Genomic DNA, 72,089 nt, shown 5'->3' with positions numbered 1-72,089 from the left:
AAGACTACCTTGAATCTGTCTTTCACACTTCAATTTTGTTTTGTTTCTTGAAGAGGCACTGAGGAAAACTGATTGCAGTTATTCTTGACATTTTAAATGGCCATCCTTTTCCTCTTGGATATGGTACCCAGATGTATAGTTAGAAAGTTAAAGTGGCTCAGCTAAAGATAAGGATGCTGTGAACTTCAGTTTTACAACTCCTGCCTTGGCCTCCCAGCCCAGCTGATTTAGTAGGAATGAGCTTGCCCAGCTCACAGAAATTCAGCCCAGGGGGAAAAGGAGGGGGGGGAAATAACAGTACTCCACAGACCTCTGCTCCAAATGCACGTAGAAAACTGCTTGACCGGAATGTCGAGAGCAGCCCTGTCTCTGCAGCCTCCCCTGAACCTGGGGCCTGGGGGAGCTGCCCACAGTAGGGAGGTTGAGCCTGAGCAGCGCTATGGGCAGAAGCTGGGGTTGCCTGGCTGGAGAAATACAGGAGATGGAAAGATAATAAAAAGAAAGCATGGGGAACAGATTGCTTGAGCAGAATATTTTAGCTTAAATAAATAAATAAATAAATCCACCGACAGCTCACCTCTCTAAGATTTCAGTCCTCTGTATGAGACTGATGAAATTTATACAAGAAAGAGAGACATAATGAAAGAAATTGTTTATTTGTTTGTTTGCTTTTATAAAACCCATTTGGGAGGAACATCAACAAATATACCATACATCAGTTATCTGCCTTATACCAGTTACTCTGATGCTGGAGACATCTTTTGTTAGAAATTAATGTATGTAATAAAGTTTTACATTTTTCATATGTTTTGAAGTATGTGGGTCATAATTCTTTTGACTGCATAATTACTTTTTCTACACAAGAAAAATGAGGTGCTTAGTCCTAAGTAAATAACTGCAAAACAAACCAAGAAAAACAGTTGCATCTTTTTTATCTTCTGGGTCTTGCACAATAAATATTTTGTTAGAAACTTAAAAAAAAAGTTATATATTTTCCATATAATTTCACTTAAAAAAAAAAAAGACCCTCTAGAATCACATTGAAAAATACACTGCAGTTAGAGAGGAAAATGTATTATTTTGTGACATCTTTAGGTGCAGGTGAAAATAATACCTACATGAATTTCACTAGATCCAAGAACATTTGCTCTTGCTGCTCTGCCTCCATTTCCTTTAACTGAGCTTGAAGCCAGGTCTAAAGAGCCAGGGTGATATGCAGACATGTGAGAACAGTCCAGCTGAACCAGCAGGCAATGGAAAAACTCCCTCTACAAACCAAAATTCCTTAATTTCGGAGGCTGATGGCACACATTGGAAAATGGTGTGATAACCTCCAAAAAATAAGAGTCTGGGTTATATATCACGCCATATAAAAGAAGGGGTTGTGCACTGGGTTTTTTGCCTAATTCGGTAGCCTTTTTTGTTTGTTGATGTGGTTTATCTGAGATTTCTAGATGATGTTGCATTGGGTTTGAGAACCTCTAGATTTTTTTCTTGAGCATCAGAAACTTTTTGGAAGATTGTTAAAGAAAAGAGAATTTGCAGAGATGGCAGCAGTAGTTTAGGTTCCCCAAGTAGTAAACAACTGTCTATATAGGGTGCAAGCAGTTGGTCTGGCCATGTACTACTGGCAGCAACTCAGTCCCTGAAGGAAAGGAGCCCTGGAAAAGGTCATAGCCAGTTTGCCACTTCTAATCCTTAAGCACTGAACTAATGTCAACTCAGGGTCACATAAATACGGATAAGAAAAGGGGAGGAAGAAATGCTTTAGGGAAAAAATCAAGACATGGGGTTTTTTAAACTAAACTGAAATAAGCAACTCTTCATCAAAAATCAAGGAGTAACACTGGTTTTGGCACTGGCTTAAATAAATCAATTAAAGTACTGATTTTAAGTTAAACCAATATGCTAGCAAGGCCTAAAGTTTTCATCTTCTGAAGACTTATGTGCATTCTTGGCTGAACAGTGGGAGTGCTTATCTGTATAATTCGTGATATAAATACGGGCCTATTATTTAAGGATTCAGCTTTATAATAAACTCTATATTTGCAGATTGTTGCCTCTGTATGGGGCTTTTGTGGATTTGGAGTCACTTTCTCTGGGTAAAATGTGTTTCCAAATCCTCCACCCACCCCTTTATAATGCTCTCTTGGTCATGACTGTTGTCTCTTCCTCATCTGCATGGATTGCACTGGTGGTGCTGGTGAGGGACATGCCACTTCTGCAGAGCCAGGACATTTTTTATAAATATGTAAATAAAATTTACCTTCTTTTGCTGACCCCTTGAAGGGCCATTTTTGGCCTGCAGCAAATATTTATGTGTGAGCTGTAAACCCCTGAAACTGAGGGGTTATAGTGGAAATGCTGACAGAGTATTAAGAGACCTTTAACCTTTGTTTTAGCTAGCCCTGCTATAATTAAAGGTCTGTCTGTTATTTTCAATAGCACTCGTCATGACCTTGCCTCTATTTTTTAATTATAGTAGAAGTTGTGAAGGGAATTATTACTAAGTTGGGGGTTCCCCCTCTCTCTGAATTCAGTCTTTATTAAACATGTAAAGCGCTGAAGAGGCAGGATTGGGCTAATAGCCTTTTCTCCCCCTTTCCCTCCCTCCTTTCTGGACTGTGGTTCAAGTTGTGCATAAGCCCTGAGTAAAAGCCCTGTGATTTGAGCCTCCCAAGTCCCCTGTGAGCACGAAAACTGGCTGTACAATAAGCATCAAAGGTTAATGAACAAGGGAAAAAAAAGTTGACATTTTATTTGGTAATGACTCTGGTGCTTGAAATCTGAATGGAAATTATGAGATCCAGGAGAAGTTCACTTTTTCTTTTCTCCTTCCCTCCCTTTTTTTTCCAAAACCTCCGTGTCTGGAGGAGGCAGGTCCTATCAAACCCCAGAAACGTCTGTTAAGGAGCATTTGTGATCACAAACAACGGGTTCATAGCTTGCAGTTTAAGGAGACCAGCTGGGATACATTTTTCAAGCAGCACTGTCAGTCCCTGCTCTGGCTCCCCCCAGCTTTGGGGAGGGAGGGAGCTCACTGGGGCGATGATATCCAGCCCCTTTCTCTGCTGACCCATGGCAGTTCAGTGGGCTGCTGGCACTCAGGGTGGAAAAATGCCCCGTTCTCATCGGCTGAGCAATGTCCCTCTGGGTTTTCACAGTTGGCCCCTGCAGAAGTTCCCTCAGCCTCAATTGCCCAAACTTAATGAGGCTGACATTGCCCACTGGGTCTGCAGTGTGAAGGGAATCCCCAGGGGATAGGAATATTTTACAGCTTGGTGTACCATTGCTAAAGGGATGCTAGAGGGATGTATGCTTCCCTGGCAGGTGAACAGTTCCCAGCAGCCCAGCTGTGGCCTGGAAATCTCCACAGGGGTAACAGCAGCACCCATCTCCAGTATGACCATGAGACTCTCCTGAGGCACGCATGTCAGCATGGTTAGAGTAGTGGAGGGGCCATATACGGCCTGGAGAAAGGGAGATCCCCCATCCTAAAGCTGCAGTCTTTTGGGATGAGCGTTGGCTTTTCTTATCATGGGACTGAGCTATACTCTGTATTTTGCATATGCAAACCCCCTGACACCGAAAGGAGGCAAGCAGGGAGAAAAGTCATGGCGTAGGAAGAGCACAACAGATCTTTGCATTGCAGCACAGACATGTTAAAAACAAGATGACAAGTGATGTACTTCAAGGCAGGAATTTTCCTGGGATCCTCTACCTTCCTGATCATATGAGCCCCAGGAAGGTTACAGGCTTTGTGTTGGCCCTCATCCCCCGGGGAAAGAGACCTTGGCTGTTCTTTCAGTATCTCCCCATCAGATCCACAAATTGAACCTGTGGAGCAGTTTAGGTATTTTCTTTTTTAATAGGCGTGATGGATTGGCCTTCAGTGGCTGAATGACCTTTCTGTTCCAGTCTAGGCAGCTGTGGAGGGTTTGAGAAACATGACTGGATCAGGCCCTTAGGAAATGCTTTCACTAAAGCACTTTACGTACATTTGGGGAGCTCACTGGGCTTTGCAGATAACTTTACCCTTTAAATATAAGCAATTATATCCATTTTAATATTTACCCAGGTAGGATACAAAGCGTGTGGCCATGAGGCGTAGCGCAGCAGTGAGTGATTGCTTGTCTGCATTGTTTATAGATGAGTAATTAGAGCTGCTGTGCTGAGGCTGTGGGATGGAGCCCAAACTGGCTGGATATTTATTTACATGATTCAGTGAGTTGGAAACATAACTTATAGGTGTTATTCTTTCTCTACCCACTACCAGCCCCCCTGCCCCAAAAAAAGCAGCTTTGGAGTATCCGTGGCTACTTAATGCTGTATCTTCTTGTTTTGAACACTCTGTTCCTTTATTGAGGTGAAAGGAAAATGAATTAGCAAAAGCTGGCACAGGTAATTAATATTGTGTGGGGGAGAGAGGAGAAAATTTTTTAAATGGCTTGCATTACATTCATAAATCTGTTCTATGGTGTTCACTGCTTGTAATTATGGCTAAGGATGCTCATCTGCTCCTCGTCTTCCACCACATACCACTGGCTGCCTTCTCCAATTTGATGATGTAGAGTAGTCTACCTTGAATAATTTAGACCTTAAACTAAGTATTTACACATAAGTAATGCTGATATGCCATTTTCGTATACATGTCCAAAACAGTTATGTTTACAAATTAATCACAATTTTGCCCATATTATAAGCCAGTGTTTATTTCCTTGATTCCTGAAATCTTCACAGTTAGATAGGTAGTCTCCATTGCTACATACTATGACTATTCCATGTATATCTTACCTTTTAAAAGGTATTTTGGCTTTATTATAAGTATCTTCACAAATCTGGAGAACTAAGCAGAGGAAAGCATGAGCTGGTCAGAAGAACTCTATGTGTCTCTCAGGTAGCTGCTCCATGGTGGGATGACCAGGGGATAACTTAGCCAAGTCACTTGCTCTCCATACCAATTGCTTTTTTTGATCTAAGTGCTACTTCTGACCTTTCCACTTTCCATAATATACCAGGACTAGTGTGGATATACATCTACATAGAAACAATACTGGACCATTTTCCTCCTTTGTAAGTCTATTAAACCCTAATCAAGACGAGTAATACTTGACAGTGGGTTCTTTCTTCTTTTCTTTTCTTTTCTTTTCTTTTCTTTCTTTCTTTTCTTTTCTTTTCTTTTCTTTTCTTTCTTTTCTTTTCTTTTCTTTTCTTTCTTTTCTTTTCTGTTTCTTTCTTTTCTTTTCTTTTCTTTTCTTTTCTTTTTCTTTTCTTTTTTCTTTTCTTGTCTTTTCTTTTCTTTCTTCTTTCTTTTTCTTTTCTTTTCTTTTCTTTTCTTTCTTTCCTGTGTTATCTGTTGCTATTAAATGTGGTACTTACTGTTGTTGAAGGCAGTTGGTTTTAGGTTTTTTTAATAAAATGTTCAACAACAGTTGTTTCCTTTCTGAAGACAGGTATATACCCTTCTGTAATAATTTGTAAAGTCCCTAAATGCTACATGGATATTCTTCTTGCTAAATCTGGCTAAAATAAAATATAAGGAAGGAAACCACTGGCTGTATGTTAGAGCAGGTCAGGAAAGGGGCGAGTTGATTTATGCTCCCAAATGATCCAATGCCATGAAGGATTTAAAGGCACACTGGCTTGCAAGGATGTGAGGAGTCCTCAGTTGCCACTGACAGGCACAGCAGAGCAGCAGCCCCCACACTGGCCTTGGGAGGAGGCTACAATCCGCTGCCCACACCATCCTGTAGGGAGAGATGCTGCTGGTCCCAGTGCAAAAGCCAAGACTCAGGAAAACTCAGGCTTTCAAGTCATTTATCCACTTCCTGAAATCCTATATGATCTATCCAATTGCCAAAGTAAATTAACAAATCACATTTTTAATGTTTTGCTCATTTTGTTTGATAGGTTGCCAAGAGAGAAATTTCAAGGGGTCTACAAGTCATTCAGGTGAAAGAGTGACTTTCTGCTGTGTTTTTCATGTGAGTAAAATGCAGATCTATAAAGGATTAGGAGTCTTTATTCAGAGTTTGAACTTTAACATTCCTCAAGCCTCAAAATTTTAATCTTCAAAAGAAAGTAATCATTTCATGGCGAGTCATGAAATGTGAATTATTTATTCCACTAGTAAATATGTAATTAGGCGTATTTTGAAAATCTGTAATTAATCCCTCACCCCTTAAACCCATAAGAAATGCTAATATGCCTCTGAGGTAAGGCAGGTTTCTATAAAGGGCATTATGTAAGCTGTTCTGATCTGTTTTATAATTATGTTTGCTGTCTGTAGTGGAAAAAAAAATCCTAGTGAGAATTTGTTGTGGAGGAAAGGGAAGAAAGTAAAGAAAAAGCTTCACTCCTCACTGAGCAGGAGGCAATTATTAAATGGCAATATATCCAAACCTTTTCATTTGGTTGGACCGGGTTTCAAAGGGTGCGGTGCATGAATTGGGCAAGAAAATTAAAGCTGCTTGTTTTATTCCTACAAGATGCAGCAACTTATCAGCCCTGCCTCAATAATCCCATAGCCAAGGAGCTCATATGGCCTTGCTACATGCACAGTTTAGCACAACTATTTGTTGATAAACCCTTTTATCCTCTTGTTCCAGTATCTTCCAAAGTGGATTTTCCCTAAAAAAACAGGGTCTGGAATCCAAGCAGTATGTTTTGAACCATGTTCACTTTTCATCTTGCATCGTGATAGCACAATATAAAGAAATATGACCAAAAGAAGTTTATTTATATTTCACATATATGAAATACAACTTTCTGGCTTGCTTTTGCAGCAAGAAAATCTATTGAGAAGAAAGTTTATCTGACTAATTTTATCATTGTGGAAAGCCTAAGAGCAGATTGCTGAGTTCAAACATGATTTTAGTTTGAAATGACTAGACATATTTTAAGAACCTTTCACTAACAGCAGGTGCCAGAGCTCTGTCACTTTGCTGTAAGAGTCTCTTGTTAACATTTTAACTTCATTGACAGGACAGGGACAACCTCCTTCTCGAGCTGATGAAAGCCATTTTGGTCAAAATTGGGCATTTTGGCACTTGGGGTGGTTAGACTTACAGGGCTCCACAGGGGCCCTGTACACATCAAAAAAGATTATAAAAATTTTCTCAAAAAACAAGCAGACAAGTTCATTCAGATATGTTCATTCGTGATTAGTGAAAACAACCACCTGACTACAGCCTTGGAAGCAGTAGGTTGCTGTTTTCCAAAACAAAATAACAGGGGCAAGATTTTCTGAATGATGTGGACTGTTTTCAATACTTAACTATTCTCAAAGTCATAATTACTGATATAATTAGTTCATTATTTCCTCACTCCCACCAGTGGTGATATGTGGGAATTTTATCTCCCTTTTCTCCATGCAGTTTTTTACTTTTTTCCCAAGGCAAGAACCTTAGGTCAAACCTGAGGCCTCAAAATTATCCGTCTTTCAAGGGCCTCTGAAAGAGACACCTTTAAATGTGTGCTGAACTTGTTCAGAATTTGCAGAATTTGGGCATAAATAAAGATGTATAGCCATTTCTCTTCTGAAATGTTGGCAGCTTCAAGTTATAAAGGTTGTAGCTCCTAAAACTGTGCCATAAGAAGAAAGTGCCTGTAGAAGCTAAAAAATACTCATCAGGCTGCTCCTCAGCAGGAACACATTTCTGAGTCAATGACACTCAATGGTAGAGGACCATTGAAGTGAACCCAGCTTTTTGCAGTCTGAATTTAAAGCACTAAGAAATGCAGTAGAACCTGTTGACTTCCTGCTGAATTTGTCATAGGTATTTTAATGTTTGTCATCTTTATTAAAGACCTTGGAGATGTGAGGTGATGTGAGGATCTCAGCTTTTGTCTGAATCAAGCAAATGCACCCACAGAGAAGATGCTGCTTCACTGGGGAGAAAGTCTGTGGAAATATACCCTGCTCCACTATGTTTTTTGTTCTGAAAGTCTTTAATGCTTAGGCACTCTCTTAGGAGAAAAAAGGGGCATTTCAGGCAGTCATTTATGCCACCTTAAGTAGATGTGTTGGCTCTTCCATACCCATTAGCCCACAGCAAATGACAAGACATCTAATTTTCTGGTGCATGAAGAGTTGACTGAAGTGAATAGAAGCCCCGGTCAATCTCTGAGAGAACCTAGCCCTGATGGCAATTACAAAGAGCTTCATATGTATCATTGAAATTTTGTTATTTTTAAGTCCCAGTGATAATTCCTGGGGTCATAAATGATGAGTATTCAGCACTGATGTTTGGCAAAGCTGTGTCTGCTTGTTTCTGTTTCAATTACATATAAGTCAAAAATAGTCTTGTTTGTATCTTAACGCACAGCAAAGAGGGAGTATAAATTCCCATAATGTGATGTTTCAATGAGGTTTCATTTCAGTTTTCAGTTCATTTTGTAAAGTGAATATACAATAGAAGTGCTGCCAGTGCACATTATAACCAAAAGTATGCTGGCTTCAGCGATGGAGTGATAAACCTCTCCTCAGATGGTGCTTTTGGTGCAGAGAAGTGTCCATGTCAACAAAACAGTCCTCAAAAATGTAAAGAACTGCTGAAGAGGAAGGGAATAATCAGTTCTCCAAGCCCCTTGAAGATAGGACAAGAAGTAATGAGCTTAAATTGCAGTAAGATTCAGGTTAAAACCCTCTTGCGATAAGAACAGCTATGCACTGCTAGACATTGCCTGGGGAGGTGGCAGCATTTCCAGCACTGAAGGCTTTAAAACCCCAAAGATAAGCATTCTGTCAGGAATGACACAGGTGCTGTGGACCAGGGATGGCACGATTTACCTCTGGAAATCCCCTCCAGCCCTTTGAGGTGATGACTTTTCAGGGTTATGCACTTTGGAATGGCCTGTGATGTGAAGCTCTGGCAGAGTTGTGCCTTTTGGAGATTTTCATCTGTGACAGATTCTCCATGTTGTTAGATCTGGGAAGGTCTAAAGAATGGTAAGTGTGTTTGGAGGAAATGAAAAGGAGCACTTTAGCATGCCTAGTTTTGGGAAAAAGCAATTTAGGCAAGTTGCATACCATGAAGTCCAAGTCTTTCAATGGACTCTCTCAATGTTTTTCTGATTCACTCTCAGGGTACATCACTGTCCAGCTTTCTTGTTGGGCACAGACATCCCTGAGTGAAAAAGTAGAAGAGTTGGAATGTTTCATTTGCCCAGTTCAGCAAAACAGGATATTGCCAAAACGTTGAGGGGAGGGAAAAAAGGATGGGCATGGGGGGAAAGGCAGTGGAAGGAGAAAGGAAATTGAAGTATCAGGAGCCTTTAGAGGGCAGTAAGAATCCTTGAAGGGGAAAAACAAGGGAAAAAGAAGACTGTAGTAGATAAGAGATGGAACAGGGTATTAAAGGGGGACCTGAAAGGAAATGTTCCAGGATTTTGGTCAGCAAACCTCCAGACCACACTGAACTTCCCAGGTATTTTTTATACCTGACTGGTTTCTAATAATGCCCATGAACAGAGCTTTTGCTGATAAGCTTAGGTGAATAGTAGTGGTAGGACAAATATGTTTCTACTTGGCCCCTGCCAAGATATTAGTGGAAATTTGGTGTTATTTGTCTTTTGAACTCAGGAAGGCATGATCTGCTTTTTTGGTATAAATATAAGGAGTCAGTAAAACAAATGAAAGCCAAAAATCTTGAAATGCTACCAAGAACTTTCCTGTGCCATTAAATAGTTCCTCCCTGAGGAAAGAAGCTGATTCCTGGACCCAGTATGTAAATTTGTGTATGTGTTCATCCATGTTTCTGTATTTTGCAGAATACACCCAGAGTGTATTTAATGGGAAGGAAGAGGTGGAATCAATGAGATGACTCCATGTGCCCATTGCTCCAGATGCTGCTGTCACCATCACAGTCCTACTCTCAGTGATAACTTTCTTGAGAAAACTTTGACTCCCAGGCAAGCTGGGAATTTGCTCCACATGGATAAATCATGTCTAAATTTTGCCTCTTCACACTGCGATGAAAACTCCCAATTTTATTTGTCAGGCATTTTTCAAGCCAGTACCCCCTACCCTATCTAAAGATCCTCTTACATCATCATTCATTAAACATTTGCTGCATGATAACTCCATTGTGCCATTGCATTCCAGCTATCTGTGTTTAGTTGCTCATAGTAAAATTGCTTTTACACTAATATGACTATATAACTGCACAGGGCAGATTAATATGCTGCTACACATAAACATTTGCCTTGCCAACTGGTCCCAGTTAGCTGGTTTGAGTGGAAAACCATGGGAGAGATTTGAAGCTAGAAGGCATACAAATCGAAAGCCAGGATCTAACATAACATTAGCTCCTTTTCTAGCTTATCCGTGGGTCCCCACTTCCCAAGTATGTTACATATAACTACTGCATTGCATTTTTAATTATGTTTGTTTTCTTCCTTGCAGTACCCATTTCTTACATTTCTTATTCAATGTATTTAGTACCCCAACAACATCCACATTTATAATTACAGAAGATAAAGTTATAATATTCCTGAGGCAAAACTGCATTTTAACAACTGTGCTAATGTGGAAAACAACTTGTGCAGAATAAATATGCCGTACAATTAGTGGTATGCCGACATTTTTCATGGTTACCTTACATATAAATAAAATCAAGCCACTGACATTTTTCCTAAGGGCTTTTATCTCTGCAGCCCCAAAACTGCAGACAGATTTGTTGTAAGTAACACTATAGCCATATTAAGTTTGAAAGCCCATTATTTTTTAAAAAATTCATCTGCTTTTGCATCTGCATAGCTCGGGGCTGGGCCGTTGGGTCTGATATTGTTTGTGTGATGAACCATGGGCGCGTCCTGGGCTCCCTGAAGCCTATCATTTGGCTGAGGCTAACAGGAGGTGACTGGGCAAAGTCGTTTCACCTGAGGGTGGGCCAGGTCACAGGTCACTTGTAATAGCATCTCCATGCATCTCCAGACCTGTAAATGAGACCAGAGCCTGACTCACTCCACTACACTTTCTTTGTCTTAGACGGATGCTCTAATCAAACAAATTACCTAGCCCGTGATCACAGCCACTGATCCAGAGATGGTTCTGCAGATGTTTGTCTCGAGCCCTCCAAGCCCCCTCGACCGTGCAGCTCTGCTTAAAAGAAAGGGCTAATATTTTCCACCAAAGGTAATAAAAAAGATTGCGGTCACTTAGATAAGCTTGCTTCAGAAAAAAATCCCCAGAGACACGGTGGGACACAGTTTGACACACACAGCACAGCAAAGGGCATGTATAGGAATAATGAAGGCTCTGGCTGCTCCCAGTGTGGGGGTACACATGCTGTGACTCCATGGACCCAGAGCATCTCCGTGAAGCCTAAATGCTACATCAGTAAAAGAGTAGGTGCACGTTGCCTCTGGGTGGGATTACTCTCTGCTTGGGGTCTTATTTTCTTTTTTTTTTAAGGGGAAAAAGACTGAGATGGGCAAAAATCTCATGGGAATAAGGTGAGCCCAACCAAAAATAACCAGGCTCATCCAGCACCAATAGAGAAAAGCATACAGGCGTGGTTTGTTTATTGTAAAATTGTAAAAGTCAGCCTTAGGCAAAGGATTTAAAACTGATCAGCCTGCTGCAAACATATTATATTAGTCTTGTATTTATTTATTGCACAGTTCCTTTAGTTTTATTTATTGACTGTCATTTCCTACTGTACTGCAGGCAGTGCTGTCACTGTATTTTCTTAAAACTTTCACAATAAATTTGTAAGCATTAAAAAAAATCCCAGCCATCCCTTATTTTTATCCTGTGTTTTCCAGATATTTTGGCTTTTGTAGAAGCAATGTCAGTTGTTTACTTGATTCTGACTCAAAGAAAAAAACCAAACCACCATCCTAGGTACTTTCTAGTTTCAGATGTTTTGTGTGATTGTAAAAGAGAAAGAAACCAGTTTTGACTGAGAGAATGAGCTACTGCAAACAATCTGTTGCTAATATAGTCTAATTGCTAGTGATATTTTGAGAAAACAATTAAATTGGAAGTGGGGTTACTTTGGTGTTTATTGTCTGTGACAGCTTCTTTTTAAACAGGCTCAAGGGCTGCTGAACTGAGGCTGTGATGATGTGTGAATAATACTTATCAACAATACAGAGCTAGCCAGCAAAGCAGGGAATTACAAAATGGTCAAACTCACCTGTTAGACATGTCAGGATGGGCAGGGAGCTGTTACATGGTCAACATGGTCACAGGTAGCTTCTTCCACTAACCTGCATTTGCACCCAGCAGAATCAATATCCTTTTATTACCCTAGGAACTGGGGGGGGAGATGCTTAGGTGCCTCCTGGGTTTGAGTTAAAAGTCAGTATAAATTTGGCTGTTGGAGGGAAAAGTACCATATACTGGAATGAACACATTTGAAACATCAGTCTAACAGCTGAAGGGAAAAGTCTGGGCAAAATTCCTATGGATTTTCCTGCATCCAGATTTTCACTGCTGGTTGTCACTGTGAGTAGTTCAAGGTGTAAACAGACATGCCCTCTGCAAGCACTTGTGCTAAAAGAAGATGTTGTCACCCACCGCCAGGCCTCCCATTTCTTCTTTAACACCTCTGCTGGAAAACACCCCCTCTCCCTCCCCACCAGCAAAGCTTCTCACCTGGGTCCATCCAGTCCCATTTTGAGCACCTCCAGGCAATGTTCCAAAAACTTCGGCTGAGATGAATTCATTCCTGTGCAAGCTCCACCTGAAGGGCTACAGCCATCACAAAGTTGAAAGGGCATAAAACAGTTGCCCTGAGGCTACCAAAAGGGTTTTGTACAAGTCAGTGATATGGTTGGATCAGCAGCATTTAATTGAGTTCTTGTCACACCATCACATACACACTACCACAGAAACGGCATTAAAAAGAGATAGTAATTCTCAGTTCAAAGAGGCCAGATCTTTGGAAATATGTGACATTGTAAAATGGTTGCAATGGTTCAGCTACTGAACTTGGTACCACTGAAAGAGGTCATGACCAGCCCCAGCCCATAACATCCTGGCCTTCAGTAAGTGCTGAGGGTGTGTTGCTGCTCCTCAGTGTCAAGAAGTCCAGGCATGGCAGAGAGGACTATTTAACCTCATCTATATATTGGTTGGTGAGCTGCAGAGTTTGCATTTACAAGCTTTTTATTGTGGCAGTAAGTCTAGGAACCACTTCTTTATATCTCCTATGAGAACACTAGTTCTCACAATATCTTCCAGCTCCAGAAGTCGGAGATTTAGGAAAAGCATCAGCTGCAATCTAAGTGGGAACAAAATCAGATGAAAGGTTTTGACAGTGAGAGACAGTGTCTCAGGAGCTCTCTCATTTTTGTCCTCTCTGTAGAAGTGCTTGCATCAAGACCTTAAAACCCCGCTGTAAAGCTGTTTGCCTGAGAGCAGATGGTATTTCATTGTCTTTTGCTACTGATCTTGAATTATCAGTCTTTACAATGAAAATGCCAATTCAGCCTTGACTATTCTGCTATAACTCTACCAGGACCACTATAATGCACACACCATATATACTGAATATTTATTATAGTACTGTGCATATTATTTATTGTATATGCAGCCTATTTTTAGGTGAAAAATGATACCTTATCTAAGTCAACGAGCATAACCCAGAAAAATATGAAAGAGTAATCATGTGATTCATAATTGACATCTGTTCTCCAAAGACTTGGATAGAATCTGAATTTTCAGCATGCACTGGAAATGCTCTTCTGTTTGCTGGTCTGAGCATAACCATGCCACTGCTCTCTCCAGCAGCTCCATCAGTCTTCAGTATTTCCATAATTCCCTGGGTGCATAGAAAAGCTGGGCCAGGCACATGCTGAAAATATTTCAAGAAGTTCCTAAAAAGTGCTGATTTTTTCAGTGTCCAGAAATATGACAAGGAAGCAGATTTTTTCTGCCCAAATAATAATGAAGACCAGCCTGTGCTCATCCTCAGGATTTTCATAGATTCACTGTGGGATTTTATGTGTACACATGCATTCATGTATATATAAGTGTACCTTCTGCTCCAATGTCTGTTGGATATCTGTCTCTTGGATATCACTACACAGCCTGGATGTGGCCAGACCAGTGAAAACTCTGCACCTCAGCCTCACCCCTCTCTAGCACCGACTATTTGGTTCAATCCTACTGTAAACTCCCATTTAATGAATGTGCTTTTTCTGGAATAGCATACAAGTTCCTTGCATGTAGTTGAGACAATGTTGTCAAATTGCTGAGAAAAGACGATTCTTGGTGTGGTGGTCAATGGTTTTTGTCACTTTTTTGTCACTGCTCCTTCCTTCTAGTCATGAGAAACTCATGGGGCAGAGGGTGACCTGGCTGCTTTCAGGTCCCTTAAATAGCTTGTCTCATCAGCCTAATTATAAACCAGATGTCCAGACTTAATGTATCGATGAATTACACAGGCATCAGTGAACTTCTCCCCAGAGGAGAAGAGGGCTTTAGAAAAATCCACAGAAATTGCATATTAGGTAAAGCCATATCTGATCTACAGAGACTTGACTGAGTTTATGGAGAATAAAAAGGCAGTGAAGCTGGAATCTGAGAAGTGGAGTTGCGTGAAGCCCCTCAGTTCAACAAACACCACAGCTTAGGAAATTTTCTTTTTGCCATTTTAATTTTTCCTGCTTTTGTGGATTCTTTAATGTGTGCCACTGCAGCTGGGAGAAATCTAGAGGTGTCCCACCCTTTTGCAGCCTGGCTGTGATATGGCATCCTTGCACATGTGGGAGGGAGAGCAAGGGGGGTGAGGAGAGGATGAGGAAGGGTTTAGCAGAATAAACAGCAAGGGAGACGTAACAAGAGTTTTTGAACAAGGCTCCAAATCACATTATCGATAGCATCTAAAGACCAGCCTATGTCTTCATTGGTGCTGCTCTCGCTGCAGGAACATGGCTAAGTTTGTCTCAACATTTGAGCAACTCTTCCTTGTCAATGACTTTTTTTCATTTGGATAGATTATGTTCTGTTCGCAACACACTTAAAAGCAATAGCTGAAGAGAACAGAGGCTTCACAACTTTGATATGCAAAAGACAACAAATTTTATGTATATATGAGGGGGAGTTAATCCTGCTCTCATTGAAGCCTTTTGGAAGATTCCCAGTGACTTTGCAGAGACTTTGAATTATGGCCAGGTTTTGCTTTTTTTTTTTCTTCCCTTCTTGCAAGATGTCAGGAATAAATATTTTAATTCAAAATGTCACTGTAGTGCCTTGCAGCGCTACAGGCCAGGACCCTGTCCCCAGCAGCCTCCGGCACTTTTCCCAGCAGCCAGGCGTGCAGCCAGAGTGCGGCCCTTCGGCGGGCACAGCCTCACTGGGGAGGTGCCAAAACATTGCAGAGTAAGGCCATCATCAGCCAGCAGACAGGCTGCTTTATGCATTTGAAACTCACAAAAAATACATATAGTTCAGTTGGCTCAGTGAACTGCTGAGAAACCTGCATGCTGTTTGCAATGTGCCTGCTACGGAATAAGACATAAGAAAGCATTTCAGAGATAATTTAAAAATATTTCAGGTTCTCTGGGTATGCCAGATCAATGGCAATAAGGCCAGCAATCAGTGCTTTATACCGAATAACCAAATCTGGTTTGGTTATGCTGCCCTTGCCCCAGGAGAAGTTGGCAGCCAGGCACAGAGGACAATGGCTTTACTGAAAGCAGGAGAAGAATAAGGCTTGCAAACTGTGGCTGCAAAAAAAAAAAAAAAAAAACCTTTTTAAAAATTTGTTGAATTTTAATGAAGGCAGCTCACAATGTGTAAGAGGGAGAATGCTGTTATGTTGAAGTGGACTTGCTTGCATGTCTAGCCTGGGAGCTGTTGTGAAGGCTCATGGTCTATATCATGGGACTCTGTGCCTTGGAACAGTCCTCAAGTAGTCAGTCATTTTATATACCCAGCATGTGCCCATACATATGGATAGGTAGAGACATGCACGTACATTTATATATGTCTGTGCAAATCTGTATATACATATATGCATATATGTATACATATATATTTTAAGACACTGCATATTATTGAATATATATGCTACACCTTTGTATACAAGCATACATATGTATATATGCCTAGGCTTCTATGCATTTTTATGAGAAAAACAAAATATAAAAAAGAAAACAACTAAATGTTGATAACTAACAAAACATAATAAATACACATATTTAAATACATCTTGAGCCTTTGCGTGTATATAAATGTATGGGTAAAACAGTTTCGTGGATATTTTATTTCTTCACATAATAAAGGATGAACCAGATTGCAGACTGCTCATAGTGGATAATTGCTACAAAGCGGATCAGAGAAACCAAGTTATCCTCCTCATATATGGGTCAATATGAGGAGAGTGTGTCACTCATTTTGTGACCAACCTCCCCAAGAGTAGTTCTACAAATGGTACTTGGAAATGTCCTTAGAGAGATGTGTCTTTGAAAAGAGTCTGGGCTGCCTTGGTGGGGTGGTGCAGCCAGCACCTGACACAGCCAGCACCTGACACCCCCAGCACCACTCACATTACAGCTCTCCAACAGCAAATGTGGTTTCACGTGAACATCAGCTGTTAGTATGTTTGGAAGTTCAAAAATGAATCATCGCTTCATAACAGTCCTGCCTCCTAAATGCATCATCACACCATTTAAGCATCCTAGAATGGTACTAGGAAACATCAGTCTCTGGCCAAAAGAATCTGAAGTGCATTTTCTGTAGCAGAAAATGCTACAAAAGGTAAAGCAGAAAGAGATTGCCTTCTCCTGCCAAAAGGGGTAGAGCAATATTTGTCCTGATTTTGGATAGCAATTTTGTTGGCATGCGGCTTGGAGGGGCTGGTACCCTGATTGTGCAAATTCTATTCAAGGAAACATGATTCTGGGTGGAAAAATAATAATATGAAAATTGATAGCGTTTCTGAAAGTCAAACAAGCATCTCTGACTTCACTGTCAGAGATGTCACCTGGCTAACGCTGAAAGCTAATGCTAAGCCTGGTTTTCACAGGGTTAAACCCAAACCACAAGACACGGCTCATGCAAGCAACAGTGATAGCGGGGCAGTAGGTTTTGCCAAAAGCCCAGCTTAGACAGATACTCCATACAGTCCCTGCCCTCAAAAAAAAAAAAAAAAGAAAAGCAGACATCACTTCAGTATCTTAGTGGCTCAAAAAAAATAATAAAATTAGGGAGCTGCTTGTTAGTAGGGACAACAGTTGGTTTGGGCTTCTCAGGAAGTAGCATGATTCTCCTTTGCTGTGGTACTCAGTTCCTCCAGCACGTACCCACAGGTGCTGTAGGCTGTGAGGTCGGCGTTGTGGGAATTCCTTCACCAGAAGAGCTCTCCTGGGCACAGGAAATTTTCCTTTTCTCCTCAGTTCCTGGTGTTTGAGGGCCTAATTTGTCAGCCTTGCTTTTTATCAGGAGAATAGCACAGTCCTTTGAGAGTGATGTGGGATGCCCATCCCTGTGGACAGGACTGGAGAGGGATCAGTAGGCCATTTTCCAAGGCTTTTCAGATGTCCTCGTTGAACAAGGAGGTGGGGGGAACATCCTGGAGATTTCAGAAATGCCAACAGTGAAGGAAAGAAAGAATGAAGGAAAAAGCACAGTCACATCTGCAGCTGATTTAACCATATAAATAAATAGTAGGTTTCTCTGGCACAGCCAGCACAAATAATTAAATGGTGCATTTATGTTCTAGGACACCAAAATACAGAGGGATATGAGAGAGAGTGACATGTATGTATTTCTCCCAAATCATATGTTTATCTTTTTTTCCCCTCTATGCAATTAAAAGTTCATTAATAACCATATGTCTAAAATAAGAGTTGGACAGCAGGGTTGGACTGGGCCATGCATCAGACTGGGTGCACAGGGAGATGGGGGCTGCTGTGCCTGGACTGAGACTGGGGCTCTGGTTTTATTTAGGGCCACGCCTCAGCAGTTTTAAGACAACACAATGCAATTACTCTGACCACAAAATGTTCTGCTAGAGCCTGATGGTCCCTGATGCCACCAGGAAGGGAGATACTGGGAGCAGGCCAGCCTTGCCAAAGCCTCTGCGATGGGGCTGTCAGCAGTCATCTCCCTTCTCAGACAGCCCCAAGATGTTAAGGTGAGCATAACTCCACATATACCTGCCAGACCCAGGGATTAATTTCCTGTAGTTGCCTGTTTTTTCCCTATGTAGGTGTACAGCTGAGGATGTGTAAGACAGTTGCAGGCATCCAGGGCTTGAAAAATGTTTTTTTCTCCTCTTAAAAAATCTTTGCCAGTGCTGGGAGTCTGCTGCCTCTGTTCAGGTGAAGCTCCCTTGACACTTTTTCTTAGAAGCAATGAAGACATCAAGCTTTATATGGATTCCATTATTATTTTGTTTTATTGTGTTGTCATTTTATGAGGGACTTGTAGCCCACAGGGAGCAGGAAGGCGCTACCAACTAAACCAGGGTGTGGAGCAGAGGAGGCACGTCGAGGCTGCCAGTATCGGGGAATGATTTCATCCAGAGCCTTATTGTGGCAGGGAAACAATTCCCGTTTACCAACAGGCCCACTATTGTGCTGCTGGTGCCAGAGGACATCTGTGGCTGAGCAGGGTTGCACAATTGCCAGTGCGGTCCCTGCCAGAGCCGTTGGCTCCATGGAGCTGGGACAGCAGGCAGGACTCAGCAGGGTGTGTGGGTACCGATAGACCTTGGTGAGACAGCCTGAACCTGGCCACACAGCCACAGGCTGTCAGAATTTTTCTGTGAGAGTCAGAGATCCATGCTGATGCACCCCCTCCTACTGCTACCCTGCCCTCTTACATCAATTTGGGGGTCCTTGGGCCAATTAAATGCGTGACCAAACAAGCGGTGTTGTAGCTACTGCGTGGGGTCCAAGCAAGAGTAGGGTAAGTCAGGTCGTACAATCCTTTTATTATTTTTAAAGCTGTAGTCCATGTAGGTAATGTTAATAGCAAACCAAAGTGGGATTTGTGAGTTAAGATGACAAGTGGTGTTGAGTCCTTATCTCTTTCCAGACTTCTTCATACAAAATTTAGATCATCTAAATGTAAACCCATGTGCCTCTGGCTACCTCTTCTTCTCCTTTCAGTTAATTTTCTTTTAAAATGGACATTGAATTTTAACCTGTCAAGTAGGGATGGAGCAGCTTTGAATGGAATGAAAGAGACACAGTGCTAATCTGATTTGCTCATCCAAATTCCACTGCTAGTGCCTCTGAACTGAACCTTCAAAACCCTCAAAGCCAGAAACACCATATGTGTGGACAAGGAATCCACACTAAGTCATTATCCATAAATGGGCACAAAGTCTCAGATAGTCAGAGAAGTTTGGAGCGTCAAAAGCTCCTTGATGGCTTTCTAGACAGCACACAGCACAGCTACACATTGGCTGTGGGGCCGTGGCAGCTCCTGAGAGGTCTAGACTGGGTTTTAAGGGATCTGTAGGCATAACTTTTAGTTTTACAGATGTGTTCATGCTCACATGGGCACAGCTCATGCAGCTACATGAGCTAATTTTCATGAAGTGTTTTGGGGACTGCCAGCAGTGTAGATTCTGCATAGAAAAAGCTATGTCAGAGATCTAGAATTTATCTGCATCTCAGGAGGGTTTCATTGCACTCCCTGAGTTCCAAAAGCTCTGCCTATCCAGGCTTGAAGCTACTGCAGGTCTGTGTCTGCCTGTATAGCAGCAATATTCTCCAATTCCAGTAGCACACAGATCTGGTTGTTTGTTATCCTCCACCTTCTTCAACTAGCCTGTGTCCTCATGGGGGCATCCCTTTGTCCCACCTCAAAAGTCAGTGCTGGAAGATAAGAAATGACCTGCTTTTTCACATCTCCTTTGAAAATTTGGAAACAGAGCTACACACAAGCTCAGCTGGGCTACAGCAATACTAACCAACTCCTTTGGAATGCTCTGCATGAAAAGAGACTGGGACAACCCTGAGAGAATGAAACAGTCAAAAATGGTTTTAATTTACTTCCCTGTATGCTGTATGTTCACCAAGCAGGGACTGGGAGCAGCCTCCAAGCCTAATTGTTGTTTCTCCACAAGGGCATTTATAGAAGCATCGGAGTGGAGGGACACATACTCCTGTCATGTCATGTCAGAATTTCTACAAAACCATGTAATTTGTGCATGTGTGCAACCTTGTATTTTGTTTTGGGGTTGGATTTTTTTTAATTTTCTGTCATAGGCTGCTGGCAGATAAAATGCTACTCCCTCAGCCTGTTATGAGTGTACACTGAGCCATTCCCAGCCAATTGGAGCTTTTCCACAAGATGGTACTTAGCCCAGTCTGTAATTGAAACAGGGCATGGATGCTCCTGGGGAAAGCAAACGTCAGCCAAAAAACCAGGCCGAGATAGTCAAAGATATTTAGTATACAAATAAGAAGATGTTTCATAAATATCTTATAAAAACTGTAATTTATTTCCCAATATTTCAGCAGATTATTTTAATACAAACAGCAGATGTATTTTGGAATGAGACAAATGTTTAGCAAAATTGAAGTTATTCATGTGCAGTCACACAGGGAATATTTGCATGATATTTTACTAATTGCTCTAAAATCTGAATTGTAGCAAATAAACAAACAGGGGGAAAAAAATAAACCAGCAGAAAGATTAGCCCCAGGCCTCTCTTTTTAAATTCTCTGAGTCTTACTTCAACAGCTCAACCTCTTTTCTCTGGTGTCCTGGGGTTCTTTCTGAGTCTCCTCATCATTCTTCTCAGGCCTGTTACCTTTTTGCAGACTCTCATTTTTCCCTGATGGCATTTCTTCTGAGAGGGGTTTGATTTTCTTCTTCCCTCAGAGTCCAAGACCCTCCCCTGGTCTGCAGTTCTGCCTGCTCCTGTTTCTTATTGCTTGACTGGAGTCAACAAGAATAATTTCCAATGGTCAAATTTTCATCATCATTTTGGGGACGTACTTTGCTATTGTACTGAGCTCTGGGATTGCCCCAAATAGGATTAGCCATGGAGAAAAACCAACACAAAAGGAGTAGATGCTTTTATAGTGGCCAGGAATTTGGACTTTGGTTGCTTTAACCTTCTGTTACAAGTTTCAAGTTACAGCAGCAAGGATCAAGTTGTAGTTTCTGATTGTTATGACATTATTTTTTGTCGTGTCTATTTATTTGTTCTCCCGGAAAAGAGAATGTATTTCGAGATGTCAAAATATTTTGTTTGCCTTCATTTGATTGTAAGAGGAGCTTTAGGTGAGGTAAGAAAAATGTATGTTTATCAAAATGTTGGTGCACAATTGATGGATACATGCTAGTATATGTTTCATCCACCTAAAGGAATGCTGAGGATACAAAAAAATCAAGCAGTAGGAATTTAGCAAAGGTCAGAATTAAAACTGCTATGTCTTACATAGAAATCACATTGACTGCAACAGGAGCAAGTAGGCTGCAGCGCTGGAAACAGAAATCCTTGGTTTCAAACTGCAGCTGTTTTTTACTCAAGGTGTTGCAGTTTCTTACAACAGTGAGTGTCTCTTATCACTCTTCTGTCCAGCCATATAGGTGGGTAGGAAATGCACCTCTAACATATGACTTCTATGGCAAAGGGAATTTTTTTTAGCATCTTTAAGATATAAAATCACTTTGTTAGTCATGTCCCTAACACTGAAAATTCTCCCTGTCCCATTCTGGATTCTGGATGAGAGTCTGGGAGCCTTGGAGGGAGTCCAGCCTGATGAGGGGTGGACACCTTCTCTTAACTCACATAACAAGCATTTTCAGGACCCGGCTCTTCACACTGGGCAGTATTTTCATTTTAACCTTCATTTTCCTTACGGTTATGAGGTGCAGGTGGATGGGGATGTTGAGCACTAGGTGCGTTTTAGGTGTTAAAAAATAATATAAGTTGTACATCTCAGTTAGTCCTCTGCAGTTTTGTTAAAGTACTTTTGTAGGCTCAGTTGGTAATTCTCCTGCAAACCAATATTTTATTTTTTTACTTGGAACAACAAAATTAATACAAAAGTTGATGGGTATATTATCTGACTAAATAGGAAAAACAAAGGGGAGAAGAGGGCATTACTGTCACTATTCTTTTTTCTGTAAGGGAGGAGGTTTCTATTAATGAAGTTTACACTTCAAACTCATTAAAGTCTTTCTTTAGCCTCTCCCATCTGCAGGTCATTGCAGGAATAAGTAAAAAGGAAATGTTTCATTACAACGGAGTCAAACAAAGTACATGAAACACACACTTGCCACTGCATAATATTCCTGAAGTTAAATCACAGAACCAAGCAGAACTTTTTTTTCCTGCCTCTGTTTTTTACTTCATTGAAAGGAGCTCAAAGTATAATATTCTTTCAGGAAGCCTAAACTGTATTACTGGAAGTAATAGCAATCTCCTAATCAAAATCCAATAGGACTCATGCCATTCTGCTTTCTGAAAAGCTGCATTCAACCACATGCAGCATTGCCTCTTTCCTGAACACTACTCTTGTGATTGTGTGCAGGGAACTTAGTGCTCAGGAAGCTTTGGATGATGCCAAAGCAGCTGGATATTTTTGCACTGGAGTCTTCCAGGTGTTTCAGGCTTTATGGCAGTCTGGGGTCTTGGGAGAAGCTGTGAGAATCCTCCCTGTCCATCCTAACTTTGGTCCTGCTTCTCACTGTTTAATATGCATGTGTAACTTCCATGAATGTTATGTACAAGCATAGAGAGGGAAATAGATGCATTTATCTTAGCTCAAGACAAGCAGCATCTCCCCAGGGATCTACTTAGGAAGCTATTGAGGAGACAACAGCAAAGTGGAATGGGTTGCACCTTTCTACATATGTGTTGTAGAAATTATTGGTGTGTTGCTGATGCTCATGGTGAACAAATAGTTTATTTCTGGGCTAAGAAACATTCCAATGTAAATACTCAACTGGCAGCTAGCTGGAAGTTTGCCACTTGAAGTTAAAAGGCCCGTGACCAATGGTGTCAAATTAACATTTCCAAGTTGGACAATGTACAAATGGTGTTCTTGGACCGAAATAGAAATAGATGAAAGTGGTCTATTGCAGTGCAAATAACAAACTGGCAACCAGCTGGTCTTTGGAAAGAGAATATACTATGGGAATATGCTTTCTGCAGAAATACTTTATTTTGGAGATAAGTATCAACAATAGGAAGATGAGGCTTGTTAACAAGAACCATATGGTCTTTTCCTGCTTTTATTTCACTGAATGGCAAAGCCCTGGTTGTCTTTTGTAGGTGCAGAATAGGGATTACTGCTAATAAACAAGAAGTAAAATAAGCTGTTGATCCATTTTGCCCTTCAAGAGTTATAAACAGGTTATTTTTAATGCATATGCTGATATTTCAGGAGCCTGAAAGGAAGTAGAGTTGAAGATGCTTGCTGAAAAACAAAATTTTCTTCTGAGAAAATAAGCCAAGACAAAGAGCCATTTAAGACAAAGTTATCAAACTGTGTGAAACCAATACAGCAATATTTCCAAACTGAAAAGTGGAGAAGTAGTAGGTGGGTTCATTCAAAAGAAAAAGCAGTTTGAATTTTTGAGGAGAGAAAATAATAGTCTGTAAAAGAGACTTGTAAGCAAATGAAAAATAAGGCAAAGACTTTGCTGAGGTTTAGGTTTAATCTGTTAGCAATGCAATTAAAGATAACAGAATTTAGCATTGCAGTTTTGGTATAGTCACCAAAGGGAAAGGGAAAGGAAAGGGAAAGGGAAGGGAAAGGGAAGGACAGTGGCCAGGGCCTTGCCACTTTCCCTGGCCCGTTCACCCATTTCCCTTCCCTTCACCTTTCCGCCCTTTCCTTTCCCTTTCCCCTTACATGTCCACTGGACCGGACGCAGTTCCTGCCGCTTCCTGTGCATTCCGGGACGGAAGGGAAAGGGCAGGGAAGTTCAGGGAAGTTCAGAGAAGTTCAGGGACGTTCAGGGAAGGGAAGTTCAGGGAAGTTCAGGGAAGTTCAGGGAAGGGAAAGGGAAGGGAAAGGGAAAGGAAAGGGAAAGGAATGGGAAAGGAAAGGAAAGGAAATGGAAAGGAAAGGAAAGGGAAAGGAAAGGAAAAAGGGGAAAACCCAAGGGAATTGCAGCCTCAGTGGATAGTCCTGTTTTGGGAACTTTTCAAGGATATAAAACATTGTCTAGAATTGTTTACTTTTATGGGTAAGAAGTTAAAAATAAGTCAAGTAAGAGTGAAAATGGCATTCTTACCATAGCTAGAAGGTCGCAGTACAATCAATAAAAGTCAGCACTGAAAACTCATTTTTTAAACTGGTTGTGTTTTGTTGCTAGTTTTTTTGGGGTTTTTTTGGGGGGGGTAGGGGGTTTTTTTTCAGTGGCTGAGGTTTTTTTTATTTTGGTCTCAAAAAGACGGCAAGTAGAAAATTACTAATTAACAAGAAAATATCAAGATTTGCACATGAAAAATATGGATCATGGGTGCAGAGATTCACACCTCTCTTTGGGCGTAAGTACTCAATCCCATTGATTTACATGTGTCTGAAAACAGCTATACTAGTCAGGGATATCAATATTTTGTTAGGCTACATGTTGAAATACATCATATTATTAACTCTGGGTTTTTCCCACAAATATCCTTTTTCTTCTCTTCTTACTTTAAAGTATAGGAAATAATGGAAGCATAAAGAAACAATACAGAACCTGAAGCATGTGAGGATTCAAATGTTTGGTTTGACTGCCTTAGTTAATCTCCTTTTTCAACTTTGAACACCCTTTCCCTAGAACTCCCTTGTCTTTACACTTCTGGCAAAACAGCCATAAACAATTTCTGTGGGGTTTTTGGGGCTCCTGATGCCTGCCTCAACCTCTCCATCTGAGAAACATCAAATGCCTAGCAGAAATTACTGTAATTAGAAAGTACTTTCAAGGCACCCCAACTATGAGGGTGATCCCACACTGTGATGGAAGTACATGACAAGGGTTGTTCTCTTCCAAAGCTCTTGAAAGGGCTGGGATGTTTCTCCTGCATGACTTGGCAAGTTGTTTACAGGTGCGCCCTGCTGGAACAGGACTGCAGATGCCAAGATTTTCAGGATTCAGTTTTTCCAAGTTACCAGCAGCTCTCTAATAAATGGTAATGAAACAGAATTTAGGTTCAGTGTCCATTTATGGGAGCAGTAATAACTTGGCAATGTTACCAATAAATAAATGCCTGTGCTTTCCTAAGGAGTGGGGCTGCACCACCGCATTGTCCAGCTCCCCAAAGCTGAGGAGGACCCTCAGATTTTACCTCTCCCTTGCTTTTCTTTTCCCCAAGCAGAGGGATAGCTGAAGAAGCCCGTCATCATTTTATTGCTGTTTCTAATAAACACATATGGTGATGCCTATAACAAGAACAACAAGGAGTTGCTATTGTTCAGCACACAGCCATATGTGGGCTGTCCAGCGGCTCAGCAGCTGCATCGTGAGTGCTCAGGAATGTCGATAGCCCAGAGAGAAAGGAATGATTTTTAAGGGCTCTGAGCCTCACGAATAGTGTGTCTGCTTTACATACCACTGCTGCTAAAACAACTTCTGACCATGGAGTGCCAAAAGCATAGATGCGGTGTTAGTCCTACAAAAGTTTATAAGGTGATTAAATTGTTAGTAATTGCAATGCAGACTGAGAGATTAGCTGGGAGCTAATTGAAGGGAGCTTTGCAAAACAAAAATGCCCAAATAAATATTTATATAAATATTTTTGATACACACACACACACACACACACACATATATATATATATTATAAATAAATAAATAAATATGCATCTGTATGTGTGTATTTATACACTTAGCACCATTTTTTTTTTACATCAGAAACTCAGGCACTTGCACATCTAGTTCTTCACATAATAAAAACTTTGACCCCAGCACTAATCCATATTTCTTTTATCCCACTGGTTGAAAGGCATGCAATTTGCCAATAGTTTTTTCTCCCTTAACTACACTTCCTCTGGCCTCATCTGGCTCTGCTTAGGATGGATAATCAACACTTCTGTGATGCAGAGGCATCCCAAGTACGATGATTGGGATGCCTCATATACAACTGTGTTTCTAACACTCTTATTTTCCTGATGCCATATCTAAACACCAACCTGATTGAAAATGAACAGCTCATCTGCACATCTTCATTTTTTTCATTAGTGTGTTTGAGGGGAGAGAGACTGTAACCAAGAGAAAAGAGAAATAAGGCTTGATATTAGGCAACATTTTTTTCAAATTTGGAAGGACACAATCAGGCAACCAGTGCTTAATTGAAGCCCCTGAATAATTTAAATGACTTTATGTGCATGAGTGTGTGTCTTTGAGAGAGACAGAGAAAGAAATGCTGAGTACCTATTGTAAATAAGAAGAGAGAGAGAAAATTGTAAAGGATTCAATAATAACTGCTTGCATATGTCCCCAACCAGGGATTTAAAAAGTCTGATTTAAATATCACAGTGCAAATTATTTTGGCCAGTATTTCTAACACATGGCAGGAAGCCTCAGTCTTGTACTTTTGCATATGTACACACCATCTTTGTGGCACACAAATTACCTGTATAATGGGACATGATTTGAGTAACCCATAATGACCCAGGAAGAACCACATCCAGGCATTCACAGAAACCATAGACCAACACAGACTGCCAAACTCCACAACTGTTTTTGCCCGGTAAATGAAACCACAAACATTTGCATGCTTAGATACCTGACAAAAAGTAAATATTTTGCATGATGTATTTTCAATATCATACACAGTGTCATGATAAAAACCAGAGGGAAAAAAATTAACTTCTGTTTACTGGGTCTTAAGGAATTTTTTCCAATGAGTGAAGCTGAAATGCCCACACTGATTTCCCTTGGAATAACAAAGGGCCATATTTTCCCCTGACGGGTGTATGTGGCTCTTGGCTCCTCCCAGGTGTAGTGGCAGAACTTTAAAAAAAAACCCTGCACCAAGGCCATATTTTCAGAGGCCTGCATCCCCAGTTCCTGTTGATTTGTAAGCAACATGCAGCTTGAGGTTTTGCTCATTCCTCAGCTGAAACTTTCAAAACTCGTGATTACTCATGAGTCAGTGTTTTATGTAACCCCAGCTTGCACTTCTCCAAACCCCTCCCGAGTTCAGAGTGCTCCCACAGCCAACCTCAAATTCTTCATCTATGCAGCTGACAACTTCAACCCTCTGATGGTGGCACAACAGACCCCTCTGTGCTGCTCCTGGAGGGTTTTGGGGCCTCAGTGGGGCTCTCCTGGTGGGGACAGAGGCTGGGTTTGTTTAGATGACTTTTTCTTTTCAAGTGCCTGAAACAGCATCAATTTTATCTATGGTCGTGCCAGAAGAAAAGCCAAAAGAAAAAATTTCTCATGTAAAAGTGGTAGGAAGAGAAGGCACTGATTTGGTGTATCCCACTTGCTGTTTGCTTTCTGCAGGCACCTTGGACGGTGACTTCCATTCACTCCCTCGTACACTGCTTCACCCCGAAAGCAGCATGGTGAAGTCAGCTGCCTAAACACACTGGAGAGATGGCTTTTCACTCCATAAGTATTTTTTAATCATTATCTGCAGATACACTGAAATATATAAAACCAAATGAAAACAGCGGGAGAAGGTAAGAAGCTAAATTACATTTTTGATTCCTATTTTAAGTTGATTTTCCCTTGAGAAGTGGAAAATATCAACATTTGATTCTTCTCCTGGGAGATTCCCATGTCCATTTTTGGGGGGAACTCATTGCTGGTGGGATAAACCCTTCCCAACCTCAGTGTCAGCACAGTTCTCTCATCTCTCAGGGCAGACAGGAACCCTCCTGCTACTCACAGGAAGAGGGATGCCTATTTTGGTTGGCCCACCCCCACCAGAGCCAGACAAGAGTCCGTGAAAAGCCTTTATGTTCCTGATTCACAAATTCTTCCTCCTCAGTCTTGGAGGGGGAAAGTGCCAAATTCTATTTGGCCGACATCTACCTCCTCTCTCCCTAAATGAAGCAGAAAGCACAAAATGGTGGTTTTTTCCTACAAAAAAAAAGCCCCAGTTTACTGGAGTGGGGGCTGTGGACACTGAGCTGGAGCCACTGCTTTACTGGAAATGTTTGAGGATGTGACAGAGTAAAGTGTGAGGAAACCAGGCCACTCAATGCAGTACAGTGGGAAGCAAGTGGAAGGGCTGGACAAGCCGTGGAGAGAGCTTGGACTCCCCCCAGTATTTAAAGTGGAGCCATTCATACCACAGCGTGTCTCTGCTTGCTGTTTGAAATGTACCCAGTGCATTCAAATCAATGAAACAAGGAACAGCGAAGCACATTTTGGTGTACCTGCCCAGGTACTGCTGGCTTCTTTTTTGTGCAAATGATTGATTTGCATACCATATGAGAGGAGTACCTCAAATTTAGGCCCTAGGAAAAAAAATATAAGAAATAAAAAAGATTTTTTAAAAATCAAAGCAGAACAAAATAAACAGCAACAAAAAAAATCCTTAACAATTTCCTAAAACAAATGTTATTCTTTTACCTTTCCATGTTTAATCCCATGACTGTGTGTACAAATATTCATAGGCAAAAATACTGCCTGGTGATAAAATAGTCCTACATAAGCAATTCTTACAGTATTGAGAGAAACCATGGAGAAATGCAAAGATCAGGAGAGGCAGAACACGTGCCAGCTCGCTCCACTAACCTACTTAGATGCAGCTTGGTAACAGCAGAATAGCCAGCCCTGATGTTTTGGATGCTGTGACTGTGTGCTGGCACAGAGCAGACATCAGGTATTGAAATCCTCTCTAGAGAAAGGCTGGGATATTTCTTACCCTTGTTACTGCAGAAATTTTACATACATGTCTGTAGGGTCGTGCCCAAGTTTTGCAGTTGCAGTGATTGTAGAGCATGAGGAACATGCACCAGAATATTGGGATTTGTCTCTTATTCCTTGTCAACCCCTCAAACCAGCACCTTTACGAAGGTGATAGCATGGACACCTACATTCCTCCAGGAAAGGGCTTTATGCAAACAATTTTATGCAACTATGTTAGTTTGCATTATAAAGGTTGTATTACCTCCAGACATGTGTGTCTGGTCATACCAATAGGTTAACATTCCCGTGCTGGGGCCTACCTTGTGCTCAGGAAGGAGCTAACAGGATGGCCATAGGTTTTCATTGAAAACTTTGATAAATCCTTTTGCAGCTTTCTATGCCTATAGCTTGCCTTTTTTTTTTTTTCATTGCAGACCTCAAAAACAATCCCCATGTACGGGGTTATATATATTTCACTGTAAGTGAAAGAGAACAAAACAAATAAAAACACAATGAGGCTCTTTCTCCATGCTGGAACTTTCTTCAAACTTTCTGCTGAGGATTTCCAACAGCATTTGTCGTCACATGGTAAGGGCTCTGAATGAAATTATTTATGGTAGCTGGGGGAAAAATGAGGGGAAAAAAATTAATGAAATCCCTTGAGACAAAAGGTATGTCATGAACTTTCCCAAGTTATTTGTAAATATTTCTGCCAATATCAATAAATCCCTCAAATTTCAAGATAGGCTACATTAATTACAGGATGGCATTATGCATTTAAAGGTTGCTGAAAGTTATATCTGTGATCAGTCATGTTTGAATTGCACGTTCACATGAAATATTTGTTTTTTAAATACATAGGCATGCAAGCTAGCAGCAATAGCCTCCACAAAGTTTTAATGGGCTTTTATTAGTTTGTACTTTCCTTGTTATCTTGTTTTACAGTATATGCATTCAATGTGTTTGTGTCTGTGCTCTTCATGCACACATCGCAGGATGCCAAAACATCCTTCTGCTTCTTTGTTTCCAACCACTTAGTCAGGCACTTGAATGCCTTCCAAATCTTGTTAAAAACCAGCAATAGCACTATCACTTCTTCTTGTCAGAGTGCACAGAAAGGGACTGATGGAGAAGGCAGTGGGAAGGTAAAGGAGGAGGCTGAAAGGTCAGGAACCCCCAGTGGGGGAGTCTTCATGGATGAGCCCAGTAGAGCCTTGGTGCTGTGATGCCCAGACCTGATTTAGGGCTTTCCACTGCTTCACTGTGGGGTTTTGGTTCACTTGCTGGATGGAAAAGCACTGCTAAAATGCTCCTTATACATTACTTCTAAATCCAAAATTTTACAAAGTAAAAATTCCCTGACTGAAAATCATGGAGTATTTTTCTGTGCTGTTAAGGATTAATTATATTTCTATATTAAACTGTATCTTTTTTCCCCCAGGAAAATTAATGTAACATTCAAATAGAAGTGGGCTTTCTTCTGGGTAAACAGATTTAAAAGTCAACTTTATTTTATTCACCAATTTTTCTGAAACTAAACTACCCAGACAGGTCCAACCTAGATTCAATAAATGCTACAAATTTACACTTCTGGTGAGCTGAAAATTGCTCCTGAGAGTGTTCAAAATTTTTCAGTCAGGGGCAGCCTTGCTGGGTAACACTGGGATCATGCAATGCTGGTGGTCCTGCTATGAGCATTAATTAACTCCATGCTCAGAAGTGGAGGGAGTAGGGGATGGCAGTTTCCCTTGGATTCTTCTTGCAGATGTGGATTCTCTGATGTCTACAGACAGTTCAGTTCATCCCATTGCCACAAGTTGCCTTGGTTGCCTGTCTCCATGAGGGGGGAATATCTGACCAGTCTGATCGCAGTCACCCAATGAATTTAAATGTGTGTTCATGCAGGTGCGAGCCCACGCACCCACACACCCACGTGGATCATGATGAGCACCCAGCTCCAACAGTCATTAGAAACCCACAAAATAATGTCACCTTAGGAAACCTCGCTGTGAGTGAGTGGGATAGCTGCAGGGCTTCCACTGCCTCCTGAGAGGGGCTGGGATTTCAGCTTCAACTAAGGAACTTGCCAAGTTGTGACACAGCCATTGCAGGCCATCTACATTGCAGCCCACAGTTCTTCATGGACAGAAAATGAGCTGACCAAATAACATTTATCACAGTGCCTAATATTTATCACTTGGCCTATGCCTCACATTCTGAATAACTTATTTTACAGGTTATTCTTTTTCCCCAGACGACAGGCTAAATGCAGGGCTTACTGATATAATTCTCAAAAGCAGTCATTTCTCTCAGGTCTTGGAAGAAAGTTTGAAGTCAAGTGCCAGGTTTCTCAGCATAGTGACTGTGGTCCCAACCAGCCATGTACTGAGGGAGCACCCAGCCATGTGCCAAAGCATCTGCTCACATTATCTCCTTGCAGACATGGGCTCCATCATGTCAGGTAAGAGATATCCAAAGGCTTGAGGTTATGTGCTGGGTCTTTTTGCTCCTCCAAAAGGAAAGGACATGGGTGAGCCTCTCCTGTTAATCTACCTGTGCTTGGTGAAGCAAGGATGGAGGAGAAGTAATGTGGGCTTACATAAAAATGCATTTTTCAAATGAGTAGTGACTTCTTTTCTTCAGACAAGTGGCAACCGTGGCCACCTCAAGGCTGATGCACTCTTGGAAAGTGAAACATTTATGGTAATAGTGATTTCAGAGAGGAGGAAATCTCTTTTGCAAGAAACCGTGGTGCATAAACACACAATGTAGCTCAGGCTGCATCTTCATTTCACCCATAAGATTGTGCAAGTGCAGAAAAGTCCAGGTTTTTCTCCTGCCCCCCAAAGAAACATAATCCAGAGTTTATATCAGATGGTTTATGGGAGTTTATTGGAATATCCAACAGGGTTCATGTAATGTGTCATGAGGTAAAGCCTGTTCTTTGGTGATTTACAAGCAGTGTGTGCCTGTGTTACTGTAATTTATAGACCACAGATGGTCAGGGGTGCCCCTGCTGACTTGGAGCCAAATAAGAAGCTGAGCCCTGCGTGTCATCTGCTGCAGGTACCTCCGGCTCACTTCCCCAGATTAGTGCTGATCAAGATCTGCCTTCAAACCCAGAGGGTCCCAGGATCTTTGTCTTGCAAGCTGGGGCTATTTCAGGAGGGGAGAGGATACAAATAATTAAGGCTGAGGAGAAAAGCCCTAAGCCTATCAGAACGACACCAAAGCAAAATTGCTATTTACAATAATAACTTCCCTTTTCAAGGCTATTACTTCACTTGATGGCTTGTTGTCACCTGTTAAATGGAAAATGAAGAATTTTCCATTCCCTGCAAAAATTTTCCATATATTCATAAATCTCCCTTGTAATGAACCTTAGGATAGATCATATCTTTGTTCTCATTTTTTGCCCTTTTAGGTAATTACTTTTCAACTCAGTTTTACTATGACTTTCTTTCAAGCTTACCTAAGTCTTTTCTTCTTTAAATCTTTTCAAATAACTGTCTGTTTTTTCTGGCACTTCTTTCTAATTCCCCAGGACTTTGCTCCCAGTGGGTGCATGAGGCAGAGGGAGGACAGGACTGGCTTCACATCTCACCCAAGCCTTTGGGAGATTTACTTTTCTTGGCCAGGGGATTGGGCCCCTTTTCACTTTTAAATTCTCTGCTTGACAAGTTCATCACGTGACCTCATATTTCTCCCAGACGTGTTTTTGTCCTGCTGCGTGTGGCCTGGTCCTGCCTGCAGAAACACCACGGTGGTCTCCATCGGGATCCAGCAGCCTTGGGAGGGACGTGCTGGATCCAGGGACATGCTGGATCCAGGGACGCCTGGCACTTGGCTTGCCCGCTGCAGCGAGGTCACGCATTTTAACAAGGCACCGCCGATCCCCTTTTTAAACCTTTTTTAGGTTTTGTTAAAATGGGCTTTGAACTCAGCTAACCCTTTTGCCAGTAGGACATATTAGGGGTTTTCTCCTACCTGAGCCACACTTGACACCTGTTGGCAAACACAGCTGCAAATGCTGCTGCGAAAAACATGCGTCTGAGCCCAAAACTGAGTGGCTCAATTTTTTCCCGATAGTAAAGACGTAAGAGAATTTGGTGGCTTCTCTACTTAATAAAGAGAGGAAAAAAACCCCAACTTTGTTTTTCTTTATCCTGATGAGGGAAAAACGCACCCTATAGACAAAAGACACAGAAGGAAAGCTGTAATGGAAAGAAAATTGACAGCCTCTCAAAACTCAGGTGGCACTTTCCTTTTCCAGTTAATTACAGTTTTAATTACATGGCTTCTTGTGACTCCTTGATACCTAATAAACTAGACTCTGTGGGGTGGCAAAGTTGAGTTTTGCTTGAACTGCAGGTGTAAGGCTCAGTATGAAACATAAATCAACTTCTTAAACATGTTCCCATGGTGTGTTCAGGCTTTTTCTTCCTATTTGCATGTAAAAATCACATCTTTTCACCATTGCTGGGTAAAAAAAGGAGAAAAATATTGAAGCTACAATGCAAAGAATATTACCTTTGTGTCTTTGGATATAAGATTCCCTTTTAGAATGCAGGGGGGAAAGGATCTTTTATTATTTTAAACCCAGATATAATAAATTTTAAAGGAGTTATGCATTACCCACATATTGCCTCTCTCATTAACCTTTTTTTTTTGCAGGGGATGTGAGTGCATAAGATAGAAAAGTTCTTTGGCAGAATGAAAGCAGGGGAGATTGGTATGTGGAAAAAAAGGAATACTCAGCCCTTAGGAGCTGCCTCTCCTGAAGGTTTAGAAAACAGAGAGCTCCTATTTATTCTCTGTGTATTATGCCATGGAAATGTGTTCTCCAGTCAGGGCTGAGCATGTGCCATATATTACCTCTGAGCGGGGTAACACACTGATGACCTGTAGCAGCAAAAAGCTGGAGACAAATATGGTCCAAAAATTCACACTGGTCTCAATCCTATGGGATATGATGTGTCACGAGTCTGTGGCAGGAAAATCTACTGTCAAGATGGTCAATGCAGATTTCAGTAGAAAATTGCCCACCTTCCCTCTTCATCAAACCAAACAAAATTATTTTAAAGAAGCAGGGGAGGGGGAAAAGAGAGAGGAAAGCAGACAGTAGAGCTTCACATTTGGCACTTAGTGCAAAACATGAGCAGCAAGGTTCATGTATGGGACATGAGTGTATCAACCAGTCCTTCTTAACCTGTAAGACTGGGAAAGTCTGGTTTTTTATTCTCTTATTAGTTTTAACTTCAGCTTGTGATTTGTCTTTTGCACTCACTGGTTTTTAATGAGTGCAAAAAAAAAATATATATATTTGTTCTGAGTGAAGAAAGAGAGCTCTGGGAAATAGGTGCCTGGGTAGCACTTTTTCATGGCCAGGAGGGGGAAGGGGGGAGTAGGGGGTGGGAATCAAAATTTCCTGCTTGCCTTTCAACAAAAATATTTATTTCTGTCTTACTGTCCCATTGCTGATTACCTGAAGCAGCACTCTCCACAGCTGGAGCAAGTGTGCTGAAGTCAACAGAAGGTCTTGCTTGCTCCTCCAAGGGCTTCATGCTCCTGATTCCCAACTGCATCCCCCATGGCATATCCCAGCCTCAGACCCTGTTCCCTGAAAACCACTGACGTCTCACTGATGTCTCACTGACCCACAGTGTTCAGGGCCACCTGAGGCACAGTCAGAGGCAACTTCCTTTATAAAATGGGATATGACTTGGACAAAGCAGGCAGGTTTCAGCCCTAACTTCAATAGAAATCTTGCCTGAAAGACAGCCTTCCTGCAGACTAGATTTGTCTGGTGTCATTTCACCTTGATGTCCTGTTGATGAGTATTTTTGGTTGCTTCTTCTTGTTGTTTTTGGTAAGGATCATAATTTATTCCTCCACAGTCTGGCTCTCTCCTCTTTTTTGCAACTGCATACGATGCTTACTTGAACAACTCCACCTGCAAATAACAGGTTTCTGTCAGATCAATGTTGTGTTAAATCCCTTGGGCATAAATATCTTGTACTCTTGTTGTCTGTTTGTGGGCAGTCCAAAGCAAAAATGGGCAGTCCACAGCAAAAATGTGGGGAGCTGGACCATGGTCTGCAATTTCTTTATGTTATGTAGTGTAAGTGAAATGAAAACCCAAGGAAACAGCCAAGAGAGAATTTTCAAGACGAGAAAAAGAAGAATTACTCCTACCTTCCTCCCAAATAAAGTGTTCTGTCATCTTCTTCAATTAGTCTTCATTTTATTTTTGAAACCAGACAAAGAGGCAAGTATACTGTTTCATATAGTTTCATATATGTTTTTTCAGAGTGGAAAAGGCAAGGTAAAATTAAGGGAGCTAGAGAAAAGGAAGGAGAGTAGGGAAGGAGAGGAACAGGAGTTTAAAAAATAAAGTTTAAAAAAATTTAACTGCAGAGGGGCTTTATTTAGAGCTGTGTCTCTCACTTTGTACTGGGATGGGTGAGTGAGGCATCAGAGCAGCAGCAAGGGATGCAAGCTCATGTTGGGGAGAAGGCTCACATGCATATGGCTCAGCAAGGGGATGGACTAAGTGGAGGAATGGTGATGGAAGAAGCAGCAGCATCATGAGTATCTGTCATTCTAGCACTCCAAATGGTGTGGAATGTGAGAAGAAAGAGAAGAAACATCAAATACGCTAAAAATCTTTTCAACAAATAAATAAAACAAAACTTTCCAGCTGAAGCAGAATATGCATTTTGTTTAGTTCTAAATGCTTCCTCTGGAAGTTTTTGAATGAGGAAGAAAAACCAAACATGCATGGGGTGGGGATGAGGCCACCTGTTTCTGTGCATATTATGTTGCCTGTACCTGGCTGTTGGGAGCATAAATGGTGTGAGTGACTGGAGAAAGTGCAGAAGCATGTGAAGAACCATCCTTAAGTGAATTCATCTCTGCAGGAAGACTGGCCCCATCATGGAAGGGGCGGGTGGTGACGCAGGAACAGCAATGTTGCGTGCATTAAACCATATGCCACCAATCCATATGGCAATGTGGTCTGAAGTCTTTCAAGACAGTTCCAACTTGGAAAAGTCTTAAAAAGTTTTCAGATGGCATTTTTATGGTCTGCTGAAACACAAATGTCCATTTTTTTTTCCACAGAGAAAGTTTATCTGGAGGCAGACGGGTGGGAGGCAGCCACCCTCAGACCCAGCCACCCAGTTCCTGTTTCCAAGCTGGGCGAAGGAAGTGTGGCAGAGCGGGGAGTGTACTTCTTCCCCAGTTGCTGGAAAGCTGTGCTTTAATAATGGAATAACAGACAGTGCATGAAGGAATATTAGATGCCAAAATAATCCCTTTTGGAAGGACGCCCGGAAGAGGTTTTTCTGTCTAAACTTTGGAAGCCAGTGCACATCTGTCCAAACCTACCTGAGGACTGAAGAGTCCAGGTGATAGAGATCTTAGCCTCGCTTGAGGCACCACCACTGAGGTGGGGCAGACTTAGATAGGGAGGGCTTTTTTTCAGAGCTGAGTGCCCCACACCATACTGGGATGGGGTGCGTGAGGCATCAGTGCAGTAGCAAGGGATGCAGGCTCATGCTGGGGAGAAATCTTGTATAGCCATGGCTTGGCAAGGAGAGGGAGGGAATGGAGAAGCAGTGATGGAAGAAGCAGCAGCATCCTCATGGTGGCCACAAGAGCTGTTGGTCATGCCTTAGCATAAGCAGTCACCAGCACCCATAGCTGCTGCACTGGACTCCCAAGCATATTGCTCATGTCCTGGTGCTCCTACCCACGGTAAACATCGCAGATCCAGCACTTAGGAGATCTATTATTTTCTGGTTAAACAAGTATATCTATTGTTTTAACCATCTCAGCTTTTTTTGAGCTGGTCCCTCATAAATTCAGTCCAGGCTCAGCTGAAAAATCCTGGTTTTTAACTTTTAGGAGAAACGTGACTTATGATTTCCTAGATAGCTATGTTGAGCTTAATGTAATCCAAGTCCAACCTATGTAATATGTATGGACTACTGTATTATAAATATTTAATAACTTTTATGGAAGAAAGTATAGGGGTTACAGAAATCACATTAAAGCAACTAAGTAAATGTAAAGAAGGTTAAAGTGTCTAACTCTATATGGCATAAAGGCTAAAGCAAACCAGATCTGTTTTCTAGACACTTTTTCCACATACAGCTGTAACTGTAAATAAAGCAAGAAATAAAGCAAGTACTTAAAGACAGGCAAACTGAAAAAAAGAAAAGATCTAAAGCATTTGGTTGGCATTGATAGCAATTATTTCAAAAAGCCCTGGAACATTTAAAGAGAATTAAAAAAGATTTTGCTGGAATCAAAGGGAGAGCACTTTCCATGGCTGGATGTGTATTTGGGTATCTGCAAACTGATTAAATCAGAGTGAACAGAACAGCCTTGATCATCCAGGACTTTTAAAACAGAAGAAAGGGGATTTCCTGTTTGGGCTCTTTTTTTCTCACTCACACATCTTACGGTTTTCATTCTTCTGCCTACTTGATGGTAAAGTAACATTTATTTTGGCACAGAGACTGATAGAGAGCTTTGAAAGGCCCTGCAGGTCAAGCAGCTACAGAGTGCATCAAACCCACGGGGTGAGCAAACCTGGAAATATTTAGGCTTAGGGGTTTTGTTGGTTTTTTTTTTTTTTCCATTCTAACCTAAATTTCATTCTTAAAGAAGAAGTGGATATCTTCGCATTTCTCTGCAATATCCATTAGGAAGCAGACGGGGCTCCTGCCTTGCCACCTCACTATGTGCCATTCCTTCAGCAGTGCCAATTCCATAACCAGCTTTCCTGCTGCACAAGCCAGAAAAGCCTTTCATGAGGACTTTGCTGTTGCTGGTGATTCAACCTTTGTATCATCCAAGTGTAGAGAGAGGGATCAAGCCTCCATAAATCCCTGTCTTGCCTTTTTCTCCTTCACACTGGTAGTGTTGGTGATCTTGGCTCTTTGTTCTGGTCCCCCTCAGCCATCTGTGAGGGAGCTAGGATAGCGCCTTGCTTAATCAGCCTGTGACAGGTAAGTGCTTCTGTTTGTGGAAAGAGTACAGAGAGGAGTGAGGCAAAACATTAGAGTCAACCTTGATTCCTACTGATGCCAAAGAGTGCATTTTCTCCCCAACCTCCACCCTCCCCAGGTCCACTTTGGCTTTTGAAGTCTGTTGAAAAGAATTCTCTCTTTCTTTCTTTTTCTTTTTGGTTTTTTTTTTTGGGTTTTTTTTAGCCTCCTCCTGACCCAGGCAATGTATTTGGCCGGCAGGAAGTGTGGGAGGAGGGAAGAGGGGACTGTGGCAAAGGGGGTGGGAGGGAGATCCTCCCCTCATACAAGGGCTCACATTGGTGGGGCTGTTCCCGTGTTCCGATCACCCCACTCCTCACTCCTCCCACCCAGCCATGGATAGAGGAGGGCAAGACAGGGGATGGGATGAAATCAGCAGCATGATGAGAACTGGGTGTGGGGAGAGTTGGGGGCGGCAGGGTTAGGAGTTTTCCCCTTTAAGTCCCAACATGTGTTTGATAAGAAACTTTAAAGCTGCAAGTGTGGGATGGATGGACTGCAAATCCAATGCCAACAGACAAATTAAACAGACAAAGTGAAAATTAAATTACATTCATCCCCTGCTTTTCTACCACCTCTGTGTAGTCAAATTCAGTACACAAGCATACAGGGTGACCCAGCTCCCAACATAGTTGGCAAGATCCTTTCCTTTCCATTTGATGGAAAGCCTAAGTTGTTTTTACATCAGGAGGTGGATCTTCTTGTAATTTTCCCTAATGATATTTAGAAGTCATGCACAGAATCTCCAATACCCAGGGACTGTTACATTTTTAAAACCTTGTGTGAATTCCCACGGGAAGCCATGGAAGAGGAAACAATCCTGCATGGATCTATCCTGCATTACCTGGAGCAGCATTTCCCAGCTTGTGCCTGGGGTATCAAGGTCCCTTGGCCACACAGCTTTTTCCATAAGTGTGACTCATCTCCAACCTGCCATCCAGCAGGTTTTATTGAAAATTAGGGGTAAGAAAACTCACTTCCCACTGCTGTCAGAAAGCAAATAGCAGTGCAAAGAGGGCTGATTCATCTATTAAAATAGGCACCTTTTTCTTTTCAGATCACCTTTTTTCTAATTTTTTCAGTATTTTCCATGCTACAACTAACATCCTAAATAACGCTAACCCACCTCCCTGCTACAAACAGAGAGCCTTTACAGTGCTATGGAGAACTTTTTTGAAGGTACAAATCATTTGACCGAAAGACTCTCCCTGGAGTGTCAGTGCTGTGTGCTACATTTTCACTCTGCCAAAATCTTTATTGAGCACATGCTAAAGAAGAACATTTAGCATTTAAAGATCCCCTCTGTACATCTTCTAAATGCCTCCATTCTTTGCTTGTAAATTAATATGTCTTCTGTGAAAATGAGATAATTGATTACAGAGCTGTATTATTTACAAATGAAGAGTTGTTCATGTATTGACCTTTCATTTCTATAGCTCAATACTAGTCCTTGTGTAGTTTTTTTTTTAATTAATGAAGTGGTTACAAGAATTACAAAAAAAGAGCTTCTGTAGATGCTTCTAATAAAAAAAAAATTCAAGATGGTCTGCACATTTGAAACTGCAAAACATAATATTTGATCAGGTTCAATATCCCAAATCTCTGTTTGGAAAGAGAAAGAAACCTCCTGCTTCCAAAGGCACCACAAGTGTAATGCAGACTGAAGGGGATGATTAATAGACACAAGTGAGTGTTTGCCCTTCACCCTTCTCTGGTAGTTCTTCTCCATCAGGGGATTCCTTTCAGCCCAATCTTCTTGATAAATAATGAGCAAAGCCCATCTGAGCACTTCAAGATGATAAAATCAGGAGACTTGGGCATATTCACAGAAGCAAAGCTCCCGAAATCAGTGGCTGTGGAGCACCAAATGCCATTGTCAAAGGTGCTAGCAATGCCAAAGAGGCAAAATGTAGCAAATTCACCCTCCAGAAGCAGGACAGGGCCATCTGACCTGTAGAGTCAGGCTGGATTAAGTAAAGGTGCACCCATAGCCCCGGTGGATAGAGTAGACAGCCCCATCCCTGGCCATGGTGTTGCACTCAATAGCTATGAGCTCAGGATATCTCCAACACAGCTGAAAGAGAGATAAAGGGAAGGAAACAGCAAGAAATAATGTAATATGGCATAAATACAGTCCACAGGAGTTTGAGGTTTAGAAAGAAATGTGTTCTACTTGGGAAGGGGAGGACACCCTCTGAGGCACACCAACAGCCTTGGGGAAACTTTGATTTCAAGAATAACCAAGAAAAACCTCTCCAGATGTGAGTTTAACTTAGCCCTCGTATAAATGCTTTGGTCTGGTTTAGTTTGGTCTCTTAAATGAGTACTGTTCCTAGTGAAAGCAGGGATTTGGATGGGGAAGAAGCATGCTGTAGGCAGGCAGCTCCGTGGTGTGCTAGCCAAGCCACTCAAGGTGCTCACTGCAGGTAGCGGATCAAAGGCAGAGATGCATAAACCATTACATATGTTCCACAGGGAGCATCAACCATTGCAATGCTTAATTTCCACTAATAAAGTCAGACCAACAACAACAAAAATTATCTAAATTTATCCAGAAAATGTGCTTCTAATAAATCTCCAAACAAGCAGAGCTCAGGCTGATTCCACCTTCATTCTCCAGGAGGGTGAAGGAGGATTTTCCTCATGGAAAATATTCAATATATTCAGACTCATGAATAAAAATATATGAAACATAAAGCAAATCATTTAATTTCTCAGTAACAACGATGTTAGTTACAGCTATAAAACAAACCTTATAACTGCAGAAGATGGATTTTTTTTAAACCTTTTTATTAATTCAACAGAAGCATATTAGAAATGTCTGTCATTACAAGTCTGGAGAAAAGTATTAGGTTCGAATAAGGTCATTGAAGAAGGATAGAGGAAAGTAAGGGAGGGAAGGCTTAAGCATTTTTTCAGTACCCTGTGTATACAGACAAATAGCACAAATCAGTCTTCAGAGTGTCTGTTTTGGGGACCCTTCACCCCAATACACATGGTCACATGCAACATCCACTGAACTGACGGGAAAAACCTCACATCATCATCTTTCAGTGCTCTTTGGGAAATATGAGCTGGCTGCTTTGACAGCTGAATTGTTTGCAACTTGTACTTTACCTAAGGCATCTCAGGTACCAGTTTTTATTGAGGGGCTGGTAATGTTTGCCTCTAAGTATCATCATCTTCTGGCCTAGTGATGATCCCCTCTTCTTACTGAGCAATCACTCCTATTCAAGGATATTACAAGAAACAAAATCGAGCGCCTGTGCAAAGCAGCTGAAACAATTCTGCTGTTTATGTTCAGGTTTACCACACAAGGTAAATCATACATCTGTGACACAAACGATGGCGTAATTTTGCAGAAGGTGGCAGCAGTTTTTGGGGAGCCCCAGTTTGTGGCTGTCTCCACATCTGTGCAGAAAAGTGCCTAAACAGGGCCCATCCACCTCACATGATCAAACTTTTAGCCTTCGTCATATCTGAAAATAGCAGGGTGGGGGTGTGCTGCTTCTTGAACACAATATATCCCATACATCCAGCTTTCTGGGCTAAGCAGGATGCAGGGACCTCTCAGATGTGGAGCCAATAGGGAGCACTCTGGCTACCTGGGATTTTATAAATCTTTCAGCTATCAGTCTTTCAGAGCTCCAAATGCAAAATCCAGCAGCCCGGGATATCATGTGGATTTATGACTTGGGATTTATGAACTGGTCTGGATAAAATAAGAACTGCCTGACTTTTCCTTTTTTTTTTTTTTTTTTTTTTAAGTTTGAGAAAAAAAAATCACAAAAAATTAATACCTGATCCTTTTTTCCCTTTTCAAAGCTTGTTGTTTATAGAAATGTGGATGTCTTGTATATATTCAATTATTTTGATTTTTCTTCTTATCTGTGTGCTTTCTGGGGCTGGAAGCAGAACAAGGAAAAAGCAATGCTGCTCTCACAAGGTTTCCTGCCTGACAAGAATATTCTGAAGAATCATGCTTTTGGGGCACTCCCGGCCCTTCTCCTAAAGTTAGGAGAGGTGCTGATAAATGTTTAAGAAAGTTTCGGGGTCTTTCCAAGCAGTGGGATAGCTCCTCACCGTACTGCTGCCCCAGCTCTCACCCACTTTCATCACTTTTTCCCCTAAATAATTTTGCAGCTCATTTTATTTTTCATTTGATGCATGCCGAGTTTTTGTTAGAGGTATAAATACATGCCCATATATATGTGCACAATCACATGCCTTGTCATTTTACAGCTGCATAAACATACACACATGTATGTTTATGAGAGAGTATTACAGGTGATTTGTGTAAAGGTTGGACTAGATGGTCTTGGAGGTCTTTTCCAACCTTAATAATTCTTTAATTCCATGATTCTATAAATTCATTTTTAAAGAACCAGTAAAGACTACCTGGTTTTTGTTACTAATGAACTATATATATTTTGCATGAGAGCCCATCCCAAAGGAATTTTTAGTCTTTCCTCTAACTTGTGTCCTTCCCTTTAATATTTCTCATCTTACAAAAAAAAACTGAGATGGTTTTTACCTTGGTCAGGAAGAAAACATGTCAGATATATTTTTGTCCCCTTTTCTGATTGACCCTTTCATACCACTCTAATATATTTCTGAATAATTTTCTTCCTTCAGTCCTTGAATTCTGCTCGTTCTTGCATGGATCATGGTATCCCTTAGGAAAAAGCAACCTAATAAATAGCTCAAGTCTTTCAGCCTTCCACCTTCCTCATCCCTGTGGGCACCGTATTCACATGCTAGCACTGCCAGACCATGCCAACACCTCCACCCCAGGTTACTGAAACATTTGCACTCACTCTTCATCTCCTCACACCTCAAGCTGACACCACGTAGATGCTGGTGCTGCTGGGTTTAACCTCTGCATGAGACCTGCACACACCGGGGAGCATCTCCACAGGCTTCTGACAACCTCTCCAGAAGGGAAGGGGCTGTGCAGGAAGGCCGTGTGAGCAAGGGTGCTCTCTCCCCTTATCCTCGTGGTGCCCCAGCCACAGAGGCAATGCCACACCAGCAGTAGTGGATTGGGGATGATGCTTCTGGAGCAGCTTAGTTTTGCTCTGCCTGTGAAGAACAAGCTTTTACATCACCTCTGGTGCCTGAAACCCCTAATGTGGGGGTGTTTATCACACCAAGGAATTCAAGTCATCCAACAAAACCCTCCCCGATCCTGAGAGCCACAGCAAGGAAATGCAACAGACTCAGTCTAAGAAATGTCAGCAACTTACTCTTTGTGAGTCTGAAGGAAAATGTGTTGGTTTGTTTCTAATTACTGAGAATTAAGAGTGGAGCTTTTTTCAGCGTGACTTGCAGCCCAGGAATAATTTGATTTGGAGATATTTTTTTTTAGTAAAATCAAGGAGCCCAAATCATGTCTCAGAGCTAGACATAAATTGCTGCTTTAAAAAAGAAATCCAAAATTTTATTGGTTTTTAATTCTTCCATGTGAATTTTCCAATTGTCATCTCTTTTTAAGCTCAGAAGTCACATGGTAAGCAACCAGGTTTGGGATGGGGAGTCCAGGAGTCTGCTCCCTGTCTTAGCACCTCCCTAACTTCAGCTTCAGTTACGAAAAATTGCTGAAAATTTCATGTGAATTAATGAAATTTTATGAGAAGTGGGGATGAAGGTGTTTGGAAGTACATCTTTCCAGTTTTCACCCCACTGAGCATCTGTATCCCTGGTATCTCAGATACCCCCCTGCAGTTCCCATTCAGGCACTGGAGACATTTTAGGGGCAGAGTGGGCTGAACTTGAAAAATAATTTTTCTTCTCTGCAGACTTTTTCTCTCCACTTTTCACATCACTGGAAGCTGGAGAAGAACAGGGGGCTCTCATTGTGGCACCTGGGATGTGGTACCCACACCAGAGCAGCTGTGTGCAGGAGCTGGGGAGGACAGTGGAGCAGTTGTCTCCTGGGGGCATCCCAAGTCTCTCACCCCTCTCCCTGCAGCAACCAACACTAACAAAACCCACCAGACACTGATTATGTGCCAAAAGCATCTTCATTTGGCTGCTTGGTCTGGTACGTGGCTCCTGCTTTCCCCTAGTCCCGGTACCATCTCTGGCATGGTCCATTAAAAATTATCTCTCCATCAGACAGGGAGGGAGGGGGCTTGGGACAGGCTCTGGTGCAAGGCACTAAGTGTCTGGACCCTGCTAAGTTCAAAGGCAGCCTCCCTCCCACCCCTAGGAGGGATGTAGCTGGCCAGAGGATGGCTGGAGGCCACACAGACGGGAAGGTATGTAACAATCCATTTATCACTTTGCAAATATTAGTGCTGCTTGCATTTGCTGCAGCAATATTTCTTCTTGGAAATTGGTGAAGTGAGTAATAACAATGTTATTTATTCTAAGACCTTGGAACTGAGAAGCAATAACAGGGGGACTGTTCCCTTGAAAGCTTCAGAGGTGCAGGAAATAAAATGGGGGGGGCAGGGAGAGAAGGACGGGAAATAGACCAACAAAGATCTGGAGGAGAGAAAGCCATTGGAACCCCGTGTTTAATTTCTTTGCCTCAAAGGTAATAAAATGTTTTTTGTAATGATTTATATATAAACAGGCAGGGTGGGAAGAAGGGTTAATATTTCAGATTTATCTCTGGCTGGAACGTCCTGCAAGGTAGCAGGGCATGCAGCTTGGATTCAGTGTCTGCCAAAGAACCTCTTTCACCACAGAATCTCCTGGTTCTTTTCTTGCATTTTTTTTGATTCCTGCACACCCCACCCCCAAACCCCCTTTCCCCTTACATCCCTTATCTGAATATATAAGGCTGCCCTTTGCTCAGATTTATGGGTTGGGGCAGCACTATGTGTATTTACAGTCTCCTGACCTGCAGACCTACAGCTGAACAAGAGCAGGAGGAAACCAGGGCCTGTTCCATAAACAGAGACAGATACATGGGGGAGGCAGCAGGAATTGTGAGCAGCACTTAACATTTTTAACTATTTGGCCAAGACAAGGAATTAGTGATTAGATTAGGAGCAAAGAATAATGAGAAGCAGGGTTACAGATTTAGGAAAGGTGGGGGGAAAGGACAGCAACAACCAACAGAGGCCCCAGGTTTGGCATGGAAAGAAAATAAAAGTTATTGGGATGTTATAAAATGTTTTCCAGGGCAAAAAGGAAGAAATGAAAGCAAATCTCCAAAGCATTTTAATCAAGTTGTGCTTTTCTTGGGTAGGAACAAACAGCGGTTTTCAAGTCTGATTATCTTTTGAGGAGGTAGATTGCTTAGTCTGTGTTTATTCAGGAACTAATTGCCTCAGATTAAGTAAGAAAAAAAAAAAAAGAAAACCTTACTCAATGATAATATATATTTCTTAGGTCCGTATCTATCAGTTGCTGTGTTGGTAGAAATTCAGTGCAGATGAGAAAATATTTGAAAGGGGCCAGAGGATTTACTCAACTTCTCAGAGCTAAAGGCAGCAAAAGTGGCAACAACCTGGAAAATAAATATACGAAATGCAATGTATCTAAGGGTCACAATATAGCATAAGTATATCAACATGATGAACAGCTTTGATGAAAATGGTAAACAAAACCACCCTCTCTTCCTGTGGCTTGTTTTACATTGCAATAAACCACGGACTCTATAACCTATCAGAACATGCTGAGATTTTATGCATCATTTCCAACTACTATTTGAACATTTGGTTTAGAGTAGTCATGAACCATAATTAATGGGATTTTTGTGTGTGTGTCCTGATAAAAAGCAAGCTTTATTGTATTTTATTACCTGTTGGTCCAAAGCTCCATATAGATGATGTAAATTCATTGTAGGTTTTAGGCTGGGGAAATAGAGGAGATGGGGGTTTGCGCATGAATATGATGAATTAACATTTACAATTTCTAATCAAACCCAGAAGTTTAGGTTGAGATGTCCTGTACAAATTTTCTTTTCTCCTGTGAGTGAGTTGGTAGGAATGGAACATAGAGATTTTGGCCCAGCTCAGGCTACCAGGAGGAAAGGGGGAAAAAAAAAGCCCCAACAACCCAGGCACCACAAAGACCATGGAGATGAATGGCTCTATTTTATGAGCCATAAAAGTTTTATTCATCTTGACACCAAAACAGGTTTAGGCAGCGAGTTGACACGCCTTAAATAAATAAGTGGAATTAATTCCCCAGCTCTTGAAACAATAGCAGAGTGCCCATAATGCTGAGAGCTGCCCCGTTGTTTCCCGTTGCTGCTCAATATTGATATTATTTGTGGGTTGTTTTTTTTTTTTCCTCTGGGGCCTGGTTGCTCCACTTCAGATTCTTCCCCTGTTTTATTAGAGGTTGAAAAAGGTTCAAGACCTGGTTGTACCACTGCTCCCACCGACAGCTAAAGAACCAGTTTGGCGTCTGGTTTGTCTGTTGTTTTACTGCTGACCTTCAAATCAACTTTCCCCCCTGACCCCAGGAGGCATCTATCATGACAAGAGGCTGTTTAACACAAATGGTGCCCATTTATAGGGGAAGAGAGTCAGAAGATTTCCTTGGTTCTTGGTTTTTTTGTTTTCCTTTTCTTTTTTTTAATGAAGAATTTGGTTTTTTCACCCCTCTTTTCTCAGTCACCACAGGTGAAATCCCTCCTAGCAGCTGGCTTATGAAATAATGTGAGGGGAGGCCTTAATGAGCTGAAAGCACCCTCAGCTGGAGATAAATATATGCAAATGAGATGCACAAACAAAGGAGCCCGGACAGAGAAATATCTGCAATTCCAGCAAAATGCTGCCTGCAGCTAGAAGATGAACAGCTTTGATAAAATGGTAACAAAAAGCACCTTTTTCTTCTCCAGCTTGTTTTACATTGCAATAGAGCATTGTTATTGTAACCCATTGGAGCATGCAGAGGTTTTCTGCTGCTTCAAAAAAAAAAAAAAAAAGAAAACCTGTTTAAACATTTGTTTTTAAGGCATTCATGGGCTATGAGCAATGTGATAGTTCAGAGTTTTTGGTGGCTTGGGGTGGGTTTTTTGGGGGGTGTCGATTTGGTCATGCTGGGTGTTTGGGATGTGTCTTTTTTTTAAGCTATTTTTCAATATATATATTTTTAGTATATGTATTACCTGTTGGTCTGTCTCTGACTTGGGTTGCTGGTGATTTGGTTGTGGTATTTTGCAAGGGGGAAGGCAGGGTGGGGGTGGCTGTTGCTGCTCAAAAAAGAAAAAAAATCATAAACCAAGTTTTGCTTTCAATTTTGGAGGAAAAATCCAAGTTGACAAGTAGTAAGAAGCAGCTGGGGGTGGGGGGGGAGAAGAGGGGAAAAAATCCCGACTTGAACATTCACCAAGCAACACCCAAACAGGCAGCTTTAATGAAAGCAATCAAGCCTCGGAGCTAATTCAAAGACAGACATCTAACATGCTGATTTTAATAAGCTTTTAAAAGGCAATCTCTAACTTTAAAAAGTAGCTCTTTTTAATTTAATTGGGGGGGGGGGGTGGGGTTGGTTTATATATTGCCAAAACAAACACAGTCACTAAAATATGTTTTCAATATGTATAAGTAGCATATTTAGAAAATGTCTTAAATTTGCCCCATATTTTGAGAGGAGGGGGAGACGGTAGAGGAAGGAAAGAAAGACACTTACTTGGGATGAGTCATAGACATTTTCCAGGGGTCATCATGTCAAAATAATACCTTTATGTTCTCGTCTTCGCCTTTATGAATCCTCCTCTGTGAACATATGGATGCCTCTTTACCTATAGGCTTCTTCAGAAAGCAACCCTGACGGACCGTCCCTTGGAGATAGGCAAACCTGCCTTTCTAAAAGGCAGAGAAAATACAGTGCTGTTTAACTTTTAACCTTATGATATCATTAAACAGATAATTATGGATTTATAAATGGAGGGTAAACACTATTAAATTTAGAGGCCCCTTTACTCCAAGCACTAAGCACTAATTTTTAGATCTGGCAAGAAGAAGAAAAATAGACTTACCTTTAAGGAAAAAAATCCCCCTCTTTCTTTGGCACTTACAGATGTTAGAGCAGACAACTGTCGGATTTCCCGATGTCAAGAAGATTTCCTAGTTTTTCATAGCCTTCTCCTGTTGTATTTTTGGCCCAATGTGGGAATCATCAATTTAATTTGTGGGGCTGCACACTGGAAATCAAGATATACGTGTACGTGTGCTTTAATGAACCCTAAAACCTGACAGGCAGCTGTCTGCTTGCAGTCGCCCCAAGCTCCGGATTTCAAGAGTTAATAAAAACTTGGTTCTATTAGGAAGGCTTTCTTTTTGCAGCCCGGGTTTGTAGCAGCATAATTATGTTCAACTGCTGCTGTTTGAAAAGGGCAAACAGCATCTTAGGCACAGAACAATGAAATTACAGCTGAGATTTAGGTTAGCAAAAGCCGTCTTCTGCAGGCTTTTATGATTCATTATTTCCCATTAAATACAGTATTAGAAGTGTACACCAGATAGCTCATGGTTGCTGCGCTCAGAGCACATTATCTATATTACACAGGTCTGGGGAGCAGAATTAGAAAACTTTGGGGGAATGAGCAATATGTGTTTGCTGATAGAAGTACCATATGGCTCATCTTCCTCAATTGCTTTCATTGCGACTCTGATGCTGGAGAAATTAAAGTTTTATTTGATGTGGCACAGCTTAATGAACTGTCTTCTGTTAGGAAAATTGAATATGTTTCCTGTTATTTGAGCACAGAGCCCTCATGGTTTTGGCTGATGAGGGATGCATTATGTATTGTTTATTTAGCATTTTGAAAACAAAAGCAGATATTGGAGGTAAAATTGATTACTGGAGGATGTGTTATATAATCACATTTTTCTCTCTTTGAGTTATGGCCTTGCCTATTGTTTTTATGGAAGCATTTTTTGAGGACGGGGGAGGGTGTCCCCTAATAAAAAAAAAAGGAGAGGTTGTCAAGGCAAAGTATATAATCACTGCTTTGTTTAAAAACAGTGTTAAAGCTTTTTAAGTTTAGAGAAGGACATGGAAAAAAAAAAGAAATGCACTTACACATATATTAACCTGCAGGTCCAGTGACTGCCATGCCAATGGTCTGGGGATGTTTGAGGCCTGTGTGTGCACTGGGGCTGTGCCATTAGAAGAAGACTCATTTGTCCATACTAGGTGGAAGGCACAAAGAGGGGAACATCCAAAATTCAGGAACCAAATACCCTGGATTTCCCATTTCTTAGTATATTAGGCAAAGTTTATTGCAAAATGTTATAATACCTGCCAGGGTGGGGGTGAATATAGTTGGGGAGGATACAGAAAATTATTGGGAGGAGAGGAGCCATGTTACCAAGCACTGCAATATCAGTCACTAATTTGGGGCAAGAAAAAAGATATTGATGGAAAGATGGCTCAGATTAAAGTCTATGTGAGGTTTTGGCTTTATTTGTAGTGTAAACAGACATGCACACACCAAGGACTATATACACCCTACTATATACCCATGTCATTGGGGTGGCTGGCAGCAATAAGCCCAGTGATAGGCAAGGGCTGTGGGTGCTAACTCTTCTCTCTCCAAGGGAGCAGACAACTGTACTTTAGCTCTGAAACTTACAGGCAAAAAAATATTAGTATCTCTGGAGAATGTTACTCTTATTAATTCCACTTCTACTTATTTGAAATCCTGCCCCATGACACCCTCTGACTTTTGCTGTTATTGATCTCCCAGGAAAAAAGAGGTGGGGATCAGGGAGCAGTGAGTGGAAGGCAAAAACTGCCTGCGATAGCTCAGTGCTTCTCTCCTGCCCTCATGCTGCTTTGACAAAAAGACAATTTGTCTTGTGTGCCCCACAATGTTTGAGGACTCTGGAAAACGTGCCTGTTAAACAAGCCCCACACAGAATCTAAATACCATCCATTAAAAGAGAAAGTCCCAACGTGTTTATAGCAGCGGGCCAAGGCACTCAGCCCTCGCCCCGGAAAAACTCCCATTGACGTCAGCAGGGCTTGTGCTTATGTAAAGAGTGCAGGATGCTGCCCTGCACCTTTAGAAAGAAAAAGGGGAAAAAAAAGAAAAAAAAAGAGTGGTACTGAAAGGAGGATGTTGCTCTTGAAAATGTCTTGGAACAAAGTGGTTAAAGCAAAGCCTGTATAAACAGGCTATAAATATTTTCCATTCTGTATCACTCTTCAAACAGCTCCCTGCCATAATTTCAGGTGAGTACAAAAATAAATAAACTATAGCATGAGAGGAAGAAGAAGAAATGAGAAATGAAAAAGAAAAAAATGCATTGCAACCATGGCTGGAACCTCAAAAGCTTAACTCCTTTTATCCAGATCTATCTCCCAGAGAAGAAACTGGTGGGTTTTTATGAAAGGCTGCTCCATGACAGGAGCCTCCTTTGAGGAAGACCATTATGCATTGTTATCAGCATGGCGTAATTTGACTGTTGACAAAGTATCTGTGGCAGTGAGAATGAAAGCAGTTAGAAGTGTGTCGGGTTGTAATCAAGAAGATGCTTAGCTGTGCAACGCTGCATCTTGAGCAGATTTGAATCAACATTGCCTTGAGGGGACACACATACACACACACACACACACACACACACACACACACAGAGACACAGGCACACATACACACACACCAAAAAAAAGTCCATTAATTTTTAGTGGGAAAATTAGAGTGGCACTTGATGAAGTGAAATTTGACATGCGTTAATTGCTCTGCAGCTCTCCTAATTAGAGATTTTCAAATTCTTTTACTGCTGTCAGCCTGATGCCACATTGTCTTGCTGGACAAATAGTAAAATTGCAAATTGGGCTGACCAAGAAGTTGGACTGAAGATATTGGTATTTAGCTTGTTTGCTGTTGATCATCATTCTCGTAAGAGAGTTAGGGTGTTGTGGCTTATGAAGGGCATTTGGGGAGAGAAAAAGTGCAGTAAAATCCTTCTTGATAAATAGAGAGTCAATGTTTTAACAGAGTTTGTTTAAAAAAGATTAAAGCATGCAAAAAGTGGACAATAAAGCAATGGAGTTGTAAATAAACCTTTGAACTTTGTTAAATCTATGTCTTGCATGAGATTTCAAATATGATTCTCTTTTTAATAGAACCATTAAATTCAGTTTATTTTTTGATGCACGTCATTTGCAGTGTGGCAGATGAAGGCAAGGGGTGGGGTTTAGGTTCCTTCATGCCTTTTGCCCTAACCTGAAAAGCAGCATAGTAAGACCATGTTCTATATCAAAAACTAGTTATAAGGTTGTATGAACGCATATTGGTGCTGGTTCTGAAAGCAGAATTTGTATCTTTTGTTTTTGTTTTCTTCCTTCCCCCCATTCATGCCTCCCCTCCCTTAGCCTTTGAACCCCTCTTAATTCATTAACATATTGAATTTTTTCAATTTTCCATTTTCTTGCAATAACAATATTAATGCCAGGGCCAAGGCCTGATTGGAGCTAAATTACTTGTTACTTGCTGGCATTTATTTATATGGCATTGAATTATAAAGCTTTGCTATTGTCATGCCTTGGGCGAATTGTTTATGACACCAGTAATAGGAGTAATTGTTATTGTTGAAATTACCTGTCAGCTACCCATAGCAGTGGCCCTTGTCCCACTGACAAATAGTGACAGGGGAGAGGGATCCTCCGCACGTCCTCCTGATGACTTCTCCTCTGATAATAAGGAGTGCAGGGCCTCTGATAATTTGCCTGTCACTGTTGAGTGCAGCTCAGAGAGAGTTGGCCAAATTGTTGTCATTCACTTTGACAAAGACAGCAAAATGCTGTGGAGCAGGAGGAGGATTATCAAAATAAATGAAAGCCCTCACACGTCCTTTGTTTTGGGTTTTTTGGGGGGGTTGGGTTTTTTCTCTCCCCATTGCCACTCGCCTGCCTTTATGCCAGAGTTGTAAAAATGGGGATCCGTTCCTCAGCAGTGTAACTTAAGGGTCAGCACAGGGTAACAGGGAACAACACAAGGGCTTGTCCAATTTGCATGCTGTTTGCCTGAAACATTTTGGTTTCTAAATATAAATTAAATTCTTTATGGATTTTTGAGGGGTTTGATTTAGTTTTTTTTTTTTTAGCCTAAGGCTGTCTGTATTTTGGCAATTACCAACTGTCATTGCAAGAGAAAGGGTGGTGTTTCTGTTGCATGGATTTGATTTTATTTGATTATTTATTCTGTTACTTTTCACAGTCAGCAGCATTTCTTTCAGCTCTCCTCTTGCTCTCATGCCTGGCCCTGTGAAACACGCCTGGCGCAGTAATCAGTGTTGCCCCGTGCCCAGGGCTGCTGGAAACAGCTCTGCTCTGCAGCTTTTTGCTCCCCTGAGCTATTGCAATATCAGCCAAATTATCTTCACCAAAAATATTATTTCCTTTAGGAAAGGAGGTTCTGTCACTGATAAACCCAGCAGAGGTCTGTTAGCTGCTGCGAAGGAGCTTCATGAAGAGGCGGTGTTATTTGTCAGAGCCTATCTATTTATAAAAAAAATAAAATAAATTACAAAAAACTCCCCCTTCACGTCCTGTGACTGGTGCGCACGGGAGGACGCTCACACTCGGTGCAGACTTGCTGCCAATCACACCCTGACACTGCTGGAAAAGGGAGATATTTTACACCATCACAGCAGCCAGGCTGCATAAGGGATGCTCAAAGTGCTGCTTTGGGATGAGCACATTACACCCTGTCTGATCCAGAGTCATCCACCCCGCATCCTTCACATCTCATCCTATAATAGCAATAATTTCCCCTTTACTGGTCTTTACACTCAGGTAATGACTACCTGGGGCACAAAGGACCTCAGGGGCTGCTTTAGGCCCTTCACCCCCAGTAGCCAGTCCCTAATTGATCAGTAAAACCTCCCACTGAGTCACTGATGTGTTACATTATTTGCTGTAACAATGAGGTTTGGTCCACATAAGTACCTGTGGGCACCACCTCAGCCCTCAATTTGGTCTCTAAAGGAGGAGGTCTAAATTCTTGCTACCAAGGATTTTCATGAGCGGCAAATAAATCTGCTGAATTCAACTCTTTCATTTGTAACCATTGGGCTCAAACGCATAATTTAGCCAAATTATCAGCTGCCTCCATCTTCCCAGGGAATGAGTGCAAACAACGTTTTAGGAACAGACATCTAAATTTAGTAGGGTTTTGAATAATTGATAGGCTGGTGTGACAGAAGATAGAAACTTATGTTTCTAATCATCCCAAAGCATTTCTCCTTCTTCCCACCCCTCCCAAAAGGAAGTTGGTTTTTTTGCAGTTAAATATAGGGAAGATGTCCAGTTAACAAGTATAAAATTGTGATAGCATTAAGAGGTTATCCGTGGTAATAAAAAACGTGGAACATGCCTGAGAATGTGATATGTAAGGCAGATAATTTTTAAAGATGGAACTTGTCCTTGCTTTGTCATGTTAGGGAGAGGCATGTTAGTGATCCCAGAAGGGGAGGGTAAAAAAATATAACACACACTTCTAACTGAAGATATTTAAAATGTGTAACATATTTCAGCATGCTACTGTAAGCTGCTGTTCGATTCCTATAAAGCCTAAATTCAGCATCTCAGATATGGTTGTGAATCTCCTGATCCTAGCGGCATTAAAAAACAAAATACATTTAAATGGCTGTATTACCAATATTCTGATACCCTTTAACATACAAGCATAATCATCTTCCCTCTGTTTTCTCTCTCCATTCCTAAGTAGAGTCCCAGCATCAAAAAGCCCACCTTTACATTTCAAGCTCATTTGAAATGTAAACTTTTAGCAAATAAGCGATGGCTTATGGAGCTGCATCGCCGCTGTGGCTGGCAGCAAATTCCTTTTTCTCCCTCCCTTCAGTGTTAGGGGTTTGAAATACCCATCAGTATCAAAAGAAACTGCGCAGATCACTACTGCTCTAAAAAAGGTATAGCAATGTTGAGAAAAAAACCTCCCCCCTCACAAAAAAGAAAACCAAAAAAAAAAAAAAAAATCACTCAATGGATTAAAATGACATTTCTGTCCCATGTCAGTCCAAATGACAAAGTGTCATGTTTTGCACCATTTCAGAAAGATATTCTTCAAACAAATTCATCGTATAAACTGGCAACAGGCTTTTGTTTGAAACATTTCAGATCAAAAGTTAAGGGAAGAACAATTAATATTGCCTATTAAAATCCCTGTTATTGTTAGAGATACATTTTGTGGTTACTGGCTATAAATAAAAGCAAAGGAACAGAGCCACGGTTTCTCACCACTACAGATAGAAAAAGGCAATTTCCAGCTTTTTTTGTTTTGTGTTTTTTCCCCTCAAAGTTACTCTTAAATTTGTTTGCTGAATAAACAGGATTAACTGTAGTTAAAACAAGAGATAAAGAACAGATTTTTACTACACTGAACAGTCTGCAGGGTTTCCAGACTCCTCTGAATGCACTTCATGCCTGGAACATAATGTTCATATTTTACCTTTTTAATGACTCCGTATAGAACAAGCAAAATATTTTTGTAAAAATACAAATGTAGAATAGATGGGGAATGGTAAAAAAAGAGCACTTTTACCATTTCTGCTTCTGGCCATATGCCGGAGTGGTTGTTTTTTTCTTTACTTTCTTTCTTTCTTTTTGCTTTTGTCTTTGTTTTTGTTTGCAGTTTTGCAGCAGGATGAGAAAGCAGGGAGGAAAGTATTCCTGCTGCTGAAGGGGCTTTCCCTTTTCCTCTGGCTGCAAAAACTCACCGGGTGCTGTTAAAACAAAACTAATGGCGAGAGCGCGATCAGGAGAGCCAGCCTGCTATCAGCTGCATTTCAATGGAGGCTTTCTCAAAAAATAGGTACAAAGAAAAGAATTTAGACAAATTTTCCTCTTAACCTTTAAAGATTTCCTGCCTATTTCAGTATGTCCCTTATTACATTAATTTTTTATTTAAATTACACCATTAACTGGATATGAATTTATCAAGAATACATATATTGATTTATAAAACAGTATCATTAATTATTATAATAGCTAGATGTAGCTGATATTACAAAGCCATTTAAAGGTTTTAATATAACTTGGACATACATAGATAGATAGACATTATGGACAAGACTACAATTTAAACTGGCTACCAGCAGTTAATGAAATCCTTGATTTATCTTCTCATTTAGAGATTGATTATGTTGTTGCTTTGTAAAACTATTTATTTTATGCCATTTTTCAAAGGATGTCTCAATAAAAGTAAAAGATAAATAAAACATCCAGCCAAGTCTCAAAGCATATTTGGTTTATATTTTCTTTTTTAATGCTGAAGCTGTTAAAGCATTACTATTTTGGAGAGTTGTCACCTTTACAGTGAATTGGCTTTCTTGATAGTAGCTATGTTTGCAAATGCATAATTTTCTATGTTTGGATTGAAAAAAAAAATAAGGAAAAGAAAGAACAAAAAAAAAAAAAAAGAGGATGTCTTCCCCACAACATTGCGCCTATTTCCTAAACCAAAACCCAGCAAAATGCCTTTCTGGCATAGAATTCTTAGGCATAGTTTTTGTTTAAGCTGTGGAAAAATGGGACTTACCCTAGTGCTGCAAAGCAGTCAGTCATGGAGAACATTTTGATTTAAAATGCAATCTGAAGAGAAGAAAAAAAGAGGGGAAAATTAAAAAAAAGAGAAGGAATGATATAAACAAACAGAACACCACTTTCAAGTTCCTCCTAAAATGTTTCTAGCTTAACTAATACATTGGAAGTTTAAATCTTTACACATTATTCTTGAGGGGCTATGTCTCTTGACTCGTTATTTATATCACTTATTCTTGTCTGGCAACATATGTTACCGATTTATTATAGTATTTTTTTACTGTTAGCCAGACAAATGTAAGGGCTAGCTGAGGAAGGGTAGCTGCATCTGATGAGTTTAACAATTGCAGGGCATCCTTTAAGGGTAGCCAATGGGCTCTTTTGAAGCTATAATACTCACCATTAACCATTTTCATGCTGACATATTTTTATTGTCAAAGTTCCGGCTTTCCCTCATGTCAGCTTCTTTTGTATTCAATGGCTTCACAGGCAAACCAAGCAGTGTGGCTGAGCTGGTCTTCAAGCCAAGGTTTTTGTAGATGTCTCAAACAACCCTCTTATATCTTTGCATCTAAATCTGCATGGCATGGCATGCCCCCCACAACTGAACAAAGAAAAATACATGCAGAAAATAATACTTTTAAAAAAAATCTTATTCTATAATCCATGACAAATGCAAGCAATTCCTGAGCACAGGTAGTCAGACTTCTCGGGGCCATTACTGACACCAAAAGGTAGCAGAGAGGAAGACTTTTCCCACCAAAGCAATCTCCTCTAAACTGGCATTTTAAACGGATTGCACCAGCATCAGAGGGAGAAGTTGCAAGGACAGGTGATGAGGTTCATGTCATATTTTGCACACGGTGTTTTTAGGCCGCCTATTCCGGAGCAAGATCTTGAACTCTCCCCAACTTTTCCTTCCTACGCATTCTCTGTCCTATCTCCTTGTTCAATGGCAACATCTTCCTCAGCTCCTCTGAAAACTGTCCCTTGTGTCTTGTTTCACTCTTAGAGCCCCAGCTTGAGCTTCTCGGAACCAAAAGATTTGTACAAACTGGGGGGACATAATTCCTAATATCTTAACAATTTCCAGCCCTTTGGTACCAGATCAGACCATTACACCTGCCAGCAAACCCTACAGTGTATGAGACACCCAGTGTGGGATGCTCAAGAGCCCTCCTCCCCAAGGATCACTGAGTAGATGGTAGGACACACTCTTAAATTTCTGCTCCTTAGAATTCAGTCAGAGTTTTAGGATTTTTTAGCTCCAAAAAAGTCGTTTAATTTCCCTTGCATCTTCAGGGAAGAAACTGTGCAAGCTAATGTGAGACCATAGGACCTGAGGAGTGATGATCTATGGGCAAAAAGCTATACCCAGCAATATTTTGGGTGGGAAATGAGGTGTTCCAGGTAGAATAAATACAGAAATTGCAATTAAATTTGTTGGGCTCCCTTGAAGGGAGAGATTGAAGGTGGATCAGGGCATGTCTCCTGATAGCACTAGGGGGTCCTTGACAAATGCCACACAAAACAGTTTAAGCTGGGAGGAGAGCAAGTGCTCCTATGTGTTTGTTTTTGGGTTTTTTTTAACCTATTGACTGTTCAGTTGTTGTGGGATAATTAATTTTTTTAAATATATTTTTTAATTTAATTTTTTAGGGGTTTTTTTAACCGTCAAATTTCCCTCTACTTATTGTAGGGAGTTTTGAGGACTTTCTAACTTAGGTCTGAGATCAGCAGTAGGCACAAAACTTGCATGGAGATGAAGACTTTCCTTTCTCATTTTTCTATCAAGAAGCCAGCATAACTTTTACTTTAGGTTGAGTTTTTTTTGAAATTGCAATTAAATTATACTTTTGATGCCCTCCTAAAACAATTTGCAACCCCCAAATGAATCTTTGGAGATAAGTATCATCCTTCTTAATGCCAAGGGCACAGTGAAAAAGTCTGCTGATTAAATGGTCACACCAGGACTCCAAGATTTAAGGATTTGAAGTCTTGGCTTTTCCGTTTCTCCACAGAAAGGTTTTACTTAAGCAGATGTCATCAGTGTCCTGTGCAAATATTTCGTGGCAGTGCCAAAGCTTGGAGCATATAGATTAATATTGATTTAATTTTATATTTTAAGGACATTGATAGCAACTTCATAATTAGGCTAATAGCCTCCCTTAAATTTGTTTATTCCACTCAAACCCATATTTTCTTGGCTGGGGAGGGAGGAACAGGAAGCGTGACTTGGTCTCTCAGTCACTCTTTCTGTTTTGTCCATCACCTTGGTTTCTTTCCCCTGTTTTTGACCTGCACTTTTTCTGGATCAGACACTGGCAGGTTGAGAGGTAATAAGAACCAGATGGACATAGTACAGAAATTGCCCAAATGGGTACGAGAATGTGGAGAGCTGTCAGGCATGGAGAGAAGCTGGAATTTTTCAGCAATAAAATGGGATTTATCGCCACTCTACCACAGTCATTGCCGACAACCGTTTACCTTGACAGAAACCCCATTCCAATAGGCCATACCGATGCAGATTTTTTTTCCTTTTTTTTCCCCCTAAGAGTGATGATTGGTATTTGTTCTAAGGCTCAAATGGCCTGCACTAAAGGTGAAGCATTAGGCCAAAGTCCTGTATTCCCTACTGAGGCAAATGAACCTGCTAAAATAAGTTCCTTCCACAATAGCTGTGTAATTGAAACCAGAAAGTGAGAGAATTTGATAAATTGCTTGACCCTGAAGGAATGTTAAGGTCATAAATTTTCATTGCATTTTTTTTTACTTATTTTTTAGGAAAAAAAAATCTCTTTTATATATTTACAGGTAGATAGATATATTATGTTTAGTGTTTGTCTCTGAATTCCAGCTAACTTCCAGATCATTAGCCGCTACTTTGCCATCCTCTCCCCATAGGAACCTACTAGAGGGTTCAGAGCATTCCTGCCTACAACTTCCTAGGAGGGCTGAAGGACACAAAACACAAATGGCAGGGCTGTTAAGGAGTCAGCCACATAAAGAATAAACAACCCAAAACTGTGAAGTTAGCAAGTGCACTCCCTTTAGAAAGACAAAATAAACAACACAAAAAACACAAACACACTGAACTTGAAGAGTGCTGGAGTAAAAAAAAAACCTGTAAATCATTTACAGGCTATCAAACATTTATTTCTACTTTCAGGGGGTTATTTTAACTTAAAAGTGGTATTGCCATTTACTTGAAAAAGAATCATCAGAGTTTTCTTGAATAATATCTACAGTACTGAATTATATGTCCACAAAAAGATGTTCCTTCAAGCTCAGAAAGACAAAAGCAAACCCCAGAACCCACGGTATATTATTGTGGTACTACACATCTTGAGAATAGGTAAAAGAAAAGAAAATTTTTAAAAAATAGAAAATTAAGGCAAACCAAGAGAAAGAATGAGAATAATTAGGAGAATAACGAGCAAGGTAAAACATCCAGCCATGCTCCCTGTTCTGTCCTTGTACCCATCAATAAATACAGCCATGCTAAAATAACTTCTAAGAAGAAGCAGAGAGAAAATTCAGAAATATTTTGGTTTTGCGTATGGTTGTTTGGGGTTTTTTTTCCTGCAGCAGCAAAATTTAATTCTGTAACTGTAGCAGCTTCTGCTTCTCAACTGCTTGAAATTCGCCATCATATAGTAACTGTTTTTTATAATCTGGCTGCTTTCCTCCCTGTGCTTCAAATATAATATTTCAGAGGCAAAGTTGTCTCACTTCAATAAGGCACTGCACTTTACATAGCCATACACACTTAACCCTACATGAAACAAGTTAAATAATCATTAGCACACTAACCCATTGCTATCAAAAACTTGTTGGTCGTCTGAATTTTAAATTAATAGCCTGTCTCCCTTGTTCTGTGTATCTGTATGTATCTGTTTTTCAGACACTACAGTGGAAAGTCATAGACATTTTATCAGCACATATTAGATGATTTGCATTATTGATATTTCAATTTAAAAGTAAAATAATTTTTAAAAAAGTGCAGGGAAAAATAGTCCTGCTGAGTTGATTCATCCCTAGACCTCTGTTGTTCAGCAACCTTTCAGAGTGTAAATTAGCTGCCAATATTTCAGAAACCAGTAAAGAAATGCACTCTGTTCCTCTCTGGCCAGGTTGTTCTAGCTCAAATAAGTTTCCTTATTTGAAAGAAAGCATGCAAAATAGAAGCTAAAGGAAAAAAAAGAAAAAAAAGAAAAAAAATAATTGAAACAATATCTCCATTGCAAATTATAGCAAAAAGCCCTCAGTAATTTATACTCACTTTTTCTTTTTGAAGACGTTAAATAAAACTATGGTGGAATGGGGTTTCCTTGCTTTGTGAGGGATATTTTTTTTCCCCACAAACTTTCTGGCCCAAATCCCTTCCTTCCTTTTTATTTCTTTGAGTCCCAATGTAACTGCTAGTCATTTTGAGACAGTTACTTATCCAGAAAATGAAGGAGTATCGTCTGTGTTTCAATTAGAGAAGGAAAAAAAAGATAAAGACTTGGAATGTAATTGAAAAATGCAAAGAGACATATTAGGATGAGAATTTTCATCTGTTGCTGTATAAATATTTTAATAAAAGTTCTAAAATAATGTGTCTGCCTTCTGCTCTATAAAAGAGAGGAGATTATGAAGTGCAAATGATGCAGTTTAGATGTATAGCTCCTACTAGGATTTTTCACCATTCAAGAGTCTCTTCGTGCTTCTCCTCCAGAAGTTTGTTTTAGAGCCGTTTCAGACCCCGAGAAGTATAAATTTCACAAGTATAAATAAAAGATGACCAGCAAGTGGCTTCAATCACTAATATTTTTTGCAAACTAATGTTCAGCTGATGCAACTCGATTTTGTTTTGCATCACATTAGTGTCACAGTGGCAATGACTGGCTTTTATTCACCAACCCTTTGAGTCAGCACTTCAAGACATCTTTCAAATTAGGTCATACTGCAAATTTGCCGCTGATACAAAGGTTGATTAAGAGAGCTTCACAATTTTAAAGGGATGTCTGTGAGGAGAATTAAGGTCTGGTTGATAGTTCCAGGAAATGTGAGGCCTCGTAACTACATGAAAATAATGTATAGGCTCTACAGGGAAAGAACATATTTCCTTGGAGCGCTTGAAGAAATACTCATTTACAGTTTAAACAAGTTCTCCTCCCCACACTCCCCCCATCCTGTTGCAGGAGAAATTGTGTGATGGGTCTCTAAACAAGCCTTAAATTGTAGCATAGAGGCAGTGAGATGAGCCCTGCTCTTCTCTTGCTGAAAATCAGTCCCCCCCTCTTGCCTCCTTTGATCTTCTTTGGAAAGACCTATTTCTCCCCCCTCCCACTGAAGCATCTTGGTTTCTGCTTTCCCCCATAAAACAATCCAGCATCGCAACAGGACCCTTCACCCGTAATGTAGTAACTCCATGCTGGAGCTGAATTGCTTGTGTAAACCTCCCCTGAAGATCTGGAGGGAATGATGAGAAGTGACAACCAATCATGGTGGCCAGAACTAGGATTGTAAATTACTTCTAAGCCCAATTTAGGCATCCTACTGAAGTAGCCAAAATTTTTCCCCTCTGTAGCACAGAAGGGACAGCAGCTCTTCTTGCTCCGGGGTCTGACCATTCTGGAGAAAAATCTCAAAGGGAGCTGCTGGCTGCTGAGTGGTTCTGGAAATTGGGCCACTTCATTTTTGATGGCTAAGTGGCAAGCGAGATGAATGATCTCTTTGAAGGGAATCAGACCCAAATCTAACATTTCTGTGGCACTCAGGGATTTTAGACTTCCCAAACTCTCTCTCTTTGCAGGGAATAAAAACACATGAAGAGCCGAGAGTTCCATTAATTTGATGTAAGTGGATAAAAGTCAACTGCCAGCTTCGTTTTGGTTTAACTCTTTGGCCCACCTGGCAAGGCAAGAAACTGCTGTTAATGTTGGCTTTGCCTAATGAATCAGTGCTCAGGATGCGAGGGAAAAAAAGGCAAGATTTTGGCTGCAGCTACATTGAAAGCAGTGGTTAATTCTCCTGTTGCTGAAACTAGAGTCCCCCAAGTTATCTTTTCTATGCTCAGGAATATTACCATGATTTAAGGCTATAGCATCAGTGAAAAAAACACAAACAATTTAAAACCAGAGCCCAAAGAGAGGTTTCTTGCCATACAAATAGCCATGAAAGCCAGAAAAATGTTTCTCATTCCCACTTACATTTTCCTTAATTTCTTTGCAGCAGAGTCCCTGAACTTGCATTTCTACTATGGCAGCTGACTTCATTTCATGTTTTTGATGTTACGATCACCCACAGACCTTTCCATTCTCCATATGTTTCTGGATTCAGTCACTTCACCCACAGCCCTCCCCTACAGTATAACACCTCAAATCCCCCTGCATGGCAAAGTCTATTTTATTCCCAGTCACTTTCAATTTGCCTCCTGTGTTTCTCTGAAGGATTTAGTTGAATGTGATTTCTAGCACCAAAAGAAGAGGAGGGGAAAGTGGTAGGCTACAAATGAGAATGTGGCCTGTGCCACAACCAGGAGTTGCTAGAAGTGAGAATTTTTAAAAGCACTGAAATAGGACCACCACAAGATTGATTTTAATATTATGAGCTACATTTAGACTTCAGGTTCCTTTAACCCTTTTCTACCAAGTTAGATAAAAATGTAAATAAGCCCTAAAAATATAAGTAATAACAAGATTTAAAGAGAGAAACAGCAGCAACAAAAAGTGTATATTTACCCTATTAGCTCCAAAATCCCCTGAAGACTTAATTTGGTTGTGTCACCCCACTTCCTGCCCTGTGGAGGTAGCTGCTGCTGCTTCAGCTACTGCTGCCCTTCTCCAGTCTCCATGAATCAGGGTAGAAAGGATATGAACTCATGCCAGAGTGACTAAAACCAATCGTGGGAAAACAAACTGGGGGTTCCTTAAAAAATAAAAAAAAATCATACTGCCTTTTGAGTCTTTGTGAAGACACTGAGAATATGCTTCCAAACTCTTTTGTTCTGCCCTAAGGGATGGAAGGCTGCTCTTAATACAAGAAAACAAAGCCTTCCATTGCCACTACCAACAAAACAAAAAAAAAGAGAAAAAAGCAAGCTGAAATGCTTATGAACACTTTGCTCCAGGCTCTGTGGCAGTAAGGAAAAATCATTGCAACCATCACAAGACTTGGCAACACCAGGACCATGCCAGCAGAGTGCTCTTCCCCATTACTGTAAATCACAGGCTGAGCCCAGTTTATTGTGAAACATCCAATTGTGGCTCCTTGAATACGATAAATAAAACCACCGTCCCTCAGCACACTTGACTCGTATCTGTGGAAAATTCACACTTCTGCCTAGGGACAGCAGCTGATGCTTCAGCATAGCTTGGTGGAGACAAATCACAAAAGAGAAGTTGCAATTAAATATAGAATTATCTGTGCCCCTATCCTCTTTTTCACCATTACTACTGCTGAGAAAATCACTTTATTCCTTTTAGTCATTGCAGTATCAAGTATTTTGAGAGACTAGACTTGGGCTCATTTTAGTTGGGTTTGGGTCCACGCTTAGATCAAAACTGAACACACACAATGAAATAAAAGCTGAAATGGTCCCTGGGAATAAGGCAAACTGCAGGGAGTAACATTCACCTTTAGCCAAGGAGCCACGATCCCATATTACAGCTACAGCCCTCAAACGCGTGCCATCAGTGCTGCAGGGCCCTGCTTCAGCCCAGAGAGGATGGTATTACTCAAGCCTTTCCTCTGGGAATATGTCAACAGGCACATTTAAAACTCAGCTTCTGCAAGCTATCAGCCACTGGCCCTCATGCCAGGAAAACACAGAGGCACTAATGGAAACAGTACACAACCAGGGAGCAGAGCTGCACGGGGTAAGATCAAACTACGCCCGTATTTCATAGGATTGCTCCTGCCCCACCATTGCTTTAGTACAATTTTCCACTATGCACAGACCCAACAGAAGGATGTTGTGATGGAACCAGAGGCAGAACAGCCCTGTAAATAAGGCCAGCTCTGAAACCTGCCAAGCGATCCTCAGGTATAACGGGCACTACTACCACAGGACTCATTCCCTATGGGACATGGACAGAAAATATCCCAAAATAAGGGATTCTAAGCCCTCTTGTTCCTCAGAGCTAGTCTCCTTTTGTGCATCCTGGGTCAGCTGAATATTTATAGAAGAGATTGGAGGTCAGACTGCTTCACTCACTGCCCCAGCCCCCTTGCTCAGCTTTTGCACAGCCAAGTTGCCAGCTGTCAGGTAGCTCCTGTCCCTGCTGCGCGGGGAGCGCAGCCTCCTCTAGGCACCAGCTGGCTCCCAGGGACACTGGGAGTGACAGACACGCCGTAAAACAAGTTGCTCCAACCTCCCAAGTAACTGACATTATAATGGGCCCTCACATGGTGATATTTAATGCAGAACTTTATTTTGCACAGGGTAAAACTTGTAATTTAGGTTCTTTTCTTTACCCCTGTCTTTCTTCTCCTCCCCAACAGCTTCACAGCTCAAAGTCCCCCGTGATGTGATTACCCATCCAGCCATACAGGACAGAATCCCACATAAAAATCTGCTTAAACCCTGCATCTTCATCAGTAGATGTCTGCTAGAAATAAACTTCAAGATATGAAAGAGCCAGGTTCTTAGGGCAAACAAGTTTGCTCCACCAGCTCCATTGAGCAGATGAGAAAAAGCACCTAATTAGCCAAATTTATTAATATGCTGCTTTTTTTTCTTCAAAGAGGATACAGCTACATTATAGAGGTGAAACATTACTTTTGATGATCAAGCAAGCAGTGATTAAATAAGGTTAATCCTCATTTTATATGCTAATAGGATATTTATAATCTCAACTGCATATCCAATTTAGCTATTTTATTTTCTGTTGTTAAGAAAATATTTCTTATTAGTGAAAGGATACCCCTACGTTCACTGCAGATGCTATTTTAATTGGGCTCAAGTGCATTGTGTGTAATTAGTCCACTTCTCTAATATTTCATCTATAATTACACCATGAACAATGTGCTTAAATTTCAGAAGGGCTGCCAGTTAAATTTTTTTTTAAATAAAACTGCTAATTAATTGGTGACCCTTCCCACAGACAAATTATTCACATTGTAGCCTAGCCCCAGAGCTCTCAAAAGATTGTCTTTTCAGAAGTTTGAACACCTTGTTTTGACATGATGCCTCTGATCTGAGAAACATAAAGGCACCCATGCCATCCACCTGGTTTCACCAGGACTGCCACTCCAAACTTCATCCCAAGGCACAGCAGCATGGGCACGTCTTTAGTAGCAATTTTAGACAATGCTGGCTATAGAGAATGACCAAAGAAAATAAATGGATGTCATTAATCCCACTCACCTCATAAATTGTCTCAAGAATTTAAGAGAAGACAGTGATGTGGCGAACAGGGGAGGGTTCCCATTTATCCACTACAGTGGCCCAGATCTGTAGTGGAGCAAAACAGAAAGAAATAGCCCCAAACATGATGACATGAATATGCTATGATCCTATCAAAGGACTGAAATGTCCACTCTGAAATACATCTTGAGCAAATGTCAGGACAAGGTACTGCTTGGAGCTGGTGATCAAACTGAGCTCTCTCAGAGGAGGGCCACATAATGTGGAAGATACTGCATGAGGTAAATATTTCCCACTGTAAAATACCTGCATTAATTCCACTGGCTGCAAACTGTGCTACCAAGCCTGGTGTATTTTATGGAAGATCAGAGGATCAGACCAGAACACAAGGGCACAAGGGTGGTCCTCAAAGCAGAACCTCCTAAGCCCTTTTGCCCTTTCCATTCCTCTAAATGGCAGCAAACCACTGGGCAACAAACACATGTGCATATATTTAGACACATATATGTGTGTTTGTGTGTGTGTATGTGTGTGTGTGTGTATAATCATACTGAGCATGAAGGATCTTCATCTCATACTTCTCAGACAACCATTTTGTAAACACCACTTTGCAGCTTTGCTCAGGCTTCCCTCCTGGCTGGGCTGCTCTACCTCAAATCAGCCAAATCTGGCTCAGGATCAGTGCAACAATATTGTTGGTTTCCTGTCCCACTGGTGTCCCAGCAAGCTGCCACCACTGGCCAAGTCCCATCTTGGTTAGTCCATTGTGGGACTTGCAGACAAAGGGGTCTTGTTCCCACTGTTCAGGGATTTGTGATAACCACATTGAGAGTCCTAGAAGAAACAAAGGACATACACGATGAATCTTCCTAGTTTTGCCTCCTTAAAAACACTCTCAGTTCAGAGAGAAAGTAAAACTTTTGATCACACAGAATTCCCTTGCCCAAGAGGACATAAACCTCCCTCATTCCTCATGGTTCCCATCCCAGACTGGGCAGAGGAATAGGTAACTAAGTTGGCAGGATAGTCAGGATAAGGGCAGTGGTCTTTACCCTTCCAAAAGCTTTTCAGCATGAGGATGAAGGTTGTGGACCAACACATGTCCAGCAGAAGACAGGGGTGAGGAAGAGACAAATTCACACCACTGGAGATGGAGAATGAGATGCCCTTTGGGGGCACGTTTCAGGGCTGCTACCATACTCTCTTCCCTTCTCCCTAGGGGATGCGAAATAGCTAGGTGCTGTTTAAGGAAGAGTGACGTCTTCCTCACTACCCACCCCCCAAAAAACCAAAAGCCTGGCCTATTCCCATCTGCTGGGGAGAGCCAAATAGCTACCAATCTGCCTCTGATGTGAACTAGCTCTTTCTGCCCAGAAGTTTATTTTTCAAAACAAGTGCGCCTGCAAAACAGTGTTTATTTAAAACACAGTATGAATGCCAGTAACCCAACATGCTCAGGGAACACCACGCGGAGGTCTCCCGCTTAGTGTTTGAGAGCTATTAAGTAAATCAGGGGAAAATTCCTCAGGAAATGATGGGGTTAGGCCTGATGGGCATCCCTGTGTGATTAAATGCAACTTAATGAGGTCACGGGTGACAGATTTGGACACAGAAGTGTTTAAACAGCATTCAAAAAAAAAAAAAGCCTTCATAGCACACAGGGGATGGGAATTGAGGCTGCTTGTGTTATCCTGTGTAAAATCACATGGAAAAAAGTGTGGCCTTCTGGCACACACAAGCTCTTCATGGCCTTCCTTAACAACTTATGCCATTGAGCAAACATTGCAGAGCTCTCAGTTTCGTATGGTCTGGCCAGTGTCAAGAGTCAAGGATGGCCAGCATCACTTTGATTTCTTAGGGGTTAGAGAGGAGGATTTAGGTCACAATGCTTTATTTCCACCCCACCTCCCCAACATTTCTAATAGAAAATGGTTGTCTTGATCGAAGGAGCTAAATTCTGCTGTCATTCTGCAGGACTGCAGGATAATTACATTGACTTCATCTGAGCACTTTGGTTTTGCTGATACATCTGTCAAGGACAGGAGGAGATTCTCAGTGTCTCACAGTCCCTGGAGCATTTGTTCAAGTAACCCTTCACCATTCACGCAGGAGGGTCTTCCACAACCCATGGTTGAATCACTAGGGAAAGAGGCTCCTGGCTAATATCCCACCAGCAATGGGGCATCTTTGTGGAGAGATAAAACAAAATTTTGGGCTTTTTTTCAGCCATTAGGCTAAAAGAGATTTTTGTCCATTGTTGGCCTGGAGCAAGTGACTCTTCCTTTCAAAATGATAAATGTATACCTACAGGTTTTCATGCATAGTAAGCCATGATGCAACATATTCTCACAGCTGGCCACACCTCCTCATCTTTGTTTATCATAACAGTTCACCTGGTAGAGTGACTTGCATTCACATGTGAACAATGAAGATTTTAGCAGCTGACTATTAAAAAATGCAAAAAAACCTAAAACCCAACGAACCCATATTAGGTGGAAAGTGAAAGGCCAAAGGGAAATTATTGCTCATTTAGATGGCAGCATAAATTTTCTTCCTATTTTTAACCTAGCTTTTAATTTAATAAATTTTATGACTGTTATATTAAGTACATATGTTTTACAAGACATTGTGTCCCTTGAGTCACCCTGAATTTACTCTATTATAGCTGAGTTAAATGAATGAATACTGTGTTTCTGATTTCAGCTTACTCCTTATTTGATCCTTATATAGTCAACAAACCTTCCTAGAAGCATGAGGAAACTGAATCATGCAGGGTGCCAAAGCTGTGTTTGGGGACTCTGTTAGTTTTTAAAAGGGAATTAGTAAATTGCTATTCTCTTGTTCAGATCCTGCTACACCACTGCCAGGTTTCCCATACTGTTTTCAAGGAATAAATGGTGATTCTGATAAGGCTATTGAATTTATACATTACCAATTTAATTTTCATATGACAATTTAAAAGGAAGGTCAAGTTCTCCTTTGCCTCCTAGCCACTTTCAAACCTCCTAGCCCCCTAAACCTACATATTATTTTTTTCTACTGCTCTCTGGAAATTTAGAAGAGCAAAAAGAATTTAAACAAGCCCTGTACGTGTCATGGATTATTCATATACAAATGCAGTTTTGGGAGGAAGATGGGAGATCTTTCAGAAGCCTTTGAACAAAAGCCAACTCTGCTTTCCCAATATAAGTAATCCTTTCACCTAAATTGTTGTGTATACGCTAGTAGGTGACAGCAGAATACTGAAAAAAAAAAAAAAGTAATGCCAGCTGCAAATCAAGGTTGAACAAACTGGAAGATGAATCTAATTATGTGGAGTAGATCCCTTTACAAAACTAAGATGTTTTGATACTCAGTGCCTGCAGAAAAAATAAGCATGTACAGAGATTAATCTTGTTTGGGTGCATTTACACTGTTTATTTAAGTAATACATGAGGGCAGCTTTTCACAGCAGGTTTGCAGAGGTGACAGAACACAAAGATTAGAAAGGGATAGTTGATAGTTGCTGAACAGTGGGAAGCATGAGTTATTGATTGGCTTTGTATCAACCTAGAGTTCTTTCTCAATATAATAAAATTAGTTTAGAAGAGTGTTTTATAAATTGGGCAGTTCTTACTTGATTTGAGTACTAACTCTTAGTGACTTGCCAAAGTTCAGTAAATATGCAGAGTATAGTATATGCACTTTATCTTTGTGTATTAGCTATGACATAAACACAGAGGGGAAAAGTCAAATTTTATACATCAGAAAATGGGTTTGTTGCCAGACGTTCTAACATCGTGTATTTAATTTCACTGATGTATGTTAAAACGGGAAACCAAATTCAATGAGCTGTTTGTTTCTTTCTACAAACAGGCTTACATCAACGACCTCTGAGGACATGACCTCAAAATGTAACTAGATGTTTAAAAGAATCTCGAAGATCTATATAAGACATTAACATTTGTGTCAGAGGGTAGTATACAAGTGTGTATATACTCAGCTGTCTATATGTCGACTGCTATATTTTTATTGCTACAGGAAACCAGCCAAAGTCCCAAACAGGAAAATTATCAGCTCCTTTTTATTCTTGGCATGGTCCTGTTTAGGACTAAAGACATGACCTTAATTTAGAACATATTTTAGCCCTATTCAGTAACCATTTTGTCACCTTCTGTGTGGGGCTTTAAATGCTATCCTGTGTTGGGGAGCACGAGGCTCCGAAAATGGTTAGGCGCAGTACAGGGATGTGCGCAGCCCTGAGTGTGAGGTTTCAAGAAGACCCCTAAGAAAAGAAGAAATTACCATTTTAGCTGGGCATGAGGAACTCCTGGTCACCTCTCCAAGGACAAACTGATGTCAAGTTCTGCTGTCTGTCAGGATTAAGGGCCTGTTTGCTTTCTCACTAGCATGTGGTTTGAGAACAAAGCAGCTCAAATCTCCTTGTTCTTGACAAAGCATCTCAAATTGCTGAGTAAAATTCCTTAATCCTCCCATCTTAATCTGAAAACATCAACACCACATGGTAACATTGAGGTCTCTTTTTGTCTGCTATGGGGCACCATTGACATCACTGTTTGATTTGGAGCTAACTTTTCCTGGAGCCACCCATTATCAGAGGGAAACCTCAGGTGTTTTGTTCCCAGAGAAGGTCTGCCCAAGTAGCTTCTCTTTCCTGAAGTTTCCACTATCAGTAACAAACTAAATACAAAGCAAGATGAGAATAAACTGGCATAGTTTCTCATCTACATAAACATGTGTGGTAAAATGTAACATGTGCTTTTCCATCAGGAGAACCATGAGGAAGGATTCAGCAGCTGCTTGCCTGAGTGATTCAGAGGTTGGCCTAGGAGAAACAATCTTCAACATTCCCATCAGTACAAGCAAGCAAACTTAGCCTAGAAAGCAAGAAAGCAAAACACCTGATATGAAGGTTGAGAAGTTGTAACGTGGCACAATAAAGTCTAAACACCAGATGATTTGATCTCAGTGCTTATGCATATTCATCATTCTGACATAAAATTCAGCTGTCGTCCTAACCAGTATTTTCCTGAAATAGTTTCTCTAATAACAACAAAAATCAATTCCTAATTTCTGCTAAAAAAGTTCTAGAAATCACTATGTTCTCACTGTGCAAGCCTTCCTCCTAACATTGCTACTGCTCTCCTACCACTTCTGTCCTGTGTTAGTTTTACTTTTCCTGCCCCAGCTTCAGGCAGTGGTACAAACCTCTTTTGATCTATATTTGCTAAAAATTATTTTGTATCTCATTCTCCTCTGTTTCTGACCTCAGCAATGTGCGTGCCTTGATTCAAGCTTTGCTTCCCCCTCTAATCAGGGCCAGGTCAGCCCTGGAGTCAGGACTTTTATCCTAAAAGCCATAAGGGCTCCATAAGGAGCAGCAAGTAACTCCCCGTGAGAAAACTTCTAACATGTTTTGTTCCTCCCATCATCAAGTAAGACACCAAGAGCAGCTTCAGAAGGTCTGGCCATGAAAAATAACTCCAGGTTTATTATCAGCAATAGTCAGCTGGAACACATAACTCACTGCTGAGCTGTTTATGCACAGCTGGAGCAGACTGGTGTGGAACAGAGTGTGCTGGGCAGGTGGGCACAAGGATGCACAGTATTTAGTTCTCTATACCCTGTTGGTTGGCTGCAGAAGTGATCATCAGGATTATACCCTTCAAGATAACAAGGCCAGAGGCTGAAATATATCAAAACCAGCACTATCTGGGCTAGTGTTTAGGAAAACAACAGGTAGAACTTCACAGCCCCATGCTGCAAAGCTTTGTCATGTAAAAGGTTTTCTAAGCTCAAGAGATGGCTCTTGAGACTGGACATCCTGAAGCTGCAGAATATTTTCTTCATCTATCACATCTGTAAAAAATATTTCTTAAACTATCTCAAGAGGCTTCCAGCTATTTGCTGGATACAGCAAGCTGAAAAAATGGATACCTATATCCAGAAAGGATGCTAGAAAGTTCCCTGCAGTTCTCTTGGTAAGGATAAAGCTTTGAGAATCTGATTTATTGAATTAAATTATAACAGTGAGTTTGCAAACAGACAAAGATTATGGGACAGGCTTTTACACAGAAAACTCACAAATGGGGAGTTATAGAGTAACAGCATCTCTGAGACTACCCTGAACAAATAAAGCTTTTAAGGTTAAAAAGCAGGGAGCAAGATGCATCTACACAGACAGAGCTTAGGGACTGGAATGGATAGGAGCCAGCAGAGCCTGGGGAGGACCAAAGATCCTTCAGTACAGACAGGGATGACTGATCTCACACAGAGTGAGCACAGGTCAAAGCCTTGAAAAAAAACTCAGATTATTAGGAAACAGAATCCTTCAGAAATTTTTCCACATTACTCCTGCGGGCAGTGAGACTGCATTTGAACAATGAGCTAACGGCAGGACTTTAATCAAATCATTCCCACAAAAATGCTCAGACACTTGAAACACAACTCATTGGCCAGAATTCCTCCACACAAAGGTGACAAATGAGCCTTGAAAGACATGCCCACAAAGCAGACATTTCTCAGCTGATGACGAACAGGGAGCCATCACTGCCGCATGCTGCTCTTATCCCAAGTGGTAATAGCTACTGGCCTCAAGAACTAGTTAGCTCTCATTTATATCACTGGAAAGCAGTGTCTCCACTGAAGTCAATATAGTTTCACTGGGCTAAGTGTGATCAAATTAGGCTTGATGTCCACAGACCTGAGTGTATTGCTAGCCTTAGGGCAGGGGAGCAAGAACAAAGGGCTCATATATTGGTATTTGTGTTTGGTCTGTAAAGGATTGCTCTCTCCTGCCCACCACATCTTTCAGCAATGGGCTATGTGGAGTCATACAATTAAAAAGTCATTTATGTTCAAGATTCCCACATCTCTGACGTATGCCTTGTCACAGCACAGGAATCTAGCTCTAGTTCAGAGAGATTCAAGCATCATGAAAAGCTGGCTGCCAGCAAAAATCATTCTGAGAGGAAATAGGAAAGGAACAAAGAAAGAGACATACACAGAGCAACCTGGAGATGCTACAGGACTCCACCAGAGCTGACTCTGAGTGCAAGCAAAGCAGGCAGCTGCCCAAAACATCAGGGAGACAAAGGCATAAGAGTATTTTCCTTGATGTCCTTCTTCCTGCATGGCACCAGATCCTGACTGATGGCCTTATTGGTGGCAATTGGAATCAGGGGTATGAAGAGCCAATCTTTAAGGCCACCTCCAGGATTTGTGCTGGCAATCACAAACATCAGAGGTTTGTCTGCAGTGTTCCAACATGAAGTTTAAAACATCCCAGGTAGTGCTGGTGATGGAGGCAGAGCCTTGGGAAGCTGCTGGTTACCCTGAAAGGGGACAACGACCCCTCACAGGGGCCTCGGAACACAGTCGCGGAAAAAGCTCTCCTGCCACCAGCACTGGACGGTTACCCATTTTTATTTTCCCACATTCTGCCTTGTGCATGGTAATCACCACACCATCC

The 72,089-nt window shown here is 41.1% G+C and overlaps 1 long non-coding RNA gene across 1 annotated transcript; it reads right to left on the bottom strand.

The window, feature by feature from the left end:
- Positions 1 to 44,654: 44,654 nt before the first annotated feature.
- On the bottom strand, positions 44,655 to 48,383 carry LOC127059398 (uncharacterized). Its single transcript, XR_007777150.1, has 5 exons — positions 47,732 to 48,383; positions 47,383 to 47,558; positions 46,859 to 46,942; positions 45,542 to 45,593; positions 44,655 to 45,247 (listed from the first exon to the last, which is right to left on the bottom strand). It is a non-coding gene; the product is annotated as an uncharacterized LOC127059398 (long non-coding RNA).
- Between the last annotated feature and the right edge of the window lie 23,706 nt (positions 48,384 to 72,089).

The sequence above is a fragment of the Serinus canaria genome, chromosome 3 (assembly GCF_022539315.1).
Source record: "Serinus canaria isolate serCan28SL12 chromosome 3, serCan2020, whole genome shotgun sequence".
NCBI classification, from domain to species: domain Eukaryota; kingdom Metazoa; phylum Chordata; class Aves; order Passeriformes; family Fringillidae; genus Serinus; species Serinus canaria.
Note: the sequence above shows the minus strand (reverse complement) of the source record. Positions and strands in the feature narration are given on the sequence as shown.